Raw genomic sequence first — 72089 nt, forward strand, 5'->3', positions numbered from 1 at the left:
GATATGTAATTTCAAACAGACTGCCTCTATTATGGTTTTTGCTTTGGCTTCATTCCACAGTAATTTTTTTTGTGTGTGTTTGATACAGCTTGTTACTTCCAGATTCCCTGGAATATATACCTAGACACATTTACAGGTATGTAAGTAGTGTATATTTTTGTACTATATTATTTATATTTTATGACACAAAAATAGGACAAGTTATACTGTTATTTCATCAATAGATTACTGCTAGCAGCTAAGAACATAGAAATGGCCTGGGAGAGAAGTTAAACATTTCTGTACAATGCCAACAGTGCTATACCACTTGCAACTGAATGTCTGTGAGCAGAGCATTACTTACATGCTCCCCCAAGATATTAGGCACTGCATCACAGTCAGTTTAATTAGTACATTCTCTACTTTTAAAGCGACAAACTGATTGAAGAATTACTAGGTATTATGCATTTTTTTGTTCATAAGTTGCAAAATTTAAATGCATTAACAGGGCTGTTGCTTTTGCACAAACACATACTCCAAACATGAGCAATGACACACAAGGACAGAAATTTTTCAACCACATTAGTACTTTACCAGCTCGCACATAAATTGGCACAACAGTTAGTCAAGGTAATAAGTTTATAAACATACTTCTACAAGGCTTGATCAAGGAGAGGATTCTCTGCATAAAATACGTTAGTGCACTTCACCAATTTTTATTGCAATGGCAGTGTTGCAGACAAAAATTAGGTTTAATCAGGAAACATTATCTTCACAAAATGATCCAGTTTGCATTCCATGAATCTTTATTACAATGGCAGTGTTTAATTTTTATATTACACATTATTCTCCATATCAAATTCTACCAATATTTACAATATGGGAAGAAGTCACATACATCTTGTACAAACATGATTTTGTGTATACTTGATTCCCTTATGGCTCACAGCATCATGATTCAAATCTGTTAGGAACTTAAAGACAAATTAAGAGCTATTCCAATTAAGACACCCAACCTGGTACGAGTCTGCTGTGGGCAATGTAATAATGCAACTTCTTCATAAAACAGAAAAAAATATTCCAAAATGGAACACACAACTTAGTGTAGAATAAACACTTGCTCTGCAAATAATACTTAACTTGTGCTAGTCGATTTCATACATTCAACTGGAATACTAAAAAGGGCAATCTAAATGTGCACACTAATGCTTTCTGAATCAACTGTCCTCTCATTTAATTCCCATCATTCACAAAAACATTTCAAGGAATCTCAGAAACTAGAGAGATTGCCAGGAAACAAAACAGGTAACAGCTTATCCAAGAACACACAATGTATGTTGGAGATATGACACATACACTGAACACCTGGTTTCAGATCTCTGCAGTTAGCAATTATAGTTAAAAAGTTATTCTTCCCAAGTACATTACACCAATTTATCTTGGGTGTTTGGTAAAAGGTTCCACCTTTTGAAGCTATAGTAAGAAGAACAAAGAAGATAGAAGGCTGTGGAAAAGAAATGTGATTAATAAATGAGGCCACCACATGACAAACAAGAAAAGTAGGATGGGGGGAGAGGGAGAAAGAAGAAGCTGTGAGCCGGTTTTTTTTCCTTTTAGTATCCCACTGTCAGTCTGCACAAGCCATAGTTTTCTTAACAGTACCCTCTCCCTCACCCCCCAATTATATCCTCATAAGTTATTTTTGTTTAGTTTTTCACCCCCACAAACGATAATCGTAATTTCAATCTTTTGTCAATTACACAATTTTCACCCTGTTCTATTAGCACAGTTACATTGTCAACTATTTTTAAAACTGGAGGTAGTTTTCATAATGAAGTCTAAACGAGTTTTCCCATAAAGGTCAGAGAAATAGTATTACTTGAGAGAATTATGGTTATCTTCAGAAACAGTTATAAACAAAGTCTTGTACAGTGGACCATATTTGACCTACATTTTGCACACTAAGTAACTGAAGCTGGTCAAACTGCGGTGTTTTTTCAACGTATATTGCATATTTGTGGTGAAGAAATCTATCATGTAACAATAACTTCATCTGCCTCCACTTTTTAGTGCCTTTTTCTTGTTCTGTCAAGTAAAAGCTGTATTACTTCTGATGCTCTCACCAAAATGAGTCAATATGAGCAGTTTGAATTCCGTGCTGCTTTATAGTTGAAAGATGATAATTTTGTTGATTTTGCATTCATTTTTCAAATACTTTCAACCAACTAAGCACAATATGGTCACTATAGGGATGGTGAAACCAAAAACCCTGCTGTTTAATTCTGTGGGAGCAATCAGCGCATAGTGGCTGCTTAATATTAATGTAGAGTGATCACCAATTTTACATTATTTGCTTCCCTACACATTAAATTGAAACTTCTAATCTATAGGACCACTAATACAAAATTTATATGTTATTGTTCTGGTATATTTGTGTTTCATATGACTGTAATCATCAACACAATTAAATCTATAATGATATATAAGCAAAGCAAACCTACCCTCTGTCCCTATCTTTTTAGCAACTAAAGTCCATGCAAGGGGTTTCAGTCATTATTTCCCCCTAACAAAGTTATGTTCTTACTTGCACACTAATAAAATTTTGCCAGTATGATATAGCTTCTGACTACTCGGAAACAATGAGAATCTGTTTCTTGTAAGGTTATTCAGTGGTTGCACAAATTGTAATAATAAAGAAATCTTATACTTTCTTCTTGGCATTCATTTGGGACAGAACATGAATTCCTACAAGACTGTACAATAATGTCACTGAAATATAACAATAAATTGCTGAAACAGGCTATGTGAATATTTGTAGTAAGTAGCCAATCTTGACATAATAATTACTATACAGTTGAAGCAACAATAAAACTATTTGAAGTCAAGCAGCTTGTAGTCATACGTGAGTCAGCACAAACTGTGAGGATGGGAGAGGTTAATGATATATTCTCAAAGTTCTTTTTTCCACAATTCACAGTAAAACGTTACTGCTTGAGTTACACTATAAAAAAACTGTATCAGATTGTCACTGGCACAGGCAACATTTTCGTTGCTAAAGGAACAGTGGTTCCATAGTTACGTTTTCAGTTACATAAATAAAATAAAGTTAAATGTGGATCTGTCTTACAAAGGGGTAAGCAAATGAATCAACAAAGAGCTAGAAACTGCTCAGCTATGCACTAAAGTGGAAGCGAGACTTCAACCCATTGTGTCAACTGTAAATAATTATATTGGGTATAGAAGACAAAAAATATGAAACACAGGAGACATAAAAGGAAAAACTATGGTCCTTATGTTGGCTCTGTCTCTTTATTTGGGTCCCCCAAGGCTTATATTTTACTCTTATCACTCTCCCCCCACCAAAGTACAAAAAAGTAAAATTAGTGAATCACTATACTTTTAAATATAGTAGAATTGTAGATGCGTTTCTTCTTTAATGTAAGCTTTGACTTTCAGGAATAGTCCCTCACACCTGTTCATCCAACATACAGAAAATTTTATAGGAGCAATAACATTAATAACAGCAGCATTTTCTTTAGGGTGTGTAAAACTGATCAGATGACCCACCAACAATTTTCCCAGCTTGCGGAAAGTAGCCTGACTTTACCTGAAATGGAACCGTATGTCTATCATCTAATCATTCATTACAATTAGTGATTCCAGAATTCAGGTACAGATGCACACAGAATAGAGACACAAGCCCATCTCTGTAGTCACTGCACAACAAATGTGAAGTCACAAAGGAGCAACTCCAAACTATTTAACAAAATGCATAAAACAATACTGAAAATTGGAAAACTTTGGCTCAACTATTTCTTACAAAATTAAATATCTCATCTACAGGTAAATTAACTGTACCCCGATGAGAATATACCAAAACATGCAAAGAAGCAGGGAGAGGGAGGGAGGGGACACCAGAAAGGGGGGAGGGAAGGAGAGAGGGGGAGGGAGAGAGGGGGGGAGAGAGAGAGGGGGGGGGGGGAGAGAGAGAGAGAGAGAGAGAGAGAGAGAGAGAGAGAGAGAGAGAGAGAGAGAGAGAGAGAGAGAGATCGTTAAATGTTTGACATCGTACCTTCAAAAAGCAGACACCACACTTCATTCTAATAAGGGAATTCATAGCTTCACAATTAGCTGTAGTTCACATAACTTCCACTATATGTTTATTTAAAGTTGGAAATATATTTGTAAGTGGACAAATGTACAGAAATAAATTGCATTAAAGCTAATCATTATTGCTTCAGTTTTCCACATTTTGCTCAAATATATGAGAAGTGCTACTCTCTTGAAAACCGCTCACAAGTTTTTTCTGTACCCTCACTTCTCTTCATAAAATAGTGAAGATTTTCTTTAAAATTCACATGAGCAGAGTAAGCTTTCATAAGTAAGTACCAAAAACTAACATTCCACATCTCTGTGGGTGTTTTTCCCTTCCTGTAGACCAAGAACTATTACATTTTGATTCTTTACATATTCCAGGCTTTGAAGTGTCCATCAAAATGAACAAATAAAACCAGATCACCAAGATTCATACATGCAATTTTTTTTCCTCTCTCATAGAAAGTATGATTTTTGCCCCAGCACAAAATGAAAAACAAAGCAGCAGATAAATATTATCCATACTACAATATCAGCTCCCTTGAAATTAAGGGAGTGCAATTAAATAATGTTTCAATAAGATGAAGTACTTGAATACTTAAAAACTAAACTATTTATTAAATACAACAACATTTAAAATAAGTGAGGTAAATATCACAACAGAAGTTAACAACCAACAAGAAAAGACACATGTTTCTTAATATGTAGCAAAGTAGCCTCCACCAAATACCAGTTACTTCAGCTTTAGCATTTGCAATCTTATTGCTATGTAAAACACTTGATTGTGAGTGGTGGCACAAAATATTATATGACGGCCATACTGGACAAGAAAGATTAATCCATTCACAAATGGTCCACAGACACCATAAGCACATGTGACATAAAACAACTTCATTTGCACATCACTGTTTGCTACAGAAAAAGGGCATACCATGCCTACAAAATGAAGAAACATGTATACTATTCAAAGACTTAACTATTTACATCTAAACTGACTGGCAGTTTTTGAAAATTATGTACTGACATACTTATATACAGAAGCACATGCACACGCACACACACAATATAAACACACTAACATTTTAACAGCCAAATGAAAATATTCCCACATTTTGAGGAATTCTTCATTCAAATGTGAATTTGATATATGTATATAAAGACCATTCTCTGCACATTTCAATCCCACTTGTATATACATATCAAGTAAATAAAAATCAATTTTACTACAAATATGCATGATGCATGTACTGATATGAGGACGTTGGCACATGAAGAGCTGATTGCGTCTTTTATTTCACTACGGAATGGAATGATTAATTTATAAACAGACAATTTCTTTCAAGAAAAAAGGCGACCCTATAATCATATTCAAGACCGTGCCAAGTCCTCTTCCATACAATGACAGCAACAACTCATGGTTACACATAGTTACATTAGTAACAGAATGTGGAGAAGCAAATGCAATTATATATCACCTAAAAGACTGAAAATAATAGAACTACAATTATTGGCAGTGAGGCTCTGGAAGTATAACAAAAGCAAACAGTAGAGAAAATTGGAGGCCACATTCAATATTGTTGAAGTACTACTTCCCCTTAGCACCAGCATGTTGCAGAAAAATATATTATCCATTCACATTTTACATCACTCACCATAGATGAGGGAGAAATACACAGGGAGACAAATTCACAGATCTTATGGCTATTTTTCAACACCTACAAATTAAGAAAATGGGGCTATTTATTTTATAGGTGGAATATGGTAATTCTATGCATTTGAGAATGCTGCCATAAACAAGTATTAATTCTGAATATATGTCCAGTGAATAACAAATGATTTATGCAATAAAGGGAACAAACTAGATACATCTGATCATGAGATTCAGCTGAACCTAAATGTTCCATGTGCAGCTGAATATGCCTTGACAATGTAATACAGATAAAAAGAAACACAAATGGAAAAACCAAATAAATACACAATCTTATTACTTCTGACTTGAGACGATGATTGAAAAACTGAATATTAAGTTTTTATTTTTATAAAAACAAGAAACCTATCAGAATATTTTTAGAGACAATACTGTATGCCAGTGCATCAGTTTTGTGCTTTCCATGATTATAACAAAATAACAACCATCTCAACATAACTTCACAACTGATGATGTAAGCACATATTTCTCAGGCATATTTAGTTGCTCAGAAGCACACAATTCCTCAGCTGTCTTATTTAAAAAGTTTTGACTAGAAATATTCACCGAGATAATTGTAAATGGATCTGCTGCAAAAAGATTACCCAAATCAGTAACAAAGGGGGTAAAAAAAAAAAGTCTGAGCCACTGTGTATATGAAAACATATCTATATAAACTTTAAAGTACCTAAGTCCACTATGTCAGGCACATTTCTAGAGCATAGTAATATTTAGTCACCATTCCAGTGTTAATATGTCAACATGAGCAAGAATAATATTAACCTAACTTTAGATACACAGGCTACAGTAACAATATGAGAAAGATAATAATTACACCTTTACAAGAGAAAACTTTAAAATTGTAGAATAACAGTACAGAAAAAGCAAGAATGAGTAATGAACTTGCACACAAAATGCCACATGATGGAATTCATATAATTAAAAAGTTATTATGTCACTAATTTAACAGGATATATGTAAGTGTGTTTCACAAAAGCAATGTTTCACAGTTGCTACAAGAATTTTCCAGTAATGTCCATGGACTGAAATTCACATGAGGCAACATAATGCACTATTTCATCAACTGAAAAAGTTTTCACATCTGACTTGCAACTTACTAATATTTCTTTAGACATGTCTCAAAACCACATAGAAACAAATTATATATCAATTAACAAAAACAGAAACTGTATTCATCACACAACAGAAATGAAAAAAAAAAGGAGATTTGACAATAAGGTAACACCAGACATACTCATAATAATTACACATAATTCTACATAACCACCGACATGAACGGCAGTGCAATTGTTATATATGATACTTTTATAACTCTATGAGAATTGCGTGAACATACAAACAGCAGGCACCTAATGGATTGCTGGGAAAAAAAGGGGGGGGGGGGGAGGGGAGATAAGATACGTAAGCAACAACAATGAAATGACACTGGTCAGGTTGACATACTCAAAAGGCAGAAGTGTTTTTGCCCATTTGGAAGCAATGCAATATTCGGATCTATGACTTTAGTAAAATTACCAATATTGTTCATTACTAGAACAAATACTGCTTATCGTTTTCTAAACACGCAATGATAATGAAACACTGTATAAGTCAAAGTGGGAGAGGAGTGCTTTTAACAAAGCATTACTTCAATCAAACATTTTCCCCTTTTCATTTTAACTCTGAACTGAAATTTTCAATATTTTAGTTGCCAGGAATTTTACAACTCACTGCATTTTAAAATATTAATCTCAACTTATAAACCAATATCAAACTTTGCACACTGTGTTTAGATATTTATGATGATACCAAGGTGGAAGATGATATAAAGGGCATTTGCAAACACACTGCCTTTTCATTTTCTTTACAATGCTAGCTAAGTTATACCATATCTTACTTTATGTATCTTATTCAATCAAATTTCACACATGTACATGCCGCAAAACTTTTATGTAAATGACAGAACAGATTCAGAAGTGCATTATGTATTACCATCTGAGAAGAACAGAAGATCTACAACCACAAAACTTTGTGTGGCTGTACATAAAATGGTACGTAAATACGTAAAACACAAACCTCAATACAAATTTTAGAGAGTCAAATTGTCTAAGGCATCAATTATTACATAATTACTGTGTCAACTAATGGCAACAGATATTCTTTTATGAATTTCAATGCAAAAATATATCCATTTACAAGTAGAAACTTTCGATCACTCCATGAAATTACAACAGAAACCTCTTCTTTTTGCACTTTGTTAGGCAAATGCAAAACTAGTTTTTTGCATGTTAAGTTTGAAATTCCAATTAGGGTAATAAGCCCAACAAAATAGAAGTATTAGACTTCTGCAATATTGTTCTGAAACTGTCAGACTAATGAAATATTACTAAATACTCTTCAATTATGGGCTCCAATGATAACTCTACTGAGGGCTACCAGAGCCATACATTAATTGCATGAAAGACGTTAAACTCAAGTTATTTCAAACTAAGCTGATTTTGAAATGGGTGCTGTTGTGGCAGTAGCTGGTATATCAATAGTATGAGTCTCGTTACCTAATATCAGTCTTAAGCGTTTCATGGGCGGGCGAACGAAAGTTTCCACCTTGCTCGAAGAAGAATAGAAGCTGTTGCATTCACTTTTTCGAAAAATGTTATTTTCTTCGTTTATATCGTCAAAAGTTTGTCGATTCATAAGTTCTTTTAACCGTCTATGCTTCTTTTCTCTATCCTTAGATTTGTGCCTCTTCTTTCTATGAGAACCATTTTTATGACTCCCTCTTATAAGATTCTCATTTTCTACACCTTCAACCCTTAGGAATTTCATACTCTGGAGCAAAACTGTCATCACTGAAATTTGAACCAGATTCTATAATTTCATCCAACATCGGACTACGCTTCATGCGCAGATGTTAGTTTTAAGCGTCCTGGCTCACTTGGTTTAGGGGGGGTGGCATCGGCGCACTTAATGATAGCGAATGTTTGGACATATTATTTTCACGAGCACATTCGGTGTCTGCTGTGTGGTTGCACTTTTACTGATGTCTCTCTCACCTCACAAGAACTTTTATTCCAACATTCAATAGCACTGTTACACAATGTTGGTGATCTAACTGAATTACTACCAAGAGAATTTCCTAACAACCTAGAACGACAAAAAACGTTGGGGGTTCAGCTAAATCACTATCTTCTTTGTCACTAAATTCATAGATATCCTTCGTCCTTTCTGTGTACTGAGTCACAGAACTAAAATTATTTCCACACTGTTATTCACATGAAGCTCACTACAATGTAGGTTTTGATTAGACAGTGGTGCAACAGCAGGTTCTCCTGGAAGTTCACACTGGGAATCTGCGTTTATCGTTGAACACGACTGGCCACTTTGATGGCCGCTATCATCTTCAAGAAAGCTCTCATTTGCTCCAGTATCAAATGATGCAGTGTGTCCATTTTCCATACCAACATCTGAATCAGCACAACTATCAGTCTCATTCTTATTCGGAGTATTTTCATCATAATCATCATCCACATCATCATCATTATCATCATTATCATTATCATTATTACTGAAAGACTGTTCTGCCTCCACTACAACATCAGAATACTCTTTGTTTTCATTCTCTACAGTTTTATTATCAACAACTGCTTTCAATGGCTCACATGTAGTTTCTTCATTAGTTTCCTGAAGGACTTCAAACACTGCTCTTTTATCCTCACATTCAGCTTGCGTAGTATTGCCGGCTGGTGCATGCGACACGGGTGTCACTTCACTGAGTCTCTCAATAGTTTCATCTTGCCGTGATTCGGGCATCTGACATTCTACAACACAATTAGATTCCACCTGATGATCTATGCTACAACTAACACCTCTTTCTGTGACAAGGCAAGCATCTACTGAAAGTTCATTCAACCTTTTGTGATTCCTTAAGGTGATCCCGCAAGTCTCGCCCTCAGGTGCATCAGCCCCTACCTGCATGTCACAGCAATCTTTCTGCCCATCACTGTCAGAAACTACCCCACTGTCATTGCTAAGGCTGCTAAGACTGCTGATACAGCTACTGTTGCTATTGCTAGAGCAATTACTATTACTATTTTGAGTATCCTCTGTCAAAGACGATGAACTGCGACTAATTAAGTTTGAAAGAGTAACATTATCATCATCATCGTCAACCTGTGAAGAATTTAATTGCATTGTCTTTAATTCCGACCTGGTCTGTGCTTTGCGCAAAAGCCGTTGGGATCGACTGGAACCACCTGAGCGAACAGACTTTAATGAATGACAACCTGAACGCGTAACTTCCCTTCTAGTTATCCTTTCACTACGTTCTTTCGCAATTCGTTCGGTGCTGGCCTTTCCAAGTGGTAAAGATGCAGCAGAAGATTCTTGCGTGGTGGACACTGCCGTCATCTTCTCAACTCCTCTACGTGTTCCACTGCTAACTGCATGTTCAATATCTGAAAATTTAGATCCTTGGGCTGCAATCAGCAGTTCTGCATCATATTTTGTTAATCCCTTTTGCCGTAGTTCCTTAATGCTTAAAGGAGCTACAATAGATGTTTTAGCTTCACTGCTGGCAGATGACCTGTTATTGACTGCACTGTCAATCAATTCTCTTTCCCCCACAAACTCTGGCTTTTGCACAGGGTTCTGTCGATGTTTTGTTCGATTTAAACGGTTATCAGTCTCTCTCAATCGGTAACCAGAGCTAAGTTCATCACTATTAGGTTTTCCTTTAGCAAATGCTCCAGTTCCTCTCCTGTAAATAAACGTAAGCAAAATAAACACCACAAACAACGACAGTTCAATAATAGGTGTCTTATAACACAGTGATACTAAAAGAACACTGATAGAACAATGTTTTTGTAGAATAATAATTTCTAAAAATTACAAGAGTATCAATAACCAATAAGATAAAATATTAATTTCTGGAAAAGTTAAAGAAAGGAAAAAAAACTATTTACACAGTATACTTTTTCCTTTAACGTCAGGTACAGCTAATATATAATACCCTTCTGTAACTAGTTTGAGCCCTATGGTGTTGAGATACTATGCCATCTCTCCCACACCAATAGTAACCTGTACCATGCCTTAGATTCTGTAATTCACATTAAAGCCGACATTAACTGAATTTCATTCATTAGTAACTCAGGCACAATACTAACATTCTTCAAAGAATTTTCGGTTACTTTTTTGAAGAGTGTTGTTTTTTGATTAAAATAGCTTTGAGATTGACATTTCAGAAGTCAAGTGGTAGGAAACAGCCGCATGCGAATCACAGCTATTTTGTGAGCACCACGAGTTATCTGTGCAGGAAGTAAAAGTTTAAGTAGTGGACTCTCCTAGCATTTTTTGTAGGTTTATTTACAATAGAATCACATAATATGCATCAAAATACTCGTTGTAGGTTTTACTTTTATCATGAAAAGTGCATTAAATATGGCAAAGTGTGTTTGAATATGGCCCTAACGACAAATGTAAACATTCTATGTTACAAGTCAATATTTTACCACAAACTTTATTTGGCATTCAAATTTGTTGCACTATGGTACAGGTCAGTCCGTCACCATAACCAAGATCTTGCGCGCGGGTGTGTGTGTGTGTGTGTGTGTGTGTGTGTGTGTGTGTGTGTGTGTGTGGGGGGGGGGGGGGGGGGGGGGGGGGGGGGAATTGCTACTGCATTCTAGTCCTACAAATTGTTAATAACAAAGTTATTTCATTCAAGCTATGGTGGCATCTCACTTACCAAGTACTGGTTAATCATAGTATTTCCACAGATACATGCCAAGCAACAAATGAAGCACAGTACGGACATATCATATTGTAGCGATTCTTGAACAGTGTTATTCAATATCACTATCAGCAGAAATAATAATTATCCTAAATTTACAAGTTGCTGACAGATTCAAGACCACTGCATCTGCTATGCCTCAGGCCACCTGCCATGTAGGGTTTTTTCTGGCATTTGTAGTTGCTATCTAGTTACACTGAAGATATTACAGGCACCTACTGCAGCTGAGGGACAACTCATCACTTCTGCTCACAGTTTTAATACACAGACTGCTTTCCCTAAATACAGCAAACTTCAGAAATTATAATCTTTTGGTGGTTCAAAAACTGAAGTGCCAGTTCCAACTTAAGTACCGTATTTACTCTAATCTAAGACGCACTTTTTTCCGGTTTTTGTAATCCAAAAAACCACCTGCGGCTTAGAATCGAGTGCAAAGTAAGCGGAAGTTCTGAAAAATGTTGGTAGTTGCCACCCCAACTAACTTCTGCCATCGAATATATGTAGCACTACACAGGCATGCTTTGCAGGCAAAAGATAAATACTGGCGCCAAACCCTCTGCGACAGTAAATAAATTAAAAAAAAAAAAAAAATGTGGAAGACGAGCTTTTTCTCCCCTTGAGTATCGACCACTGCATTTTCATACATTATCCAACGAAGTAAATACAAATTCCGTATTGTCCATCTTCGAATGTAACAGCCTTTCAATGTACTATGAAAATCCGACTGGCAAGACTGTTTGGGATGTTTGTCAATATGGCCAACTCCACATTCTGAATGTTTTCCTACCTGTGAGAAGAGATGGTTCCTTATAGGAACTTCTATGAATTGTGAATCGCATGCAGTATTCTCTTCACCATAAGAATAATACGAATGTGAACATTTTGCCACGTATTCTTTCGTGTTTGCTGCTCACTCATTTACATCCTGTCTGTCTAATAAACTAGAGTGAGACAACAGCAAACACGGAAGAATATACATATCACGTCATGTTTATATTTGTATTATTCTTATGCCTAATAGTGATACAGTCAGTAATGAAGCATGGCAATTGACTAGATTTTTAAATCTAAGACGACTAATTTCAGTGCAGAATGTAATGTACTAAAGAGATGTCTGCAAAGATTTTCAAACGGAGAAAAATTTTCGCTAAACTCTCATTCAGTACATCATCTATCATACACTGTCTATTATTTGGTTCTTGTTGATCATAATCAAGGAAAGCAGCAGTGTAAGTAACAACAAATAGCAGTCTCTTGCCATTGTTTCGCTAATGAGACAATTCCTCTCATCCCCCCCCCCCTTTTTTTTTTTTTTAATTGTAAGCGGCGGTAGCGTGCACAAAAGCAAGCCATGCCGCAAGCAGCAGCGACAGGTTGTAAACACTCATTATCAGAATGTGACAAACAATGCATGATACAGTACAGTAATGCATTTTCAGCTTAGAGTGACGTAAAGACCTATAACAAAGAGATCGGCACTTATAAGATCAAAGAAAAATAAGCAATCAATTCAAACCAGACGAAGTACGCAAAAAAGGAAGGGTACCCATATAAATACAGACGGAGCACCTGACGCATAGCAATGGCTACCTGGTAAAGCTTAACTGCTAAGCTTACGACTCGAACCGAACTACTGAAGCCGTATCGGCATTCATTCGACCTAAATTGTGTCTCATGTTACAATGAACCAACTTTGTTTCGATTTGGAGGTGCGGCCTAAAACTTCTCTCCCCCTTTTAATTTCAAGTCTCAAATTTCAGGTGCGGCTTAGGTTCGGGAAAATTTTTTTCCCTTCATTTCGAGTCTCATTTTTCAGGTGCGGCTTAGATTCGAGTAAATACGGTATGAGGGTGGTTTGAAAAGTTCTCAGAATCACCACAAGAGTCAGCACTAGAATGAGATGTTCATGTGATATTCATTGGACTGTTGGCTGTAAACATGTGCCATGTCAGAGCTCTTGGAAGAGAGCTGTGGCAGTGGCGTGGCTCTGTTGTTGTTCCTGCATAGTAATTTGTGAAGGTGGGGGGGAATCAAGATTCGAGCAGTGATTAAGTACTTCATTCAGACAGGTATGGAAGAAAAGGACATTCACGCCGATTTCCAGAATACACTGGGGGACTCTGCTCCTTCATATTCAACTGTTGCCAAATAGACAAAAGAATTTAAATTTGGTTGGGAGTGCTTAGATGATGATCCAAGCAGTGGTCGGCCAAGATGTGTCACTACTCCAGAAATCATTGCATAAGTGCACAAAATGGTCATGGAAGATCATCTGTTGGAAGTACGTGAAATTGCTCACACTTGTCAGATGCCATCTGAAATGGTGTATCACATTTTAACTGAAGAATTAGAAATGAAAAAATTATCTGCAAGATGGGTGCCACAACTCTTGACACTGGATCAAAAATGCATGAGAATGGACATATCGGAACAATGTTTGGCCCGTTTTAGGAGAAACGAACAAGATTTTTTTGCGCCAGTTTGTGACCACAGATGAAATTTGGGTGCAACTATACCCCAGAGACAAAACAACATTCAAAGCAGTGGAAAAACACCGATTCTCCACCACCAAACAAAGCAGAGACAATTACTTTGGCAGGGAAAGTCATGGCATCAGTGTTCTGAGATGCAAAGGGGGTTCTGTTTGTAGATTACCCCCTCACTGGACAAATAATTACTGGAGAAAACTATGCTAACCTCCTTGGCAAATTGCAACAAAAGATATGTGAAAAAGGGCCAGGTTTAGCAAGGAAGAAAGTCATCTTCCATCAAGACAATGCATGCCTGCACACATGTGCTGTCGCCATGGTAAAATCACACGAACTACGGTATGAATTGCCACTCCTGCCTTATTCACATGATATGGCTACATCAGACTTCCATCTCTTCCCAAAACTGAAAATTTTTCTTGGTGGACAAAGATTCACTCAAACAAAGACTTGACAGCCACAGTTTACCACTATTTTGCAGGCTTGGAGGAAACTCATTTTCGAGATGGGCGCAAGGCGCTGGAACATCGTTGGACCAAGTGTAAGGAGACTACATCGAAATGTAAAAAAATTTCAATGATGTAAATACTTTTTTCTATTCCATTCGGACAACTTTTCAACCCCTCCTGCCCCCCCCCCCCCCTCCCACATAAAATACTCAAAGCTACTTTATATGCCAGTAACATTTATGACTGGTCATTAGGAGCCAACAAATTCACACAAAAGCTCTAAGAAAATTGTACCACATCAAACAGAAATCATACCATCAACTAATACAGGTAAGCAATAGCTGATTGCATATACCTTAACAAACATGGGCTGAAAAACAAAATAGCAGTGGTGGAGAGGATAATACATCATTAATGTTGAGTCTACAACCAGCAGTACCATACACAGAATAATTTACATTTACATTGTATGCCTTCTAACAACTGTTGCATTCAAGAGAATTGGAAATATCATCATATATACAACAACAACTAATAAGAGTTACATGGAGATGAAATCTGTTTCTTTAGAATAGACACCCCTAGCAAATGCAACAATTTTTTCTTTGCATACTACACTCCCGGAAATTGAAATAAGAACACTATGAATTCATTGTCCCAGGAAGGGGAAACTTTGTTGACACATTCCTGGGGTCAGATACATCACATGATCACACTGACAGAACCACAGGCACATAGACACAGGCAACAGAGCATGCACAATGTCGGCACTAGTACAGTGTATATCCACCTTTCGCAGCAATGCAGGCTGCTATTCTCCCATGGAGACGATCGTAGAGATGCTGGATGTAGTCCTGTGGAACGGCTTGCCATGCCATTTCCACCTGGCGCCTCAGTTGGACCAGCGTTCGTGCTGGACGTGCAGACCGCGTGAGACGACGCTTCATCCAGTCCCAAACATGCTCAATGGGGGACAGATCCGGAGATCTTGCTGGCCAGGATAGTTGACTTACACCTTCTAGAGCACGTTGGGTGGCACGGGATACATGCGGACATGCATTGTCCTGTTGGAACAGCAAGTTCCCTTGCCGGTCTAGGAATGGTAGAACGATGGGTTCGATGACGGTTTGGATGTACCGTGCACTATTCAGTGTCCCCTCGACGATCACCAGTGGTGTACGGCCAGTGTAGGAGATCGCTCCCCACACCATGATGCCGGGTGTTGGCCCTGTGTGCCTCGGTCGTATGCAGTCCTGATTGTGGCGCTCACCTGCACGGCGCCAAACACGCATACGACCATCATTGGCACCAAGGCAGAAGCGACTCTCATCGCTGAAGACGACACATCTCCTTTCATCCCTCCATTCACGCCTGTCGCGACACCACTGGAGGCGGGCTGCACGATGTTGGGGCGTGAGCGGAAGACGGCCTAACGGTGTGCGGGACCGTAGCCCAGCTTCATGGAGACGGTTGCGAATGGTCCTCGCCGATACCCCAGGAGCAACAGTGTCCCTAATTTGCTGGGAAGTGGCGGTCCGGTCCCCTACGGCACTGCGTAGGATCCTACGGTCTTGGCGTGCATCCGTGCGTCGCTGCGGTCCGGTCCCAGGTCGACGGGCACGTGCACCTTCCGCCGACCACTGGCGACATCGATGTACTGTGGAGACCTCACGCCCCACGTGTTGAGCAATTCGGCGGTACGTCCACCCGGCCTCCCGCATGCCCACTATACGCCCTTGCTCAAAGTCCGTCAACTGCACATACGGTTCACGTCCACGCTGTCGCGGCATGCTACCAGTGTTAAAGACTGCGATGGAGCTCCGTATGCCACGGCAAACTGGCTGACACTGACGGCGGCAGTGCACAAATGCTGCGCAGCTAGCGCCATTCGACGGCCAACACCGCGGTTCCTGGTGTGTCCGCTGTGCCGTGCGTGTGATCATTGCTTGTACAGCCCTCTCGCAGTGTCCGGAGCAAGTATGGTGGGTCTGACACACTGGTGTCAATGTGTTCTTTTTTCCATTTCCAGGATGTATATCATAAGCCACCATACAGTGAGTACAAGAGAGTACTTCTGGTGCCATTCATTTCTCCTTATTCCTGTCCACTTGCAATTAGTGGTTAGGCAGAACAACTGTCACTATGCCTCCTTTCCACTCTATTATCTCCATTTTTCTCTTTGTGGTTACTGTACCAAGTGTATTTAGAGGAATTATATGCTGCGTCTCTTCTTTTAAATATAATGTCAGCATTTTAACATTAACCCTCTCCAGAACACATGTTAACCTCTCTTGTAGCACCCACCACTCTAGTTTGAAGATCACTTTTGTAACATTCTCACACGCGGGAGGGGGGGGGGGCCCTTAGTTATGGGAGGGGGGGGGGGGGCCCTTAGTTAAACACACCAATTCTTCTTTGGATCTTCTCTATTCCCTCAATTAATACTAAATGGTCAGCATCACAGACTTCTGAACAATACTCAAGAATTGGACAAATGAGAGTTTTTGTAAGCTACCTGTTCTCTGTGAACTACACATTCATAGAATTCCCCACTGAGTCAGACTGACATACACTTTTTTCTACTAGTAGTTTCATATGGTCACTCTACTTTAGGTCACAAAGGGCGGATACACCCAGACATTTTGCAACTGTTACTGTTTAAATTGCGATTTATTGCCTACAGAGTAAATGAACAGTAATGGCTCTTTCCACCTATTCAGGTGCAGTATGTTACATTTATTTACATTAGGGGTTAAGTTCTAGTTACTGCAGTGATCAACAATATATCGCAGGTTTTTTGCGTTTTTTGCATTTAACTGGTCTTCAGTCTTGCAATTTTCCTACACACAACATCAAATCAATAACGATTTCCTGACGTTTATTTTAAATCTGAGGTTTCCATCTCATTAAGAATAACATGCTGATTTCTGTCTTTTAGGAGCTGTAAATTCAATCACAAACTTGCTGTGATAATCTGTAAGGTTGAACGTTGTTCGTTAAGTAAATGTGTACTAAGTACTTTTAATAATTTTAATACACAGTACTGAAAGTCTTCCAGAGGTAAAGATGCAGCATTAACCTTGGTGTTATGATCTTTTTACGAAGTTAATCTGCCAGAGCAGATTTTAGTTCGAAAATAGTTTAGCACAGAATTTTTTATTTTTTATTTTTTTTTATTTTATTTTACTACAGGTAGAAGCAGCAAACAGCTTCCAATTATGTGCATCATTCTGGCAAATCACCTTGAAAACACAAATGACTTTCACCTTCTTCCAACCACTATGAACCTATCATTGTTCCAATGACCTACAATAAACTGCAGCCATAAAGAGAGCATGTCCTGTCACATAATCTAATAACAAATCAAACAAACACCTCATCAGGTGCACTAGCATTACTTCTGTAAATGATTTTGGTAGATTTCCTGTTCTGTGGTCATGTACCTCAGTACTTGCCATTTTCGCATTAGGAAGGTAGTTGGGAGAATTGTATTCCAACCTTCCTTGATGGTGGGAGAGGGATACTGACAGATGAGAAATATCTTTAATTCAGTGCTTAGTGTTAACTCCTCCTTGTAGCTGCCATTAAAAATGATGTTGTAAGGTTTCCTTTGTCTTTACAAGCTTTGTGAGGGTCCACTTCAGGAAAACACCGAGTAATCCTGATAACATGCTGATTTCACACAATCAGTTTATGGAAATTCAGTCTCATAAATGACACTTGAGTCATTATAACAAAAATAAATTTAGAGAAGTCCACACTATAGTTGTGGAATGGTTAGCCAATGCCTTTCTAAAGAATAATGTTAAGATTCCACAGATTTTGCACCAATTATTAAGAATATCTATTACCCATAATGTACTTAATTTGATATCCTATAAAATATTTCCAGAAAAAATTAGTTATTTAAAAAGAATAAAAAAGTATTGACACTAATACAACTCACCTCTCACATGTCTCGCATTCACAATAGCAATTCCCATCTCCAAAGAAATCCTCTCCATAGAAACATGTAATTTCTTCTCCAACTTCAATATCTCTAAGAACCTTCACACAAGCAGTATCCCTTCCAGTTGCCACAAACTGAGAAGAACAAAAGAAGAAAAAAGATGATTTACTCTCAAAACTTCTATGTGGGGTACTTTCTATTGGTCTTGGATGTAAGTTTTTTTATAAGATTAATAATTTCTTCACAAACATCAATATTTCTTGACAGATACACATTCTTCATAGTAAAGTATGTAAACCAGCACACACTCATTATAACTTAAGATATTCTCACTAAATAACTGTGTGGAAATAATACAATCTTACTGAAAAACTAAAATCACTATAAACAGTTAAACATGTGAGGTCACTGTACAATGGGATACAAAGTCCATAATCAGCGAATGATATAAGGAAACAATAATTATGCTGCTGGTCCATAATCAGTCAATGATATAAGGAAACAGAATAATTATGCTGCTGCTAATTCTCTCTCTCTCTCTCTCTCTCTCTCTCTCTCTCTCTCTCTCTCTCTAAGTGTCTGCACGTACACCTGGGTTTGTTTTGCTTTGCTTTAGGGCGTAAAAAACAACTAGGGTCATATGAGCCCATAACAAAACTATAGAACATGAAGACAGAGAGGAGTTAAAAAATGACTATACATCTGTCCCAATTGACATAACAGAAGACAGCTATAATTAGGCACGTGGGAAAAGGGCTAAAAAAGACACCATACAGAAACAGAGGTCCAAAACTAAAAATTAAACCGCCTTCGCCATGTTGCTTTGGCAGATGAAAAGTGAAACACGGTCCAAAGCTCGCGTGTCATTTGTTAAAACAGCCAATAACTCAGACGGCAAACCCAAGCAGGAACGTAAACGGTTAAAAAATGGGCATTCCATCAGGAAGTGGCAGACAGTTAAAACTTGGGCACATTGTATACAAAGTGGTGAGGTACCGCCACTTATTAAATGAAGGTGGCTAAAAAGGCAGTGCCCAATACGCAGCCAAAGTTAAAATGACCTCCTCCCGGCGGGAGGGCCAAAAGGAAGTCATCTAAGTTGCTGGGAGACGCTTAATATGCCGGAGCTTATTCCCGTGATCCAAGGACCACTGGCGATGCCAAAGGGACACCTCCTCCTGACAGAGAGATCATTGGAGAGAATAAACAGGGTGTCTACTTGGACAAGGAAAAAAAATTCCCGGATTTCCCAGTTAAAAATACACTTTCTCCCGGGCGAAAATACAATTTTTCCGTGTTAAGTGAACGTATAATATTCCTTGGCACTGTAAAACTCATCAATCCTTTGAATGTTTATAGTTGTATATACCGACGTAGAATTTCCCGCCACTTTAGAAAACGAAACTCAGGGGGGGAGGGGGGAGGGGAAGACGTTTTGAAACACCTTCGATGTGCAGCAATATGTAGGCTGCATATTTTCGTATTACTAAGGTATAAATTCGAATTCCACCAAATACCGCATGTTACTTTTCAAAGCATTGAAATCGAGATTGCGATGCACTTTTGTAAGCCACTCATAACTCATGTCACATGATCTCGCCAGCTGATGACAGTATAGGACACGTGATGTAATCAGCCAGTAGCAAGATTACTCTTAAGTAGCACGAAAACACAAATGAGAAAAGTTAATGGTTTAAATTAATATACATAGCATTCACATATAACATTGGTCTCCACGATTGATAAGCTGGAAGAGAAGCTAAGCTTCCACACATAATGTTGATCTTTTCTGCGCGATACACTTTAAAATACATCACACAAACGTGCCAGTAAAATTTTTAATAACGACGTAAATGTCTGATCTTCTGAGCTCGGAATTCTTCTAAATGGCCGTCCTCAAAGAATTGGTTTTTAAATGAGAGTCAAACGCTTTGTTATTTAAGAAATTCATCGTACATTCTCGCACATAGTTCATCTCACGTAAAAGGAAATTTGCTTTTAATGTATGTAACACTTTTCAAACCACCGTTCGCAATATTTTCCCGCTACCTGTTAGAAATAGGTTCATTTCAGCAGTTGCAAGAGAGCGCCAGATAATAGTCGTCACCGCGCGATGACGCAGGAAGGCCATTATGTTCGTACGTGTAAAACATTAAAAGACCTTACATCATGTCATAAAAGAAACAAGACATCAAAGGATACTTCAAGAGCATCAGAATTTCGTGAACCATACTAAAATGCATAATTCACCTTAAAGTGCACATTCATATGTAAATTTTCTTAGAGTACTAGTATTGTATTATCTCATGTTCGGTTCTTTATTATGGCATAATGTCATACGTGCACTTGAAATCAGCGAACAGTTGAAACCAGCCAACAGTGTGAAATTAAACAGTTCGTTTCAAATAAAGTGACTACCTCAGCAAAAAAGATTAATAAAAGCCAAATCTCTTTAGCAAGCCGACAAAGATAACTTCATTGTTCTGCAAGGCGATTAATGCTTGACTGTCAAAGGAGGAAGTAAAATTGGAAACTAATGACATATTTTGGCCATCAGTAATTATGCGAACGTATTTTAATTCATTTGATATCTCCCGTCACGAAAATCCATTTTATTATTTTGAGAGCAATAAACGAAGAGGAAACAACAAAATCGCTGAACGTAAACACAGGCCACGTGGAGACGACCCACCTCCCCACAACAACTCAGACTGCTCTGTGCATCAGGCCCGGATTTATTATATTTCCGAATCGGAGCAATATTAGGTAGTGGCGCCAAGCCACACTTCTGTAACAAGAAGCGGGAGAAGGTACTACTCATACGCGACTCAACTACGCATGCACAAGAGCCCGCCCGCAACTGCTCAAAGGAATCTAATTTAAACAGTTGTCAGTCACGCTCACCGGAGGCAATTTGTTGTTATGAAGCATTGCATAGTCTTCCAAAAGCCTTAGACACATTTTGCTGTTGGCAGACACTTGTATGAGCACTGTGTTTTGTTGCTGTATACGGCGCATTTCCTTTGCAACTTATTTCTTTTCTTTTTTTTTCGTTCATGTTTCGTTGCTGCAGTGTTATTCTGCAGTAGCGGGGTACAGTAATATCCTTTGTTAGAGCATTGGTTCGTACCACTCAAAATCACAAAAATTTAACTGAAAACTAAAACAATGAAAAATTCCCAGAATTGTAAACAATTCCCGTGTTTTTCCCAGTTTTGTCCCGGATGAAAAAATTCCCGGGTTTTTCCCGGATCTCCTGGGTCGTATACACCCTGATAAAGGAACTCGCAGGCTGAGGTACGATGCTTGCAGCCGTGGCAGCAGTCTCACTTCCTGGCAGACCGACATGACCAGGAACCCACACAACCATCATACTGGCTCCACCAAGAGTGAGCAAGTAACAGTTTTCCTGGACCCACAGCACTAAGGGATTGGTGGTGTACAGCGCACATAGACTTCGAAGGCCACTGAGTGAGTCTGAGCAGACGATACAATTGAAAAGTATGTCACTGGATGTACTCCGTGGCCTGATACAGGGCGAAGAGCTCAGCTGTAAATACGGAGCAATGTGCTAGAAGCAGATATCGAAAGACACGGGTGCCAATCACGAAGGCACACCCAACCCCACGGTCAGTCTGAGAGCTATCAGTGTATACAAAGGTACTATCGCAAAGTTCCATGCGAAGGCCGTGAAAGTGTAGCTCACTTACTAATGGCAGTAAGTTGTCTATACTTGCCATACATGCCCTCGATAGCCGCAGCACTCTCCCACTGCCAGCTATTTCAAAACTTCAGTTTCTTTTTGAACACAACTCAAAAATAATACAATGAAATTTCTCTTTCAGTTCTTTCGTCATTGGCTAGTATCAAGGAAAACGAATCCTTAAGGTCTTACCTTCAACCAGGTGCTACACAGAGAGAGACTTCTGAGAAAGTAAAAAAAGGTGTGGCAGAAAAAAGACTAACTACATTTAAATGTACATTAAACAGGGTAAAGAGAAATGACCACCCTAATTGGTGGAGGAGGTAAGGTCCAGGGGACCTAGGTCCAGCGTGTGACACAAGGCTCTCCAACCCCAACCATGCTCATCCTCCCCAAAAGCAGTTTCAAACATTAGAGGACAAAAACCAGTTTCCTAGAGGAAAGTGGTTCTTGGAGGACAGTATGACCGTCCAGAAGACCGTGCTCAGTGTAGATAGCAACAAATCATATATGACCAAACATGGAAGTGGGCTCGTTCCTGAAGGAATGCCATGGGGATGTAGTCTCCTCAACAGTGCAGGGTTTGCTACAGGGGTCAGTAGTCCACAACACATTGTTCCATCTTTGGGTGAATAAAGGCATAACCTGCACCCACAAATCCTTGGGAGGGAATGTCAAAGCGAATGTTGGGTGAGTAATCGCTCCTCTCCTCAAACATTTGGCCAATTAATTCCTCAATATGTCCTCATGACTTGGAACCCTGAGAAAGGCAATTGTGCAAGGATGATGACTAAGGTGAGAGAGAAGAACTTGCACAGCACATATTACAAGGCAACAAGAGTAATCAACCAACAGCCTGGACATTGCTCACAGAGTCATTACAAATTAAAATGCAGTTTAAAGAGATTTCTTTATTAAAATAGATGTTCCCAGCAACAGAAGTGCTTGCTGACCAGCAACAGAAGTTGTTGCTGACCAGCTGGAGATGTAAGAGCCTATCTCATACTACATGTAATTGATATGAGTTTTCAGTGTAAATGATAATAGCACTAATATTCATGAAGAACTGATGGGAACGGTTGAGAAACTGTCAGGTGGATAAACTTCATGTCCTTGAAATAGATTGGGATCCTAATTCGAAGTCTGAGTACTTATCAAGGAAGAGGCTACGGGAATACACAGGGAGAATGCTCTGAGGAGGATAGATGGAGGACCCAGTCTAAGGTCTACCAAATACAAAATCTTCGACACTCGATTTGGAAGAAACCTATGGTCCAATGGAGATCACTAGGCTCTTAATGTTTATAAGGAAGAAAATAATACTCAGCACTGAGCCCTGAAGATGTCTTTCTCTTGGAGTTGAGCAACATACCTATTCTTATCTTAATTAATCAGGAGAAAAAAAAAATTATGGGGAAGTGGGCCTCAAACATTCCAGTCCTGGAAGATAAGTAAAATGTGATATTAAGAAATGTTTCAATGGTCAGCTATAGACTGTCCTGACAAACGACAGTGCTAGGGGGCAATATGCCCCATGGTCCGAGAACAAAGCTAACCCATCTGGCTACCATCCTTTCAATAGGTCAGTATCTGTTTAAGGGCTGGAATGACATTACCCCTTCATTGTGATGAGAAAACATCTTCTAGCCAAATATGGATGAAGATCCAGAGCAGATGGAGTCTGAGATATGCACTCAGATACTGGACCATTTGAGTATGAATCAAATCAAGGCCTGGGCCCTTATAATGAGACAAGTTAAGAGCCTGCAGCAGCTAATGTTCTTTATACAGTTCAGGGTTATGAGGGGGGGGGGGGGGGGGGAGAGGAAAAGGACAAAGGAATGTCTTCAAGTTGTTTTTTGTGTGTTCAGAAGGTAGCTGTGTTAAAAAAGGAGACCGAAGCTGTCACAAACGGGACTGTGAGATGTACTGTCAGAACTGCCAAACTGGTAGAAATACCACCATTAAGAAAACCATCTGAAACAGTTGTTGATCTTTAGTACACTAAAGAGCTTGGCCCACGCCTAGGAAGACAGGTACAATTTTCCTAGGGAAGAGACTTAAGAGATTCCAGAATTCCTTCATAACGTGAAAATAGGTAGCAAGCTTTTTCACGGATCTGCAAAGGAGTGCTGAGGGCAATATGTGAGGGGTATCACTTGAGACACTGTAGAGACCTGAATAGCTGCTGCAACGCTTTTGGTCCACAACATAATACCAACCATAGGTGTTGGGGGGGGGCCTGTACAAAGGCAGACAGAAATTTCAGTGGTGTGGGCAATTATGATGGAGATATCCCCAGTAACATCAGCAATATAGTCCAAGGGAGACATCAACCACCAGCTGGCCTTTTGGAGAGCCCAATGTGGTAACTGATTCTAAAGGAAGTAACAGTGTCACCAGAAAGAGATACATACCACAAAGATTGGCATTTATCAACAGCTGAAAAAGTGGCATGGGTACTGGGTAGCACTGAAGCATGTCGACACAGAGATCAAGACTGGAAAGAGAGACTTAAATCCCCAAGAGTGGGAAGGAGAGAACAGAATAACGTGGCTAAGTAATCAAGTGCCCTGCACAGAGGTAAACAAGAATTTCAAATAGTAATCACTAGAGTGGTTTTTACACACACTGCTATTACTTCCAATTTAGTATAGGACGCAATCACTGATGACCTACAGACACTCTCACAGGGTCAGCATGGTAACCTCGAAAAGTTTGAGAATGATCGTATGTAATATGTGTTTCTTGTGTTTCTTGGGGAGCAGCACAGATCAGGCAGCAGGACATCATCAGGAGTTGAAGTTCTGGCAGATGACAATCTCTATAGTGGTTCCACTGAATTAACTTAAGGACACACTGGTTACGCGTTAAGAGACAAATATTACACGTCAAGTTACAGGATTCTGTATGTCAGTGGCAAGGGGAGGGAGAGAGGAGGGTGAGGGAGAGAGGAGAGGGGAGTAGGGTGGGGGAAGACGTTGAGTAGGGCGAAGAGAGGGGAGGGGAGGGGAGGGGAGGGCAGGGAAGAGAGGAGCAGGAACGAAGGGGACGGGGGAAGGCAGGGAGAGGGGATTGGTGAGGACCGCAGCTGGGCAGGCCAGGGCAGGGGAGGGGAGAAGCCTGTCGAGATTGGCAATCAGGGAGGGGAAGAAGAAAGCAGGGAAGGGGCGCGGGAGCGGAGTCGGCGGGAGCGGAGTCGGCGGGAGCGGAGTCGGCGGGAGCGGAGTCGGCGGGAGCGGAGTCGGCGGGAGCGGAGTCGGCGGGAGCGGAGTCGGCGGGAGCGGAGTCGGCGGGAGCGGAGTCGGCGGGAGCGGAGTCGGCGGGAGCGGAGTCGGCGGGAGCGGAGTCGGCGGGAGCGGAGTCGGCGGGAGCGGAGTCGGCGGGAGCGGAGTCGGCGGGAGCGGAGTCGGCGGGAGCGGAGTCGGCGGGAGCGGAGTCGGCGGGAGCGGAGTCGGCGGGAGCGGAGTCGGCGGGAGCGGAGTCGGCGGGAGCGGAGTCGGCGGGAGCGGAGTCGGCGGGAGCGGAGTCGGCGGGAGCGGAGTCGGCGGGAGCGGAGTCGGCGGGAGCGGAGTCGGCGGGAGCGGAGTCGGCGGGAGCGGAGTCGGCGGGAGCGGAGTCGGCGGGAGCGGAGTCGGCGGGAGCGGAGTCGGCGGGAGCGGAGTCGGCGGGAGCGGAGTCGGCGGGAGCGGAGTGAAGTCGGCGGGACCGGGAGCGGAGCGGAGTGGAACTGTTTAATTCATACATACACACAATAATATAGCACATACAAAAGCAAACGTTTATTCAAGACTACACCACTGAAGGAATCTCAGTGAAATTTGGCATTGAGGTGGCCTGAATCTTGAGGAAGGACTTTTTCTACTTTCGACAGTTAAAACAAGGAAAAGTTGGCACTTAAATTTATGAATTGGATGGAACACTTTCATTACACCAGTGAACATAGACCCTGTTCAAATTTTTGTTTCTGCCGGTTGCAAAAAATACAGCTACTTCAATAGCATGATGCTTAGAAGCCTGCACCTGTCCAAGTTGTCCGCGTGCACCAATCAGCAGCTATGCTGTAGGCCTATCATGTTGTTGTGTGCTGGGGTAGTTGGGAGGGGGTTCTCATTCATACTTTGTGTTCCGCTTATCTAAACAGGCAGACATGAGACTAGCTTAAGTTTCTGCATCTATTGCAGTTCACTTTCTGACTTACCTTCACTCAGCATTTCAGTACTATTAATATGTGAGCGACGCTGCGGTTAACAGCTATAGTTCAATTCTTTTATCTTGGCGGCTCGCGCATTCCCGCCCAGACGTGGGAGATTGCAGCATTGCTAAGTTGCAAACGACGCACGCGCCAAGAGAAGTAGTGCCATAGTATAGTATAGTTCGCAAACTTAGATTTAGTGGGGAGCGCGCAGTTTATGAAGTAAAGCCCCCACGGCCGCATTAACCCTTTCACTGCTACAGAGACGTGCTCCCCGCATTCCGCACTGTGCACGATTTTGTCATCACTGCACTGCTCGCCTGTGCTGACACACAGTGTTCTGACAGCTTTGACACTTATCATTCTATTTCACAAAAACCATTGGGCCCAAAAATTTGATTTTTACACATCTTCTTGACTGATACCTTCCCCCCATAAATGACTTAATTTTGTTTCGATGTTCAATGCAGTTACTGTGCAGCATTAAATGTAGTAAACCATTGCACGAAAATTTGAAAAGTTTGCAGAGGTGAAAGTCCATAGCGTAGACTTTCCGTATGATCGAGTTTAGCTGCCACAATGTTGAGAATGAAATGTGGAGAACGTACCTAAATTTCATGTAAATTTGCTTACAACAATATCTCATTTAATTTAAATACCAGATAGGTGTCGTATGTAATATTGAGAAATATTCCGTCTTTCGCGACTGTAATAGAAGTTTTATTTACACCAGAGTTATTTCGATTTTTTTCTAAAAAGTTCTGATTAAAACAAAGTTGGCAAAGTACACAAAACTGAATTGTGGACATAATAAAACATAGAAAAAACAAATATATTGTCAGTGAAGCACAGTCAAAAACAATTTGTGTTTGTCACAACGGACAGCAAATACTTGCCAAAACATAGATCAGTCGACGAAAACTTTGAATATGCTCCTGTTGCCAAAGCAGTGAAGCAAAGAATTGCGTCCGACAATCAAGTAGCTCAGCAACGTAAGAGCCGAAATTCTGCTGTAAATAATACTTTTAATACTGTCGCAAAAGAATATATCTCAATATGAATAGTAAAACAGCAACTGCGGAAGAGAAGATATACAAACAAAACAGATAACATGAATATTGTATGTGTGCCTTTTAATTGTTTTTAATTGTTGTAAAAAGAAATATTGGAGGACAAAATTAGAAAAACCGAAAACTTATTATGATTATAATGAAGAGACAAAGCACTAGAAATTTCAAAAAATTACATTCAAACAAATAAAATTCATGAAGTAAGACACTTTGATATTGATTTTAAATACAGAAAATATAAAGCACCGAACGAGGTTTGAACTCAGATCCTCTCACTTAGCAACTGAACACTTTAAACATTATGCTAACGCATCTTGTCATTTAAGAGAGCTCCTGGAGAACTTTAACATGTCACGCAAAATACAGACAAACACTGTTGGTATGGCAATGAATTACGTTTTGTCGAAGTACAATAGGAAATAAACAGTTACCGCTGTTCTTTATTGTGAAAAAGTTCGTGAGAATGATACAAACACCTTTCCTAGCTATCGCCTGAATTAGGAGGCTTATTGCTTATTTGGTTTAATTAATTAATAGAATATGAAGCAATTGGTATAAGGAATGCTTTTTCCAAACTTTCTATAAAAGAAAGTCTGCTCTCAAGACATTGCTTTTGTTCAATTACTTTATTTATGACTGAACGTTTCTAAACTGAAGACACTCGTCCGTGCTCTGCACTGCAGTTGAGCTCTGGCAACGCCGTTCTCTGTTCATTGGCTGACTGCGTTTTGTGACGTCAGATGTGCAGAACTAACCTAAACTCGGCCGCCATCGTACATGACGCACACTTTAGTAATCCAGATTACATATAAAAGTTTGTTCAACAGTTTTGTCATAAAATAGTTAAAACAGATAGTTAATGGTAGTTCAATTACTGCAATTTCCTTACTCACTAAATGGTATGTCTGAATGGGACTGTGGAATGAATTTTAACAACACATACATAAAGACTTGTGTGATCGAACAGAAACAATTTATAATTTTGTACCATTATTACTGTCTGTTTAGATGAAGAAAAATTAACTTAAAATCAGGCTGCATAAATCAATTATCAGAACCTCAATCACCATCAAACTTTGTATAAAATAATGACTAAGACAAGTTTTATAATGTTGTGTGTTAAGGTGTTGTAGGACGCAGCATGAGGGACCCTGATCAAAGGCAAGGGCTTCAGTATGTGAACACGAAAGGGTCGGAGAAGGGTGCGGTGGAGCTAACGGATGCAGAGCCAGATTAAAACTGGTCCTGCAGAAGTGAAGGACTCTGCCACAACAAATCTGCCTTTCTCCTCATTTTCACTGACAAACACTACATCTGCACAGAAATGTTCAAAATGCAATGGTAGGTTCTTCATAAATGTTTTCTCCTGAGATAAAGTATGATACAGAGAAATTTTATCTTAAACTATTAATACAGTTGTAAAGGAGTCAGTACAAAAATTGTTATCCTTACCTTACAATTTGCTCTACAATCATGATTTATGAATGCTGCTGGCCCAAGCCACAGTTGTGCACAATTCTTGCGGCAGCTGAACATCACAGAAAAATCATTTTTTCCTGGATGTAGCAGCATTGCTTCTTCTTCCTCTGTCAGTTCTGCTATACAACCAACCAAACATGGTATTTTTTCATTCTTGTACCTGTATGGAGGTATAATATAACAGAAGTAAATTTAATCACGTCAAAAATATGGGGCTGATGATGTATTCCTCAGTCCCAAGACATATACTATAAATATACAACAAATACGGAGTCCCACAAGCACTGTACGGAATGCAATGTGTCTGTTAATTCATCAAAAATACTATTTACGGTTGGAAATCGGCTGTATATTTTACAGTACTTAAAAGGAAAAGATCTCAACGTAATAATTACATCCATTACACTCAACATCCAAAATAAATGTTGCTCCCAAAAACTTCTTAGCAACTTTTAACCCAAATCCAGACTGGTGCTCAAACAGGTTCTTGCCTTTCCAAAATACTCTTACAGAATGAATTGTCAAGGCACGTTCAAAGATTCAATTTGCTAAACTTCATATATAGAGGCAAAATTCACAAATTAAAACTACCATTTAAGCTAAAGCAGCCTCTGTTTGACATTGACTGACATGGTGAAGCTATAATATAAGGAAGCTATAATATAAGGTGCATTCAAAAAGAAACGAGCCGAAGTCTCGATTCGCAAACTGGTGACAGGACAGTAATATCTTGACATGTGTAATGAGGTATGGTCCCAACCAGCCTGTGTGGAAGTTCACAGCTTGTCGCTAGAGGGCATGATGCACGTCACGTGACTAGACAGAGCTAGCAGCAGCATGCATCAATCGTCCAATGTTGCCAGTCGCACTGTAACAGGCGTCAACAGAAGAGCAAAAGGTGGTGTTCGTTTTCTGACAGCGGGAGGAGGAGGAGGAATCTACATTCATCAGCAAATGTCACAAGTGTACGGCGAACACTGCATTTCCCTTGCAAGGGTCAAGACGTCGCACAAGCACTTCAGGGAAGGACGTGTGTCATTAGGCAATGATGCACGGTCTGGAGCACCACACTGAATTACCGATGTCATCGTCCAGCTGGTGGATGTAGTCATTACCCAGGACCGTCAAGTGACAGTGAGATCCATAGCTGCCATGGTCGGATTGAGTGTCAGAAGTGATCACATCATCATGAAGGAACAGCTGCACATGTGCAAATTGTGTGCCCAATGGGTGCCCCACAGTCTTCAACCACACCAAGAAGCGTATCGAACGGTCCATTGTCTTGCTCATCTGCAGCGCTATGCTCAGGAAGGAAATGCCTTCCTGGCAAGAGAGGTGGCTATAGATGGGTCATGATGTCATCACATTGAACCAGAATCAAAATGTCGTCATCTCCAGTGGAAGCATCCAGGACAACCACCACCACCACCACCACCACCACCACCACCACCACCACCAAAAAAAGCCAAGGCCATCCATACAAGTGCAGGAAAGGTTATGCTGACATTCTCCTTTGATCAAGATGACCCCCTTCTGATTCACTTCCTGCACAGCACAGGACAACAGTGCATGCCCAGCGTTACTTGCAAACCTTGACCACCCTTCACCAGGCAATCAAATCAAAACGACCATGCAATCTCACCCATGGGGTCATTCTGCTCAATGACAATGCAAAGCCTCATGCAGCCAACAGTCGCAGCACTCCTGCAGACTTTCAAATGGGACGTTCTTGGCCACCCTCCATACAGTCCAGACCTCTCTGTGATTACGCCATTTTTGGTACACTTAAAAAGGCTCTGAGGGGCAAAGGATTCACTGTACATGAGGAACTGGTTAACATCACAGCCCCGGGAATTTTATGAGACAGCCATTCACCGAACTGTGTCACAGTGGGACAAGTGTCTCAACAGCCAGGGTCAATACTTCTAATATACATGTACTGGTTTCTGTAATTATGCCTCTGGCTTATCTCTTTTTGAATGCTCCTTATATTATGATGAGTCCCTGAATAACTCAGCTGCTAGGAACACAGGCTATGAAAAGTCATGGTCCATATTTGAGTCATGATACATCCTGAAATTTAATTCTGGCAGTAAGTTTTACTATATGTTTGTTAATATCAATGGCACTGCACAAAACAAGAACTACACAAATATCATTCACATCTACCAAACATTTACAATAACTTATTTATTTTGAATGGGTGGAGGCAGTATGTTGAGGAGTGGGGAGGGGACAGTTTATAGGTACAGACTGCATGGATGGAGGCAGTGTTGAGGGGGTGGCTCCATGTGTAAGGGGTGTGAGTGGGTCAAGCAGCAAGGACTCAATTTGAATTCATGGGTGAGAAGGAGGGGGTTTGTTGAGAGAGAGTGACTGAGGCGGTTTGCTTGATTGTGGAAGTGAGACATGGTGCTGGTTGAGGGAGAGGGTGCTTGAGCACATGTTGCTGGCTGAGACAGGGGGAGGCACATGTTGCTGGTTGAAGCAACATGGAGGGTCCTGATTTTGCAGGGGGGGGGGGGGGGGGGCAGTACCCAGGTTGAGGTGGTGAAACAGTGCTGGGGCATGTGTGGATTAAAGGGACTGGCTGAGGGGCATGTGCAGGTTGAGGGCATGGAGATGAAGCACTGGTTGAAGTGCTTGGGGTTGGGGGAGTTAAGGGGTGTGTAGGTTGAGGGGTGTATGTGGGTTGAGGGAGCTTGGCAGGGCAAGTTGGGGGCTTGGTGGGGGGCTGAGCAGGCATGTTAGCGGGCGTGTTGATGAGGCGGGTTGAGGGGGTTGAAGGGAAGTTTGAGGTTAGCATGCTCAGGGAGGGTTGTGTGATGCAGGTTGAGGGGAGGCATCTTGACATGGCAGGTTGAGGGGAGGTATATTGGTTAGTTTGTGGGATTGAAGGGACCAGACCGCGACAGTCATCGGTCCCTTTTTCCAAAAAATTCGAACATCCACACACAAGAAAAACGAACAATGGAGATGACAAGAGACGACACAGGACAAGAAAGACTCAGACAGAGACCACACAAAAGGAATTAAAATCACACAGAGAGTGACAGTGGTTGGCCGATCATAAGAGACAAAAAAAGGAGAAGGCAACCACCCAGAAACACACTAAAAAACCCAGTCTAAAATCATAGGCCAAAGACCAGACTCTACACAAAAGAAAACTACAAACACTTAGATTAAGTGATAAAAGCCCCCTGCCCGAATAAAACGCAAAACTAAGCCTGCCATAGCGTTGTCATCTGTTAGAAGGGCAGGGAGCTTATCAGGCAGCGCAAACGTCTGCCAGAGCACAGTTAAAAGGGGACAGTCCAACAAAATGTGGACCACCATCAAAGCCGACCTGCAGCGACATACAGGCGGGTCCTCATGGCGCAGTAAATGGTTGTGTGTCAGGCGGGTGAGGCCAATGCTGAGCTGACTAAGGACAACTGAGTCCCTGCGAGGGGCTCACATGGATGACCGCCATACATTCGTCGTCTCCTTGATAGGACGGAGTTTGTTTGGTGTGGTCAGGTCGCACCATTCAGTGTCCCAAAGTGCGAAAACTTTGCAGCGTAAGACTGCTCGCAAATCAATCTCCGGGAGGCCAATGTGCAGAGATGGTTTACTGGTGGCCTGTTTGGCCAGGCGGCCAACATGTTCATTGCCTGGTATCCCAACATGGCCTGGGGTCCACACAAAGACCACAGAGCGGTCTCAACGGGCAAGAGTAGGGAGGGACTCCTGGATAGCCATTGAAAAATGAGAGCGAGGGAAACACTGGTCGATAGCTCGTAAACTGCTCAGGGAGTCGCTACGGATAACGAAGGACTCACCTGAGCAGGAGCGGATATACTCTAGGACACGAGAGATGGCGACCAGCTCAGCAGTGAAAACGCTGCAGCCAGGCAGCAATGAGTGTTGTTCGTAGTAGTCTCCTAGAGTGAGAGCATAACCGACACGACCAGCAACCATCGAATCGTCAGTGTAAACAATGCCATAGCCCTGATATGTGGCAAGGATGGAAAGTAAGCGGCAGCGGAAGGCCTCAGGAGGAACTGAGTCCTTCGGGCCCTGTGCCAATTCAAACCGAAGGCAAGGGCAAGGCACACACCATGGGGGTGTACGCAAAGGGGCCCGGAAAGGAGGTGGAAGAGGCAAAACCCCAAGCCCGGAGAGAAGCTCTCTGATGCGGACCGCGATCATACAACCCGACTAAGGGCCGACATTCTGGGAGATGGACGACCAACTGAGGGAACAGGAGACGATAATTAAGATGCCTGGGCAAGCCACAAACATGTGTACCATAAGCGGCCAGTAAACGTTGGCGTCGTAACCACAGTGGAGGGACACCTGCCTCCACAAGTATGCTGTTTACAGGGCTGGTCCAGAAATCACCAGTGGCAAGTCGGATCCCGCTGTGAAGAATGGAGTCCAGCACCCGCAACACAGAAGGCGATGCTGAACCATAAGCCAGGCTCCCAAAATTCAGACAGGACCAAATTAACGGCTGGTAGAGCTGCAAGAGGGTAGATCGGTCGGCTCCCCAGCTGGTGTGGCTCAAGCATCGCAGAGCATTAAGATGCCGCCAACACATCTGTTTAAACTGCCGAACATGAGGGAGCCAAGTCGACCAGGCATCAAAAACCACACCCAAAAACCGATGCGTCTCCACCCCAGCAAGAGGTTCGCCGTCAAGATAAAACTGTGGCTCAGGGTAAACAGTGCGTCGCTGGCAGAAATGCATAACACAGTCTTGGCAGCCGAAAACTGGAAGCCATGCGCTACAGCCCAAAACTGCGCCTTGCGAATAGCGCCCTGCAGCTAACGTTCAGCAGCTGCAATGCCAATGCAGCTATAGTAGAGGCAGAAGTCGTTAGCATAAAAGGACGCTGAGACAGACGTACCCACCGCCGCAGTGAGCCCATTAATTGCAATTAAAAACAGGCAGAAACTTAAGACAAATCCCTGCAGTACCCCGTTCTCCTGAACTCGGGGGAGAGGGGGGGGGGGGGGAGACTATGGGAGGCCGCAACTTTGACGCGGAAGGTACGATGCTCGTATCGAATGCCTTCCGCGTGTCAAAAAAGAGAACGACGAGGTGCTGACAGCGGACAAAGGCTGTACAGATGGCTGACTCCAGGCTCACCAGACTGTCGGCGGCAGGGCGGCCCTTACGGAACACACCCTGAGACGGAGCCAGAAGGCCCCGGGACTCGAGTACCCAACTCAACCACCGGCTCACCATCCATTCAACCAACTTGCAAAGAACGTTGGTGAGGCTAATGGGGTGGTAGCTGTCCACCTCCAATGGGTTCTTGCCAGGTTTCAAAACAGGGATAACGATGCTTTCCCACCATTGCGACAGAAACTCACCCTCGACCCAGATACGGTTGTAAAGGTCAAGGAGGCGTCGCTGGCAGTCCACTGAGAGGTGTTTCAGCATCTGACAGTGGATGTGATCTGGCCCGGAAGCTGTATCAGGGCAAGCGGCTAGGGCACTTTGGAATTCCCACTCACTGAATGGAACATTGTAAGATTCAGGATGGCACTTGCGAAATGAAAGGCTCCGACGCTCCAACCACTCTTTAATGGAGCAGAAAGTCAGTGGGTAATTCGCAGAAGCGGAACTCTGAGCAAAATGCTCTGCTCAGTAGTTGGAAATTGTGTCTGGGTCACTACAAACTTCTCCATTCAGTGAAAGCTCAGGGACACTGACGGGCGTCGGGTAGCCATAGAGTCGCCGAATCTTGGCCCATACCTGCGATGGAGAGGTACGGAGGCCAATGGTGGAGACATACCGTTCCCAGCACTCCTGCTTGTGTTGGCAAATGAGGCAGCAGGCCCGCGCATGGAGCCGTCTAAAGGCGATGAGATGTGGTAATGAGGGATGTCACTTGTGACGCTGGAGTGCCCACCTATGACCTCTAATCGCCTCAGCAATCACAAGCGACCACCAAGGCACAGTCCTCCACCGAGGGGACCCAGAAGAACAGGGAATAGCAGATTCTGCGGCAGTAATGATGCCGGTGGTGACGGAGTGAACCACCACATCAATGGCGTCATTGGAAAGAGGCTCAATAGCAACAACGGAGGAGAACAAGTCCCAGTCAGCCTTATTCATAGTCCATCTGCAGGTGCGCCCAGAAGAGTGACGCTGTGGCAATGACAGAAAGATCGGAAAGTGGTCACTACCGCAAAAGTTGTGCACCCTCGATTGGACAGATGGTAAGAGGTTAGGGCTGCAAATCAAAAGGTCGATTGCTTAGTATGTGCCATGAGCCACACTAAAATGTGTGAAGGCACCATCATTTAAAAGGGAAAGTTCGAGCTGTGCCAATACATGCTCAACGGTGGCGCCTCGGCCTGTTGCCACTGATCTAAACCACAGCGGGTTATGGGCGTTGAAGTCACCCAGTAGGAGAAAAGGGGAGCGGCAATTCGGCTATCAGCGCAGCCAGGACATGCTGCGGGACATCACCATCCGGTGGAAGATACAGACTGCAGACAGTAACAGCTCTGGCATCCACACCTGAACAGCGACAGCCTCTAAAGGTGTTTGTAGAGGGACAGACTCGCTGTGAGGGGAGTGGAGGACGTAGATGCAGACGCCACCAGATACCCTTTCATAACCTTCCCGGTTCCTGTAACAACCCCAATAGCCACGGAGGGTGGGGGTTCGCATTGCCAAAAGCCAAGTTTCTTGAGGAGCAATGCAGAGGAAAGGGTGAAGTCTGAGAAGTTGTCGGAGATCAGCAAGTTGGTGGAAAAAACCACTGCAGTTCCACTGGAGGATGACATTGTCCATGGCTGAGAAAGGTGTGAAGGGACTGGAGAGGCATATTACGCCACTGGGTCACCAGCTGCCATTGATTTAGCACCTGTACAAGTGCTATCCAAGGTGTCTGAGGGACCGGCGAGATCGAGGTCCTCAGCAGACGCCACGATCTCCACCATCTCGGACGCAGAGCTCGAAGGTTGCGATGGGGTGTGTGCCACCGCAAGTTCCTTGGCCTTAGAGGTCTTCCTCCGGGACGGAGGAGGATCGCGAAGCCCTACGACCAGCTGTTTGTGGGCACTTATGCCACTGTCGGACGTCATCCTTCCCGCTTGTGGAAACCTGGGAAGGGAGGGACCCAAGGGGACCCCTTGCGAGCGAGAGTAGTCTAAGAAGTTGGTCACTTCTCTGGCTTAGAAGTGGGGGCGTCCGTCCCCAATGGGTGGGGGGGGGGGGGGGGGTGTTGCATCCGAGGTAGGTGGTGCAGAAGGAACAGGGTGGGCAGTGCCCCCCAGGGGCAAGGGGGCGTGTGGAGTTGTACGGCTCGGCGATCTGGCTGGAATTCGCTGAACTGATGGGGCTAGCGCGGGTGTTGTAGCAGCAGCGTATGAAGATGACATTCTCACAGGATGTAATGGTTCAAATATCCTCTTAGCCTCAGTATAGGTCAGTTGGTCCAGGGTATTATATTCCATGATTTTTCGCTCTTTCTGTAATATCTTGCAGTCTGGCGAGCAAGGTGAATGATGCTCTCCACAGTTGACACAGATGGGAGACGGGGCACATGGAGTATTGGGATGTGATGGGCGTCCGCAATCTCGACACGTGAGGCTGGAAGTACAGTGGGAAGACATAAGGCCAAACCTCCAGCACTTTAAGCACCGCATGGGGGGAGGGACATCACACTGGTAGACCATCACCTTGATCTTCTCCAGTATTGTATCACCCTCGAAGGCCAAGATGAAGGCACTGGTAGCAACATGATTATCCTTCGGAGCCCGATGGACGCGCCAGACGAAATGGACACCTCGACGCTCTAAGTTGGCGCGCAGCTCGTCATCAGACTGCAAAAGTAGGTCACTATGGAAAATAATACCCTGGACCATATTTAAACTCTTATGTGGTATGATGGTAACGTTAACATCCCCCAACTTGTCACAAGCAAGTAACCTTCGCGACTGGGCAGAGGATGCCGTTTTTATCAAAACTGACCCAGAACGCATTTTGGACAAGCCTTCCACCTCCCCAAATTTGTCCTCTAAATGCTCTACAAAAAACTGAGGCTTTGTGGACATGAAAGACTCCCCAACAGCTCTCGTACAAACTAGGAACTGGGGCGAATAACTGTCACTGCTATCCTGAGACTTACGCTCCTCCCACGGTGTGGCCAGGGAGGGGAACGTTTTCCAATCATGTTTCTGAGCATTAAATTGAGTCCGAGAACGCTTAAGAGACTGCCAGAGTCCCGATGCCCCAGGGAGACAGGCATCTACTCCTTGGTATACGTGGGGAGTTGGCGCAGGCATCAGCAGAGCGATCCCTGTGTTGTCAGGTGGCTACAACCAACAGGGTACATGGTGGCCCCACCACAATGGACTGGCTACCATGCTGGATATTAGGTGACAAGTAGTCCATGTTTGTTGTCAGTGCAGAAAGTGGCACTGCACAGTGCATGGCGGAAAATACACGCAGGAACGTGTCCATGCCCAAGAGTTGGAGAGCGGGCAGGACTGCAATGCAATGACGAATAAGCTGGCAAAAGGTCTCAACGCACAATGGACACAATGCACCAAGTAAGGCGCCCTTCCCCAATCGGCTCTCTTCGGAAGAATTTTGAGATAAGGAGGTCAAACCCAACAGGGAACCATCACATAAAGACCGAAACATTTGAGACTCCTTTTAGTCGCCTCTTACGACAGGCAGGAATACCGCGGGCCTATTCTTACCCCCAAACCCACAGGGGGAGGTTGAGGGGAGGGTTGAAGGAGGGTTTGAAGGGGACATGTTGAGAGGCAGATGAGGAGGTGGTTTAAGAGAGTGGTCAGAGTTCCTGTGCTGCTGACTGCTGGCCCATCAATGGTCCATCTCGTTCAGCCAGCCTGTATCCATAATCCAGGGTGGCACCTTCAACCCAGCCAGACTACAGCTTGTGAGCTGCCATTTGGTGTAGGATGCAACATACACTGTGTGCTACGTTTATGTTTGCACTGCAAGCTCTTGTCACCAACATCTTGAATGGGCCTGAAGTTTCATGCAGTCAGCATAATGATTCCTGTAGCCTATTCAAGTTTTTAATACAAATGAAAACTGCAGAAGAAATTAGCAATAGTATAATAAGAGTTTGAATAGAACTAATAACTATAGACATATCATAAACCTGTTTAACATAAAATACCTCAAATACTTAAACTTGTACAAGAAGCTAATTTGATGCAAGCTCTGCATCACATCTGTCCTGCAGGAAAAGGACTTATTTATTCATCCAGTACTTTCATGAAAAAACTGTGTACAATCCAAACAGCGCCCATATCCTGAAACCTTTCTTCTGGAAGAACAAGTCATGCATAAATGAATTTGCATTCAGCCGCAGCCATAGTAGCAGGAATAGCTAAAAATATTTACTGACAGCCTACAAGGATTTGGAAACCAGTGCCACTGCAATTTCCAATGGGAAAGCAACACATTTTGGAACTTAATTATGTGAATGGTCTGTCATTGCGTAGTCATTACATCCTCAAAACACACAATAGCATTCTCAGATATGATATCCTGTACAGTCTAGTCTTCAAATCATCTTTTCTTAGGCAATGGGTTATTATTCTCCGATTTTCCTTTCAGTATATCTCAAATTACATGCAGATAACTACGTTTACACGAAAACATGGTCAAATGAAAGTTGGAGGAATTAAGATGCAAAATTCATTTTAGCAGTTAACAGTGTGGGCAACAAATTAGATGCAACTTCAGGATTATTGAGAAAGTGTGTGCCAGACCAAGACTCTTTAACCAGGAACCTTCTGTCTTTCACAGGCTAATGCTCTGGCGACTAAGCTAACCATGTTCAACTCATGACATGCAATCACCATTTTACTTCCACCAGTACCTCTTTCTCAACCCAAAATTCACAGAAGTTCTCCTGCATACCTTGCATGACTAGTATTCCTCAAAGAAAGGGTACAGTGGGTGGCAGGGTATGTGTCCAATACAGGAAGGGCAAACAGTGTAAGGAGCAAAAGACGTGTGGTCAGTGGAGAGTGGGACAGTGGAATGTGTGCAAAAGAAAAATGATGATTTTCTTAAAATGGTCATGTGGATATTTTATTATTATTCTAAGTGACCGTAGTGTAAAGCTCCTACATCAATGAGGGTCATCGGCATGTGTCATTGTCATCAGAACAAGATAAGTTATTTTACCTTCACAGCTGTATTATAACGTGAAAAAATGCTATCAAAAGAATATTGCCACTGTATAGTCCACTCCTTTTTGTGTCTGCACATAACTGCTATTGAATACAGCAGTTATGCAATGATACATTATGAAAGAATTAATGACTCTATATAAGTTTGTTAATAATTACTCTGAGTGTTGCTGCCAAATTTTCCATTACATAGCAATGATATTGAACTTACAAGACAGGGTGATAAAAGTGCGATCAGAAACTAAAAGGAATTTTTGTTTTTCTTAAAAATCTTTAATAGTTCATCCCCCCTCAGGCATCATACACCTGTGCCAGCACTTTCTTGAACTGACCTCTCGTTATGGTTTTAGCCCCTTCAGCGATTGTATTTTTATCTCATCAATGGTGGTAAAACAACATCCTTTCAGGGTTTTCTTCAACCTCAACAACAGAAAGAAATCACAGGTGGCCATGTTCACTTAATACTGTGCCTGAGGCAACATATGAGTTTTGTTTTTATATAAAAAAAAGAGGGGGGGGGGGTGTCAAGAACAAGCACTGAGGGGTCAGGGAGAGCATTATCGTTATGCAATTTCCAAGAGTGGTTTTGTCACACTTCTCATCGTTTTCTTCAGATTGTTTTGCACAAATGGCTCCTAACTTCTAGATAGTGTTCCTTATTGAAGTACAACCATAGGGCAGGAACTCATGATCCACTAACCCATTGTAATCAAAGAAAACTGTGAGAATAACCATCAAATGTGATTAAACTATTCAATTTTTTTTTTCGGTCTTGGCTCCTCAGGCAGCTTTCATTGGGACAACTGGGCCTTGGTTTCAACGTTCATCTTATTTCATCACATGTTATAACTTTCTTTAGAAGTTCTGGCTTGTTGTTGACTTCATTCAGCAATTCCTGAGCAATGACTATGCAACATTTTTTACCTAAATTCAACAACTTTGGATCAAACTTCGCTGCAACACATATCACACCAAAAACAGCTGAAAAAATTGCTTGGAATGAGCCAAAGGATATGCTGACATCATCAGCAACCTCTCTGATGATGATCTGGTGATTTTCCAGACACATTTTCATTACTTCTTTGGACATTTTTGTCAGTAATTGATGAGCTATTGGGTTTCCATGGCAGTCACCTCAAAGGTTCCCCCCCCCCCCCCCTTTTGAAATGTTTATACTACTTGTAAACTCTTGTCTTACTGATAGTAGATCTACCAAAAGCTCCTGTGGACTATTTTAATGCAGTGCTACACTTTACTTCATTTTTCAAGCAAAATTTAATTCAAATTCTTTGAGGCATTGTTTTTTAAAGTAAAAATTAGCTGAGCACTCAAAAACACTTATGACCTTTTCAACAGTCAACAATACACTAAATATTCAAAACAGCTGAAAACGCAAATATACAACAGGAACAGGTGTGCCAAGAAGATTTTTTTTAAAAATAACTGAAAATCGAATTTATAAAGCTCATAAAATTAAAAAAAACTTATTTTTTTATCACACCTAATTAAGACTAGAACAAGAAAAATCAACAGCATCAATAGTCAAGGTAAAAGAACTTGTTGGCATATTATTAAAACCAAACAGATCTATAACATGCAAATTATGGAAGGAGAGACATAACATCAGGGAGGAGCTCTCAGTATTTGATACATAGATACATGCACACACGTGGTGCCACTTGTTCGTCACTGAAAAATTCAGTCTCTCAACTTACTAAACTGGCTGAGTATTACTTGCTTGACCTACAACAGTCACACCACGTATTATAAACTATGTTTCCTGTGGCAAACAGTGTCTAACCTGATGTTAGCTAGTCCTCAAAAACTTTCTTAAATGCAGTTTTTTTTTCTATTTACCTAACTGTGGGTTATAGGTATTTCACTACGACCTCCCATTACATTATGTGCCCATAACTTGGAATATTTAAAATAAATAAGTAAAATTAGAGATGGTTGCTAATAACGCAATGATAGCTACTGACCCTATTTACAAAACATTAGGAACCTTTACTTTCAACAGTAAATTTAATTTTTATTTACTGTGCTTCAGCCAAGACAAAACTGCTTTCAGTCAAGACTGTCAAGTATTTGATTAACTACAAGCATGATTATGTTTTCTTTAATGTTGAAGGAAATTTGTTTTCCCAACTGTAATAAAGGTTTAGGAGTGCAAACAATTCTATCTGAAAGTCATAGCGGAATACTTTACATAGATGGACATAGGAGATATCCTGTAGCTATAACATAATTCAATGTCAGAGGTTCCTATCAACTCTCTTATGTTTACTCTGTCAATTTTGTACACATTGTTTATTTTGGGTATGGAATAACAAGATCTCTGCAAGATATAAACGTAAACAAAAACTTACCATTTTTTTGTGGCCGATATCTTTGCACCTTTCTGTCCTTCAAGAGAATATCGATAACAAGGCTCAATAATGAAACCAGAATCTTTGTCGAAGACTCGTAAATAGCGATATATCTGCAATTTAAAATGTCTGTTAGCTAATTCATTAAACTGGTTTACAAAAAATAAATAACTCTGTTACAATAATATTACATGTTCCTCTAAGCGCAGTTGCTGCTGCTTCGACTTGAAATGCGTCATCCGTGGCATCCATTCACCAGATATTAAACGATTATATGCCTTTTCATAATTTTGTGTCACTATGAACTCTTCTATGATTCCTTTCAATTCTTCTTTGTTTGCTTTTAAAGGTCTGTACCTGAAAACCAACGCAATACATGCATGTATTATTTATGTGGTCATGTTTTCTGCATCTACAGTACCTTCCGTCATAGCTTAGTTTGTAAAAAGAATTGTTAATTACATCTGAGAACTGAAGTAAAAAGCAAGAAAGACAAAACTGTACAAATTGCAGCTAGCCTTTCAGTATAAGCTTTTGTCATCTTTCTATGCCTTATCTTTTCACATTCCGAAGGCAATGAATAATTTTAGTAGTACCAACAACAACAACAACAACAACAACAACAACACAGGCCACAACATGGGTTTTAACTGAACTAAAGGAACAGTAAAAATTTAAGGCTGCACAGTTGCTAATGATTTAAACCTTTGCCTTTCTACTAACAGCCTTCTTTGTTTCCCAGTTCTTTTACACATCAAGATGATAAGTAAAGTTTTATGATTAAAATACTAATTATTCAAATACTCCCATAAAAAGAATGTAAACAAGAGTTGAATTTCAGCAGTAGCTAAATAATGATCACAAGTTTCTAGGTCAAACATTTAATTTGCGATATTTCTAAAGATAACTATGCAACAGTCCTCTTGCACAGATCAATAACACATTACACTGTGAAACTGCCATATGATCACAGTATTCCCACCAACTGACATATCTATACCCAAATCTCATTGTCTTTTTCAGTGAAAAGAACAATTTCACAGTGCCAAAGTTGTCAGTGGTTAACAAGTAATACAGACTACACCATAAACAGCGGTTGAGCATGATGAAACCAGTGTTAGGATTACACTGGTACAACCTGAGGAAATGTGTCGAATTCACAGTGAATATGGCCTACACTTGTAGAATAGCAAGCAATAATTTGCAAATGCAGATTACATTAAGCAAGGTGTGAAGTAAATTACAGCTGTTATACCTAGTGTTTACATTCAAAACTTGTTGGAACATAACTATTTTAAAGAGATCCTTACTGAAAACTATTGCTTCCCACATTACATAATGGTGGTGAGGAGATATCATGTTAGTTACTATACCTGATGTTCATCTTGTGAGTAACAAAACCCAAATGAGGATCAAGAACTAATGACGTCGCCAAATCGTCATTCTCCGACAGCTCTTTCGGTGACATTCCTGTTGGCTGCATCTTGTGAAACAGATGTCGAGGCACCTGATCCACAACCATCCTGATTCACTGAAGCAAACAACAGTCCCAGTGATTCCACAGCACCACAGTGAAGGCATCTAATTAACTTCATTACAACATTATTTGCTGCATCTGAGGAGCATTGTGCTTGCTACGTTTGCACAGAAATTAAAATAGCTACAAATAAAACGAGGGAAATGAATATGACGAAAACAAAAATGAAACTGAAAAAATATTTTCCCAAGACACCTATTTAAAGTTACAAAGTCGAGAAAAGATAGAGTGGTAACCATGACACAAAGTTAAACTTTTTTACGTACTAGCTGTAAAAGCAGAGGTTGGTGTAAGAACACTTCACTTAGCCTAACTGAATACAATTCGATTACTTGCACTTACACACCGCCAGAACATGGGGTCATTCTTGATGACAGAAATGTGACAGATTAAAAACATATGACAAGAGCGTTCGGCAACTGAGTCAGACGTAGGGTACAAAAAGTTCTGAGTCGCGTGCATAGAACTCGTGTCATTTGTAACCAAATACCGAATGTGAAATATTGAAACGAAAAATATTCTTGACACGTAATGCACAATTAATTCTATAAGTGTTACTTTATGCGTTGTAGTTAACTTTCTATAAACAAAACCGTCCTTGCCGATTGGGGCAATCACAAACACTATTATTATTATACAACTGAAGTTTCAAAAATTTGGATTATGGATGCGTAAAACACATGAGCATATCTCTTTTTCGCAGACTCTAGGATTTGTCAAACTAGTTCTCCAACATTTCAAAATGAGTAGCCTTAACAGGACTGCACACGGCGCAGCAGTATTTCTAGTTGCCCATGCACCACGAGTAATGATACTATGTACAGCTGATACTTCCTATATCGTATCTGCATAACATTTATAAAAACAAACTCAATGACACGCATGAAGCTATTTGTTACAAACGACACTCCCCCATGGACACAAAAGATACGCGATGGAATGATGCTACGTATTCCACACATATGCGCCACAAATACAAAAGTGTAATATCGTCACATACTGTGTTGTCACTTCCAAAACACAGAATTTTTAGATTTACTGAAGACAGAGGAAAGAAACATTGCGAAGTTCATACGAAAACCGTTAAAAAGTTCAATGGCTAGCTGCATGGTTCGGCATCAATTTGGGTCCAAGCACATGACAAACATGTACTTCAAACACATTTCCTTACCTAATTACAAAAAGAAATATTGCAGAACTATGTTTGTCAGTCAGCTCCCCACTAAACTACTACATAAGGTGTGTCTGTTGCACATTATGCGAAAATCTGTACACTTCTTCCCGATAGACGCTTCGAACCAATCATGGCAGACAAGGATTCACTCAATACACGCCTACAGCTGACGTACACCACTGTATACTACCGAATCTCCATTTAATTTTCTAGGATAATACAAAGTTCGTATCTAATTTAAAAACGTCAACTACAACAACATATTAGCTGCCATTCCAATCGTTGCTCCAACTCCGGAACTACTTATGACTTCGCGGAGGAATTCGTATAACGGTGGTTCTACTACAATAAGGTCTATTTTGTCGTTTACGTGTCCATCGCCTTCTTGAATATTAGTGAAGCTTGCTTACATTGTTGGTTTGCAATATGCTGGTGATGATTAGAGAATGGACGATAGGAGATATAATATTTGATCATTTCCCAGGAGTAAAATAAGTATTGGAAAAGAAAATTGCAAAGGATCGTTAAATAATAAAAAAAAAAAACAGTGCAAAAGGATTCAGGGCAGGAGAGAGAGAATGTAAATGACGGGATTTAAAAAAATTATACTGGGACTCGGTACCATTGGGAAAAGTGTAGTTTTCGAGTCGTTGGGATCTAAGTGAAGACAACGAATACATTTTATAACTCCCTGCTTTTCATACATATTTCCGTGCAGACTACATTTGATGTTTTAACAGATCTCTATAAACGCCTTCATGTAGGTGGGCCTAGTATCTCATTCGTATGTGTACTTGGTCTCATATTTTATTCGTATTACATTTTTTGTATCCGATCAACCTGCTATTACAGTACTTAGGCTTATGTAAGTTGTGTTTCACACTGTAAAGTTGTGCTTCAACTGTAATTGATACTCAGCCGTGAGATTTATATAACCAAAAACACCCTGGCCAGTTCTCTACGAGATTGCCCCAGTTAATTTAGTCGGCATCTTCTGTTTTGCATGATTCCTGCCATAATGTCTTACGACTTTACACTCCATTGTTCCCAGTTAAGCGATCACCAAACAAACGTAGTGGTTACCCATTTTTCTACTAAACTTTTTGTGTATGACATATGCACTAAATCATATCAAGAAAAGAAATCCAGCTTGATAGGAAACTGAAGGCTCGTGATTACTGCTACTTTTATTAGTGCATAGAAACCTAGTCACGGAACCTGAATTATTATTTATCAGAAGCATATTAAACAATTGGGGCAATATAGAAAGGAGGCTCAGATTTGCATAACTTTAATGGAGGGGATGGGATAGTGATTCTGGGGAGCGAAAGGGAATAAGAAAAAGTTGATGGTGAAAAAAATGGGACACCTTTGTTAAATGCTTCTTGATATGCTCAGCATTTCAATTGAGCCTCGAGGAAGTAGTTTCTGAGAGTGAATGATTGACTGTGGTAAAACAGAGGAAGAAGAGAAACAGAACATTTTAGACGTGGTGTTATAGATGTTTTGAGGCAAAAGCAGCTTAAGTGACAGAAATGGAACTTAAGATAACTGTACAAAACTCCTGGACCCGAGAAAAATACTACAAAAACTATCTGCAGGGTAAAATGTGCTTTTGACAAGAACCTCTTCGTTCACATTTAGGGAGACTTCAAGACAGACTCATCTGAGACTTCTGCAACACTTTCAAATAAACTCTCTGCAAGTGCAGTCTCTCATGTCTGTACTTAAGAGGCCCTAAGTTGTGTACGGTAAGAACAACTGTCATATCCTGGTAAATTATTTCAAATTCTTGCTTAATTTTGAGGGCCCAAAATCCAGTTTCAAGTTCAGAAACAGCACACCGTTCCATCCTGGTTCACTATTTCCCACAAGAGATCTTGGACAACTCATTCTTTCACAAAAGAAAAATAAGGCACCAGGGGAAGATTTGAAAATTGCTGTGAAAGAATGCAGAAGAAAAGAGGGCTGATGAACTGAGATAATCCACATCTGGGAAACAAGAACACCCATGTCAGCAGTTCTCCACATTGATCCACCCACTTCACAAGAAGGGTGACAGACTGAATGTAAACAATTATCATGTCATCTTTCTTCTCTTAATAACGTACAATAGCCTCAGACTAGGACAGATAAGTAAATGGACTCGCAATTGGGTGATTGCCAAGGAGGGGTCAGGAAAGGATGTTTGTGTACTGAACAAATCATAAATCTTAAACAAGTTCTCCCTTACCTGAAGCGCATAAGTAACGAAGTCATAGTGACATCTCTTGATTTGAAAAAGGCTTATGGTTTATGTGACTGAACGAATATTCTCAAAGAAATGTCTGTTATCCAACAGACTCTTACAGACATCAGATCCAAAGTCAAATTTATGGATGAAATTACAGATGCTTTTATAATCAGGATGAGAGTCAGGCAAGAAGATTGTCTCATCCACTTTGCACTCAAGAAAGCTATCAGCAAATGGTGGAAGGGAATTAGAAACAAAGGTGTAAGAAATGGGGTCGGGCTTAGCTATAGAAATATGAACTTTTCAGATAATTGTCTAGCTGTAGCAGATGAACTTCCAATTTTTTTCTGGTTCACTAGACATATCTGCAGTACAAATAAATAAATTGAAGGCGTGAGCAGCAAAGGCAGGATGCCAGACCTTCTTTGAGAATACCAAATTTCTAACATTATCAGATCTGCTCCCAGAGCACTAGAGGCAAAAGGGTAGGAAATCAAACAGATGTGTTGTTGTTGTGGTCTTCAGTCCTGAGACTGGTTTGATGCAGTTCTCCATGCTACTCTATCCTGTTCGAACTTCTTCATCTCCCAGTACTTACTGCAACCTACAACCTCCTGAATCTGCTTAGTGTATTCATCTCTTGGTCTCCCTCTACGATTTTTACCCTCCATGCTGCCCTCCAATACTAAATTGGTGATCCCTGAATGAATCACAACATGCCCTACCAACCGGTCCCGTCTTCTTGTCAAGTTGTGCCACAAACTCCTCCCCAATTCTATTCAATACCTCCTTATTAGTTATGTGATCTACCCATATAATCTTCAGCATTCTTCTGTAGCACCACATTTCGAAAGCTTCTATGCTCTTCTTGTCCAAACTATTTATCGTCCATGTTTCACTTCATACATGGCTACACTAAATACAAATACTTTCAGAAACGACTTCCTGACACTTACATCTATACTCGATGTTAACAAATTCCTCTTCTTCAGAAACGCTTTCCTTGCCATTGCCAGTCTACATTTTAAATCCTCTTTACTTCGACCATCATCAGTTATTTTGCTCCCCAAATAGCAAAACTCCTTTACTAATTTAAGTGTCTCATTTCCTAATCTAATTCCCTCAGCATCACCTGATTTAATTCGACCAAAATCCCATTATCCTCATTTTGCTTTTGTTGATGTTCATCTTATATCCTCCTTTCAAGACACTGTCCATTCCATTCAACTGCTCTTCCAAGTCCTTTGCTGTCTCTGACAGAATTACAACGTCATCGGCAAACCTTAAAGTTATTATTTCTTCTCCATGGATTTTAATACCTACTCTGAATTTTTCTTTTGTTTCCTTTACTGCTTGCTCCATATACAGATTGGATAACATCGGGGAGAGGCTACAACCCTGTCTCACTCCCTTCCCAACTTCCATTTTGTGCCCCTCAATCCTTATAACTGCCATCTGGTTTCTGTACAAATTGTAAATAGCCTTTTGCTCCCTGTATTTTACCTCTGCCACCTTAAGAATTTGAAAGAGAGTTTTTCAGTCAGCATTGACAAAAGCTTTCTGTAAGTCTAAAAATGCTAGAAACGTAGGTTTGCCTTTCCTTAATCTTTCTTCTAAGATAAGTCGTAAGGTCAGTATTGCCTCACGTGTTCCAATATTTCTACGGAATCCAAACTTATCTTCCCCGAGGTTGGCTTCTACCAGTTTTTCCATTCATCTGTAAAGAATTTGCGTTAGTATTTTGCAGCTGTGACTTATTAAACTGATAGTTCGGTAATTTTCACATCTGTCAACACCTGCTTTCTTTGGGATTGGAATTATTATATTCTTCTTGAAGTCTGAGGGTATTTCGCCTGTCTCATACATTTTGCTCACCAGATGGTAGAGTTTTGTCAGGACTGGCTCTCCCAAGGTTGTCAGTAGTTCTAATGGAATGTTGTCTACTCCCGGGGCCTTGTTTCGACTCAAGTCTTTCAGTGTTCTGTCAAACTCTTCACGCAGTATCGGATCTCCCATTTCATCTTCATCTACATCCTCTTCCATTTCCATAATATTGTCCTCAAGTACATCGCCCTTGTATAGACCCTCTATATACTCTTTCCACCTTTCTGCTTTCCCTTCTTTGCTTAGAACTGGGTTTCCATCTGAGCTCTTGATATTCATACAAGTGGTTCTCTGTTCTCGAAAGGTCTCTTTAATTTTCCTGTATGCAGTATCTATCTTACCCCTAGTGAGATAAGCCTCTACATCCTTACATTTGTCCTCTGCCATCCCTGCTTAGCCATTTTGCACTTCCTGTCAATCTCATTTTTGAGACGTTTGTATTCCTTTTTGCCTGCTCCATTTACTGCATTTTTTTATTTTCTCCTTTCATTAATTAAATTCAATATTTCTTCTATTACCCAAGGATTTCTACTAGCTCTCATCTTTTTACCTACTTGATCCTCTGCTGCCTTCACTACTTCATCCCTCAGAGCTACCCATTCTTCTTCTACTGTATTTCTTTCCCCCATTCCTGTCAATTGTTCCCTTATGCTCTCCCTGAAACTCTGTACAACCTCTGGTTCTTTCAGTTTATCCAGATCCCATCTCCTTAAATTCCCACCTTTTTGCAGTTTCTTCAGTTTTAATCTAGAGTTCGTAACCAATAGATAGAGAACTTTAAATACCTAGGAGAGTGGATGGAGTCAAACACCTCTGAGAAAGAAGCCTTTGCATCACAAATCAGGAAAATGGAAACAACATATCAACTAAATAAAACTGTCAACAAGAAGAAACCAATGTCCATTAATAACAAGGTATGACATTACTGCACTGTAAAGTGACTCGAAGCTTAGTATGCCATAAAATGTCCTGTAATGAATAGGAAAGGTCTGATCAAGAAATTAGAAATAAAGGTAAAACAGATCTTGAAGTCAAGACTAGTTCCAGTCAAGTAAAAGGGTGATTTCAGAGCACAACACAACCATGAACTTTATGCACATGTAGGAAAGATCACAGATACTATTCGAAGGATGAGGAGTTTTCTCTGTTGCCCATATTGCTCATCTTACTGCTGCCAGGTTGAGCAGTCAAATCTTCTGCTACTTTCTCAGCAACAAAACAAAGGAGTTATGGTTCACCGAGGTAGCAAAAGACCAAACATGCATTCTGTTCACAAGTAAACTCCAATAACACTTTGATTTCCATGAAAATCCAAAGCTATAGCTGGCCAAATGTCGACTAAAGCAAGGAAGGAACAGCACAGGCAACGAACATGAGAATACTGAAGTAAATTTAAGAAAAAGTATAGTGTGGTCCTTAGATGACTGATACAAGAAGAACATAACCATACAGATGGACAAAAAATTTCTTGTTTTACAGAGTCATAAATTTCAATAAGGATGTGTACTGTCATACAAATGGTTAGAAAATAGACTAGTACAAGTTTCCAGCTTGTGGCTAGCTGTGACTTTTAACTGCTGCAAAACAGAGTGTAAGCAGTTTCTGATACTGATGTCCTGTAAACACAAAATTTTATTATTAAAGGATATTCAGTGAAGTCAAACGTTTGAAATTCTTAAGGCTGAAGATAGATGAAAACTGTAAGAATAATCTCCACTGTCAATGACACTAAAACATAGTATCTGTATCTCTAAAGAAACTGCAGCAGCTACTCAGTGAATGCTAGAATGGAGAAAAATGATTTGCCCTTGGATAATCTTTCGTGAACATTGTATAGCAGGGTTCCCCTTTCACTGTTATTCCAGGAGAACTAAAAATGTGAGGGATGTACTCCAAAGTTACAAATAAAAGTTGAAATGTCTCCTTGTGACAAATGCCCATTATTTCGCACAGGAATTACTCATGGTGTGTTGCATCCTATCACTGTATAGTGTTCATGTACTTGTACATAGGGTGAATCAACTAAAACATGCACTGCAAATATAGCAGAAATGGAAGTGCTATTGATACGTGGTTTTCACAGAATAGATTGGTAGTCAGGGGCTTGTATTGTTGTAAAATTTGAAATTTTCCCAGTGAATCAACTGTTCAAAGAGATTTCAGGCTTTCAGCCGCTCATCGTAAACTACATTCCATGATATTTCAGCTAGATAACTGCCAGCCGTCTTCAGGCGAGCTGAACAAGGACTGACAAAGACGTTCTCCATTCCAACTTATATAGTGCGCTGATGGTATTGCCGCACAGGCGTTGAAGTCGCAAAGACAGAAGGACCACACTGCCCAGCGACAGTGCCCTCACAGGTGGGAGACTCCACTGCTGTCAGTATTGTTGCTGGCCACAGCTATCAAAGTCTTCTGACATCTTCATCTCAAGCAAATTTTGGAGATGACAGGATTCCTCGCATTATTCAGTTGGTAACCAGTGTCACGGTTCATTAGATTTTTCTGAGATGCATATTTCAACAGATTCTTTGATAACGGAGTCCCAAAACGTTGTTGCTGTGGCCAAAATCGAAGTTTTGTCATACTCCATTGAATGTCTGTTGGAAATACAATGTTCTGCAACTGCAGACTTACTTTGTTGCAGTAGGTGAGTGCAACATTGATGTTCTGTACAACGCTCTTCTACCGTACGTGTTGTCTGTCCTATATTGGCCATACCACATTGCCACATTATTTTGTAAATTCCTGCCTTCCGCAGTAGCAAATCATCCTTCACCGCTCCCATCAAATCCAAAATCTTAGAAGGTGGACGAAAAACCACTTTCACATGAAAATTATTAAGAATCCTCGCTATTTTGAAGGAGATAGTTCCAATGAAGGGAAGAAAAGCTAGGGGCTTGGCTGGCGCGTTTTCCTCTTTATTCACTTCCCGGTTCCTCGCTTTAGCTGAGAAGGCCCTGTTAATTTGCCGGGTTGAGTATCCATTGTCTCTGAACACCGTCCTTAAATGTGCAAGTTCCTTAGGCAAATTCTCTGCATCTGACACCATATGTGCCCTGTGCACAAGGGTTTTAAGTACACTCATGGTTTGGGATGGGTGATGGCAATGTGAAGAATTCCAGTACAAATTAGTGTGAGTGGGCTTATGATAAACAGAATGTCCCACCGAGCCATTACTCTTCCGTTTAACCAAAACATCCAGGAATGGAAGGCAACCATCTTTCTCTAGTTCCATAGTAAATTGAATATTCTCATGGATGGAGTTAAGATGATGAAAAGACCCCATTAAATTTTCTTCTCCATGGGGCCACACTATGAAAATATCACCGACGTATCTCCAGCAGACCGGGGGCTTTCCACTTAAGTAGTTCAGATTATCTAGTGAGTTTTGATGTAGTTTTCCTTTTCATAAAAATACCTCTTGTGGATTCCTTGATGCTAATTGGCCAACAGTTTGAATCGGACATCACTACTTTGTTTTGACATGCTCTTTCCTCAACTTATTTTATGTTTAACCATGAATATTTTGAACAGTCTGATGGTGTCACCATGGGCAGCCCTCTGTCTCCTCTGGTGGCTAACTCTTTTATGGAAGATTTTGAGGAAAGAGCACTTGAATCAGTGGTTTGTAAACCAATTGTTTTTTGGAGGTATTTATTTTCAACCAATAGCTCAATACATAGTATCAATACTAGGAATAAGAACAATTTCCATAAAGACCTAAAATCATGTACCTTGGTCCAAAAAGTAATCCAGCATTCAGGAACACACATTTTCAATAAATTGCCAGCAGTCATTAAAAACTTGGTTTCAGATAAATCACAGTTTAAACAGAGCCTGAAAGACTTTTTGATAGCCAACTCCTGTTCTATAGATGAATGTCTTAACAAGGACTGTTAGACCAGATTCAGTAAAAATATCTGTTAGATTTCAGTTTTGACAGCAATTTGTCACAACAGTCAGGATTAAATATTATGTGTATGAAAAATTTATTGAAAGTGCATAACTATGTTTCATTCTGACAGTGTATTAATTTGGTAAACATTATCAGTCCCAGTTTACTGTAATGTATTCCTCTATTTTGACAATCTCCTGACAAATAATCAGGGTAGTGAGTATTATACTCAAATGTTTTATGTTTTTTATGTTATCCTTTCTGGCTTGTTCCACAACCATGAGAATCACCTCATTACTGTGTATTACTAGAGGGGAGTTTGTGGCACAACTTGACTAGAAGAAGGGATCGGTTGGTAGGACATGTTCTGAGGCATTAAGGGATCGCCAATTTAGTATTGGAGGGCAGCGTGGAGGGTAAAAATCGTAGAGGGAGACCAAGAGATGAATACACTAAGCAGATTCAGAAGGATGTAGGCCGCATTAGGTACTGGGAGATGAAGCAGCTTGCACAGGATAGAGTAGCATGGAGAGCTGCATCAAACCAGTCTCAGGAGTGAAGACCACAACAACAACAACTGTGTATATGGAACGAAAACAGAATCTAATCCAATCTAGCAGCAGCTGGCAGCAATTCATTGTATGTCGACAGGTCATCCTGCAATTAATGGGGCTGGCCTTCCATTGGTATCACTGATATAGATGGAATGATCAGACTCTGCGCACTGAATGGAAAGAAGGGGAGAGCTTAATAGTAGTAGATGACATGATTCCCCCATACAGAAGATCAAATGTGCCCCAGTTTGTTAAGCCTATCAGCATTCTCTGCTGGACTAATGTTTACTTTAAGGTGTTCTTGAGTGGTCCTTAGGTGCATTTACTTATCACCTCCGGTTAAAAGACTATCATTAGGCCACCTTTGCAATGATGTCACAATGCTGAATCAGCTATTTCAGACACTGTCCCTTGCACAGTCTGTAGCAATTCACTCCTTGCTGTTTTATGTTCCAGTGCCCCCGAATCTTTATACTCATTATGCAACCATTGCATACCAGGTGAGCATGCTACATTTGGATGCCATTCCTGACAGCTCAATAATTTTATTCTTGATTCTAATAATATTTTTCTGTGCAACAGTTGTAACTGACACTCCTCTACATGTCTATTAAAAATAATCCATTAAATTTCAGTTAAATGATAAATACTGTGTTTACCCAATTATAAGACAACCCTGAATATGAGACAACCCACCCCAACTTTTTTTTTTTTTTAAGAAAAAAAAAAAAAGCTCCTTGATAAACATTTATTTTTAACTGATACAGATGCTGCATACAATGTTTTCTCCTCTCTTTTCACGACAAATTTGGAAATCTGCTTTCCAAAAAGATTAGTTAAAATCAACTCATCTAGCCATAGACACACAAATTCTTTGATCACATCTGTCATTAAAAACTCTTCCAAGACTATGAAAAGAGTAAACTCTGAAATGAAAACTAATACTGACCCTAATTTAAAAAAAAAAAAAAAAAATGTTAGTAATTACAGAAAGGTATATAGAAGGGTAATTAATCTAGCAAAAGTATTGATTAACAATAGACTAATAAGGAAGTCAGACAATAAATCAAGGACCACATGGGAAATTGTTAAAAGAGAAATAGGAAAAAAGCTCTAAAGACCAGGATATTGTACTTAAATCTAGTGATAACATTGAAATAAAGAAGGAAGTCTTGCCCAATTACATTAACAACTACTTTCTAAGTGTACCTGATAAGCTAAGCAAGAGCTTTACCAAAGAAGAAAAAACAACAGCACCAAAAGTAGTCAGCAGCATGATAATAAGTCCCTCTAATAAATATGAAATATTGAAAGTGATTAACAGTATGAAACCCAAAATGTCTGCAGGACTGGATGAAGTGCTAGTGACAATAATAAAAATATTCACCTCACAAATCTTGGAACCACTGGTACATATTGCCAATTTATCATACAATGAAAGTGTGTTCCCCCAAAGGCTGAAAATTTCTAAGGTTAAACCATTATTCAGAAATGGGGATACACATAAGATAGAAAACTATAGACCTATATCCCTCCTTCCATCTTTATCAAAATTTTTTGAAAAACTGGTGAAAATTAGACTCATAATCTACCTTGACACCTTCAATCTTCTAAATTGTAATCAACATGGTTTTTGTACAGGTCACAGCATAGTAACAGCTATACAGGCCTATACAGAAGAAATTATTAGACATTTAGACAATAACAAATATGTGGGAGGAATGAACCTAGATCTTCCCAAGGCCTTTGATGCAGTAGATCAATTCTTCTTGACAAACTGGAGGCAATAGGCATCAGAGGAATTGGGAGGAAATGGTTTGAATCCTATCTCCAAGATAGAAATCAGGTTGTGGAACTCGTTTCATTTCAGAATAAGCAATAAATAAAGTGGGTATCTGATGCTAAGAAAGTGGCAGTAGGTGTCCCTCATGATAGTGTTCTTGGACTCCTATTATTCCTAATCTATATAAATGAAATTTAAAGGCACAACAGATCATCAAAAATTATGTTATCTGGAGATATACAAACATAATTACAAGTGGTGACAGCAAATCCTTATTCACTACAGCTGAAAAAGTTCTGAAGAGTGTGCAACAATGGTTTTACACTAATAACTTAACACTCAATTTAAATAAAACAAATTACATACAATACGGTATAGTAAATGAGAAGGATGATCACCATTTATTATTGAGCGACCATGAAATACAGAAAGTCTACTCTACAAAATTTTTGGGCTTGTAGATTGATCAGCACTTGAGCTGGAAAGACCATGTCACATACATATCCAAAAAATTCAATTCAGCATGTTTTGTACTGAGAATAATTTCAAGAGTTTGCAGTGCAGAGTGTACAAGATTAATGCATATGGCTTATTTCGATTCTATATATCCTATGGAATAACATTCTGGGGTGCAACTAAATGTCACTTGAGAGAGGTTTTTAAATTACAGAAGAGGCCCATCAGAATTATTACACACAGCTCTCCACAAACACACTGCAAGCCCTTGTTCATGCAGCTAAACATACTTACAGTACCATCTCTGTACATTTTAAAAAGCATACTGCATACAAGAACACACTTGAGTAGTTTACATGTAAATTCAGATCTTCATGACTACAATACACTTACCTGTAAGAATCTGCATGTAGAAAGAACAAGAGAAACAAAAACTCAAAAACATGTGAGCCACTATGAAATAAAGCTTTATAATGCTCTGCCACTCTGCATCAGGGAAACAGAATATGAAGGAAAATTTAAGTCAGAATTAAAAAAGTATCTGATAAATAAATGTTTTTATAGCATAGAGGAATATTTTGAATCCTTAAATCACTAACTGATAGTTGTATTGTCAATATCATGTTGTTCTCATTATCAGTTCTATGTCTCGTTAATACTCTTTTAACTCTAAATTATGTGTAATATTTGTTTTCCAAAATGTACTAATAATAAATGTACTAATATAAGAAAAATGAGTTGAGTGAGCAGCAGAAAACCATGCCAACCCTTTCTTTAGAGATCTAAAGATCCTACCCCTTCCCTGCATTTATATACTGGAAGTAGTCATGCATGTCAAAAAAAGCATACTGAGAAAAGAAAACCTTTTTCCTCAAAACAAAAGTGTCCATGATTACAGTACCAGGTCAGACAGTGACATACATGTTAATCATTGTAACACCACATTATGCCAAAAAGGTGTATATCATGCAGGAACAAAACTTTACAACAGATTACCAAGATATATAAAATCTCTTCCTGAACTACAAAGCTTTAAAAAGTGTGTGACAGCCTACCTTCTGAAAAACTGCTACTATTCAGTCTCACAGTAGGAAAAAAAATGTAATTTGTATCTTTAATTGTAGAAATAAGTTATAAATATACAGTATTTCAGAAATTTGTAATTATTAACTGTATAGATCTAATTTGTCATAAAAATTTAAATAATGTGTGTTTGACATTTGAAAAGCCAATAGCTAAAAAGGTTTTCTGTCCAATATCCTGTGTACAATACATGTACTGAAAAAGAGATTTATATGGACAAATAAATATATAAACTCATCACATATGGTACATGTTACAAGAGCATTTAAAAGAACAACCCATTAATTCAATGTTTTAATTTTCAACATATTATATAATGTTAATTTTATGTGTTTGATTGAAATTTGTAATATTCTGCTGTGCATACTCTGGACAGTATTATGACAATTCCTATATTGTGTAAATGATGCAAAGGATGATAATAAATGATAGTCTGACTAATCAAAATTACAAACTGTTTTATTGACACAAAGTATCTGCAAAAAAGTTAACATTATACCTATTCTAAACTTACGCCGTTAGTTGATTGTATACATACTGATAATACTAGGAGAAATAAAACAAACAAAAAGAAATGGTTTGCACTAACTTTTGGACCATTTTCTTCTTTTACCTTTTTTGCTTACTAACCTTGTTGTCCGTGGTATCACTATTTTTAATCATCATAATTAATATTCTAATAGCACAGTTACAAAAGGAATATCTTCATTGTCACAAGTATTTGGCTGTTTCTTCTGAACATGTTCCTATTTCTGAGGTTGTCATTATGGAGGGATCTGAGAACACATCTGTTTTCTTCTAAATACATACCACATTTCACTTTTATAGTTTTGCTTCTAAATATATCACCTGCCCATTGCTCTCTCATTGGTTGTGTAGAACCAGCTGACACATGCCCTTTTATCCCCATTGTGTGTCACAGTGAGTGTCAACAACATTGTGGCAAGAAACACATACGTACATCTCTGGCCTCTATCTAGACTTTTACTGCCTCCTGAAGAAATGAGTACTAGTATTGCGTATCAGTCCAATTTTAAAGTCAGACAGATAGAGTGCAGTTTAAACATGATAGATATTCACAAAAAACCAAAGTACATGTTAAGAATTCCTGTGGTCGGCAACATGACGAAATTTGCTGCTTGCTCACTGCTCTCCTCCCCACAATCACCCTAGCTATCAGCCAAGCTGGTATCATTGTTCCCCTTACAACCCTTCAATAGTGCTGAACTTGCACAACTGCAATAGTGTGCAAGTCATATGTAACAACACCAACATAAATAAAAGATCGCAATTATGATTCAGTCCCATTCTCTAACTTTCTGTCATCCCATAATCTAGTGACATCTTTTGGTACTATCTCCATGATGAGTCTTGCCACTGTAATTTATTCTTGTATTAACAATTACAGTCTGTTTATTGTGAAATATTTCCTTTAGACATTTCATTCTGGATTAATTTTCCTTCTTGTTTCAACTGAATGTAACCATCATGTTCTAAAGCTGATCAAAAGCTGGTATGTTTTTACCCAGTATTCTAATACATGAACAGTGACTGAATTTTTCATTTGCAATCCACTTTGTAAATCATTACAAGCTAATAAACAATGAAAGAAAGAGAAGAGTCATAAAGTGGAATGGGATGGTGGGTGAAGGGCTAAGTTTGGTAGGAGGGATAAATATCAAGGTGGATCTCATTGTCTGAGAGAGGGAGTTGGTTGCAGTTGTGTTGGGATATGATATGGAGAGTGTATAGGAGTAGGGAAGGAGGGATGTGTTTGTGAAGGCACAGCAACATACCGGGATTGGTGATCAGAGATGAGACAACAGCATTATTTGAATCTAGTCTGTGGATAGTATAGAAGATGTGGAGTTTTTGTCGTGGATGAGGAGGAGTGGTAATTTGATGAGATGATAGAGGGTCTATGTGGAGAAAGATAAATAGATGTGAGAAGTGAGACATGGCATTTGAGTATATGGAGGGACTTATAGAATCTTGGTGAGGAGGAGATCCATGCAACATTTGCTTAGCAGAGGATGACTTGGATCTGGGTTTTTGTAGGTGTAGAGAATAATGGACGGGTGTAATCCCAAAGTTCGGCCTGGTAGTAATTTTAGTCTATTGTGTACTTTCTGTTGGATGCTCAGCAGGCGAGGTTTCCACATTAGTTGCCACTCAAGGGTTACTCCAAGATACTTTAGTGTGTTAATGAATTGGATTGGATAGTTGTAAATAATAAGTTAGAGGTCATGGGGCAAACTGTGTGGATGGTTCATCCTATAACTATTGCCTGGGTTTTGGAGGGGCAGATCTTCAGGAGTGATTGATTACAATGGTAGATAAACTGATTGAAGTAGATATGCAGGGATCATTGGGATTTCTGGAGAGTACGATAGAGGGCAAGGAAAGCGGTGTCATCAGCATATTGAAGGAGTTGGACTGGTGGGAGTGCTTCGGGCATATCCACAGTGTAGAGGAGATAAAAGAGGGAAGAGGACAGAACCTTGGGGCACTCCTGCAGTGAAGGTACAGGAATTGGCACTGTTAATAATGACAAAGGATGAGTGATTAGATAGGGAGGATGCAACAAGGTGGACATAGTTAATTGGAAGTTCATACGTGTGCATTTTGAAAAGGAGACCAAAATGCCATACACAATTGTAGGCTTTTTCTAGGTCAAGGGAGGCAAAAATAATGGATTTATGGAAGTTGAGTTGGTGGGGTAGGAGATGCATGAGGTGCAGGAGCTGGTCATCAGAAGACAAATTGGATCAGAAGCCACACTGGTTAATGGGAAAATGGTGGTGTTGGTTCAAGTATTGATGAATGTGTTGGGAGAGGATGGGTTCAAAGACCATGCTAAACAATGATGTGAGGCAGATGGTGCAGTAGGAGGAGGTAACAGTAGGATGTTTGTGTGGTTTGAGGAAATGTAGGATTTCTGATTATTACCAAAGATGAAGATAGTTACCTGGGGAGAGGATAGTTTTTAAGAGGTGGCAAGGGTGATGGTAAAGGAGAGGGTGCATTCTTTGAGTTGTAGATGAGTAATGCAGTTGTGTCCAGAGGAAGTTTTGCATTTTCTTTTGGACTACTTGTTTTATATTATGTGCTGTAATTGGTGTGTTTAATTCTGTTTATGGTATGTTGTCAAAGTATTGGAAGCTGGGAGCCATGGGGGGGGGGGGGGGGGGGGGGGAGTGGAATTTATATGTTCGTGGATGGTAGAGAAAAGTGTGCAATCAAAATGTGGGTCATCAACAATGGAGAAGATGTTAGACAGATAGGATGCAAAATGGTTAACTTTGCTCAGGTTATCACATAAGGGATGGTTGTCATGAAGAAACGGATAGTGAAGTATGGCGCTACTGACAGTGAGTTCATGGAATGCTTTACAGTACTTTTTTTTCTTTTTAACAAATCTCTACTATGTCTTTGTATCTGGCAGTGGCATGTGAGTGTATTCCGGTCATGAACCTGCAAGAAGGAGCGGTACATGCAACAGGATTCATGAAGAAATAGCAGGGCTTGTGAGGAGAGGATATATGGTCTTGATAGGAATGTGGGTGAACATAGAGTCTGGCAGGGTCTGCTGTAGGAAGTATGTGGCATGAGGGATATCGCCAGGTTACTGGAAGCATAGGCGGTCACTTCCAGTCTAGGTTTCTGTGGGTTCCCAGTAGACATTCAGATTGGTGCAGAAGAAGTCTTCAATAACTCTTGCATGAAGATTGGGGTGGGGTGCATGGAGATGAGGTTATATTTGGAGATAGTGAGGAGTGCAGGTACGTATTTACTTCCTGTCAGATAGAGGATCTCTGCAGCGATATATCCAAGAAGGTTGGGAGATGCTAGGACAACATCAGATGTGTTGTTTTCAGGATGGGTATGGTGTGGGATGGGAACAATGTCACCTTGCAGGGTACTGGTAAACTGATAACCACTGGAGTTCTGCGGCAGATCTACTATGGATGTTGAGGTCAGTGGCAATAATATAGGTGGAAAAGGTATGATCTATGTGGATGAGCAAGTAGGGTGATTAGGACAGATCTAAATCATTGCACAGGTAATGGTTGGCTGTGGAAAAAGATGGTAAGCATAAGGTGTTCAATGGGAGAGGCTTTGGGACCAAAGGTAATGTGAGGAATCTTGGAGAGGAGGGCAGCATGGAAGTTGGGGTTCAGGGTCTTTAGTAAGACAGAATATTTTCTTGGGATGATTTCTTGGGTGTGGATGCCTGGTGGTTATTTTTGGATTTTGGGGGTGAGGGCTTTGGGTTTAAGGAACTTTGGGTCTGGGTTGGAGAGGATGAAAGTAGGGATGATAGGGGAAGAAGTTGGAGGAGGAATTGTACCATATGCTGAGTCTCATCATGTTCAGTTGGCGGTTTTTTAGGTGTGGGAATGGGAGAGATATCAATGTTTTGATGTTTTGTATGTGTGGTCTAGGGGTAGGGTCTTTGATTCATAATCAAAACATCTTGGGTCCTGGGTATGAGTCCCACCGCTGCTTAAATTTTGATTAATAATCAGCACTGGCAGCCAAAGATTTCCAGTATAAGAAGTCACCCTCATTCTGCCAACGGCCTTGTCAAAGAGGGCAGAGTAGCGGACAGAGGTTCAGGGCATTCTCTTGACCTAGGGGTGGGAAACTGCCCCTGAAAGTGGAAGAATCAGCAACGATCAACAGCATAAGGATTCAGAAGGGAGTGGAAACCACTGCATTAAAGACATGTAATGTGTATCCACAGGACATGTGGCCTGTAATTGAAGAAGTGTCACGATGATCTCTCCATTGGCAAAAGATTCCGGAATAGCCCCCCAATCGGATCTGTGGGAGGGGACTGCCAAGGGGGAGGTTACCATGAGAAATAGAGTGAATAATCAATGGAAGGATAATGTTCTACGAGCTGGGGTGTGGAATGTCAGAAGATTGAATGTGGTAGTGAAACTAGAAAATCTGAAAAGGAAAATCCAAACACTCAATCTAGATATAGTAGGGGTCAGTGAAGTTAAGTGGAAAAAAGGCAAGGATTTCTGGTCAGATGAGTATAGAATAATATCAACAGCAGCAGAAAATGGTGTAACAGGAGTAGAATTTGTTATGAATAGGAAGGTAGAGCAGAGAGTGTATTTCTGTGAACAGTTCAGTGACAGGGTCGTTCTTATCAGAATCAACAGCAAACAAACACCAACAACGATAGTCCAGGTATACATGCCAATGTCCCAAGCTGACAATGAAGAGACAGAGAAAGTGTGTGAGGATATTGAAATGATAATACAGTATGTAAAGGGGAATGAAAATCTAATAGTCATGGGGGACTGGAATGCAGTTGTAGAGGAAGGAGTAGAAGAAAAGATTACAGGTGAATATGGGCTTGGGACAAGGAATGAGAGAGGAGAAATACTAATTCAATTCTGTTACAAGTTTCAGCTGATAATAATGAATACCATGTTCAAGAATCACAAAAGGAGGAGGTAAATTTGGAAAAGGCAGGGTGATACAGGAAAATTTCAGTTAGATTACATCATGGTCAGACAGAGATTCTGAAATCAGATACTGGATTGTAAGGTGCACGCAGGAGCATATATAGACTCAGATCACAATATAGTAGTGATGAAGAGCAGGCTGAAATTTAAGACATTAGTCAGGAATGTTGTAGTTTATGCAGATTAACATAGCTAAATGACAGGTAACAACTATTTAAAGCACAAAATAAACTTATGCTTTATTCACGCAACACATATTAATACATTTGGTTACCAAAAATATATTTCGTTGCCCCATCAACAAACACGGAACATGTATATTCCCCAGAGTCTAATGCACTCTGAACATCATATCTTGTGCACACTGAAAAATGTTTGCTCACATAGCCCCAACAAGGAAGAATCAATATGCAAAGAAGTGGGATACGGAAGTACTAAGAAATGATGAGATATGCTTGAAGTTCTCTAAGGCTATAAATACAGCAATAAGGAATAGCTCAGTAGGCAGTACAGTTGAAGAGGAATGGACATCCCTAAAAAAGGGCCATCACAGAAGTTGGGAAGGAAAACATAGGTACAAAGAAGGTAACTGCGAAGAAACCATGGGTAACAGAAGAAATACATCAGTTGATTGATGAAAGGAGGAAGTACAAAAATGTTCCAGGAAACTCAGGAATACAGAAATACAAGTTACTGAGGAATGAAATAAACAGGAAGTGCAGGGAATCTAAGACGAAATGGCTGCAGGAAAAATGTGAAGGCATTGAAAAAGAAATTATTGTCGGAAGGACAGACTCATCATACAGGATAGTCAAAACCTTTGATGACATTAAAAGCATTGGTGCTAACATTAAGTGTGCGGTGGGAATTCGACTGTTAAATGCAGAGGAGAGAGTGAATAGGTTGAAAGAACACACTGAAAGCCTCTATAAGGGGGAAGATTTGTCTGATGTGATAGAAGAAGGAACAGGAGACAATTTAGAAGAGACAGGGGATCCAGTATTAGAATCAGAATTTAAAAGAACTTTGGAGGACGTAAGATCAAACAAGTCAGAAGGGATAGACAACATTCCATCAGAATTTCTGAAATCATTGGGGGAAATGGTAACAAAACAACTATACACATTGGTGTGTAGAATGTATGAGTCTGGCAACATAGCATCTGACTTTCAGAAAAGCATCATCCACACAATTCCAAAGATGGCAAGAGCTGAAAAGTGGGAGAATTATTGCACAATCAGCTTAACAGCTCATGCATCCAAGTTGCTTACAAGAAAAATATACAGAAGAATGGAAAAGAAAATTGAAGATGTGCTAGATGACGATCAGTTTGGCTTTAGGAAAAGTAAAGGCACAAGAGAGGCAATTCTGACATTGCAGCTAGTAATGGAGCAAGACTAAAGAAAAATCAAGACACGTTCATAGGATTTGTTGACCTGGAAAAAGCATTTAACAATGTAAAATGGTGCAAGATGTTCAAAATTCTGAAAAATTGGGGGTAAGCTATAGGGAGAGATGGGTCATATACAATATGTCCAACAGTCAAGAGGGAATAATAAGAGTGGACGACCAAGAATGAAGTGCTCGTATTAAAAAGGGTGTAACACAAGGATGTAACCTTTCGCCCCCACTGTTCAATCTGTACATTGAGGAAGCAATGATGGAAATAAAAGAAAGGTTCAGGGGTGGAATTAAAATTCAAGGTAAAAGGATATCAATGATACAATTTGCTGATGACATTGCTATCTTGAGTGAAAGTGAAGACAAATTACACGATCTGCTGAATGGAATGAACAGTCTAATGAGTACACAGTACGGACTGAGAGTAAATAGAAAAAAGACGGAGGTAATGAAAAGTAGTAGAAATGAGAACAGCGAGAAACTTAACATTAAAAGTGATGGTCATGAAGTAAATGAAGTTAAGGAATACTGCTACCTAGGCAATAAAATAACCAATGATGGATGGAGCAAGGAGTACATAAAAAGCAGACTAGCTATGGCAAAAAAGACATTTCTGGCCAAGAGAATTCTACTAGTATCAAATATCAGCCTTAATTTGAGGAAAAAATTTCTGAGAATGTACGTCTGGAGTATAGCATTGTACGGTAGTGAAACATGGACTGTGGGAAAACCAGAACAGAAGAGAATCGAAACATTTGAGATGTGGTGCTACAGACGAATGTTGAAAATTAGGTGGACTGATAGGGTAAGGAATGAGGAGGTTCTACGCAGAATCAGAGACAAAAGGAATACGTGAAAAACACTGATAAGGAGAAGGGACGGGATGATAGGACATCTGTTTTAAGACTTCCATGGTACTAGAGGAAGCATAAAGGGCAAAAACTGTAGAGGAAGACAGAGATTGGAATGCATCCAGCAAATAATAGAAGGTGTAGGTTGCAAGTGCTACTCTGAGATGAAGTAGTTAGCACAGGAGAGGAATTCATGGCAGGATGCATGAAACCAGTCAGAAGACTGATAAAAAAAAAATGTTTGTTAACAGCTGTTGGAGGGAAGGATGGTTATGGGATGAGAGGTGGTAGGAGATGACATTGTTGATGGTTACCTGGGCTCTGTGCGTGTCGTTCAGTACAGGGAGTTGGTGAGTTGTAGTTGAAAGAGAAAAGGTAGGGGTAGCTGGGGATGGAGAGAGATGCAGGTGTAACTACTGTGGTTGGACAGGATACTGTAGGTAAGGGGTGATGGATGTAGGAAGGTGAGTTAGAAGACATGCTCCATGTGGTGACAGTGGGAGCAAGAGATGGAGATGTGTAGATAATTGACGTAATAGGATGTTCGATGATGGTGGAGAGTAATTAGAGGCACCGATTCTAGTGAGTGGCCGTCAAAGTAGTGCCGGGACAGTGGTGATGAGCTATGGTGAAGTTGTGAATTATGAGAATGTCTCTGATGTGACAGGGATGGAAGAAACTAAGTCAGTCATGATGTGGAGGTGCTAATAAACAGATGGAGGTGGCGGTGGTGACAAACGGGTGATGAAACGGTGTCGATGCTGATGGAAGTGAATACTGGCGGTGAAGACACAGGCCGATGATGACAGGTGGTGAGGGCAACAACTGGATGTGAAGATGATGACTAGCAGTGAATGTGATGATGGGTAGGGATTGCTGGCACCAAAAGCAATGACAAGTATCAAGGACTGGCAACAAAGACAGGCAGAGAAAGTGATGACACTGATGTAGACAGCTGTAAACTTCTTCCTATTGAAATTTAAACCCCAAAGGCAGCCCAGGCAGTTCTTATTCCTGAGAAGGAGAGGGGCTCCGACCCTTGAATGTGTACCCTTAACTCAAAAAGCGGCATTAATAGCCTTAAATGTATGTGAATCTTTATTGAAAACCTGTCCAAATACAACAAAAGTTTGTAATATGATAGCATTAATCCTATTTTCTCCTTTATTTCATAAAACTATCAAACTTTAATCAGAACAGAAGAATGTTGTAGCAGCTAGTTCATAGTTTCTCATCTATCTCTTGCACTAGTGCCCGCGTGTCAGTGTCACGTGATTGTTCGAGCAACATCAATACTGTATCAATCATATATTGGCTTATCAAGAAACCTTCAGCCTTTTAGAACGCAAGTATCATTTGCTAAGCTCTGCGCTTCCCAATTCTTCAAAATAAATCTGCCCATGACCTCAGTAGCCAAAGCTTCATCTCTAAATGCAAAACGACCCTTATAAATGTAAGACCATCTCCATATACTCTGCCAAACAAAGTAAAAATGTCCTCCTCAGCAGCAATAGTTAAATCTGCAAATATAAGATGACCCAGTATGATTTTTAATGATGACTTTACGAAAAAAGCTCTTCTTAAAACCTGCTAAATAAAGCAATAGAAATTTAAAGATTGTTGATTTAACTAAATACCTAAGTATTAGAATTACAAACAACTTAAATTAGACCCATTACACAAATGTTATGGAAAAGATGAACCAAAGATTGTGTTTTAATTGACTTAAGAATTAGAAAGGGCAACAACTCTATTAAAGAAATTACCCTCACCGCATCTGTCCAGCCTTTTCTGGAGTATTGCTGCACAGTATGGGATTGTTATCAGATAGGTTTAACAAAGGATATCAGAAAAGTTCAAAGAAGGCCTGTTCATTTCATATTATCATTTAATAAGGGAGAGACTGTGATAGATATGATAAGCAAGCTAGGATGAGTATTACTTGGAAGATAACAGGAAGCAGTGTCACATGATAACACATTTCACAGCTATGGCAATGTTGCCTGCTGAACATGTGTACTGTGGTGAATTTCACTGAAAATTTTTTGATGGGAGAGAAAAGTGATTCGAAAAAACTAAATGAAAATACAAGTTACCCACAATGAAACACTGTAAGTTCTACATTAAGCCATATAATATTTGACCATATATTTTGAATGAAAAGTTGGAAATGGTACTCAAAACAAAAACAACATTTCAGTAATGCAGTGTGGAAATGGAATGGGTAAAAATAGTAAGACTCTGACTAGTGCGTGTGGATCCCAGTGATTCAATGACCTGAGAAAGGGTGAATTTTATAATAATTAAGAATGAAAGAATATTTTAAAATTTATGGTAAATAATTTTCAGTGAATATAATTTAAATGTTAAACATAAATGACTGTTTGGAAGCAGATGTGGTTGGCTACAGATGGACTTTTTGACTAGGGTGGTTGGTCATGTGACTTGCTGAGGTGAGAGCATGCACTAGTGTTTTCGCAGTCTTTTGCCAATAGATACCAGTCTGGTAAGGTTGTTTAGGTTGCAAAGTGCCCCTCATGTATGTGGGCCAAGTAAGGCATTTTGGGATTCTGATTTAATGTTTGGACTGAGATATATTCAGTGTTTCTGAAATACCAGTAGCTGGTTTTCTCTTGTGTACAATGTAATGTTTTATGGATTCACATGTGTACATATACTTTGCCTGCAAACTGGCCTGCATGCTCTGGTAGACATGTGTTCTTGGAATAATATCAAACTGATTCATGCTTGTTGATATCATAAAGTCTCATATTTCATTTTATGTTTTGTAATGATGAATCTTCTGTTAAGCAGTGCTTGAATGTGTACTATTTTCAATAAATCAGGTGTTTCAAAAGTGTTAATGTAAATGAACAGGTAAAAAATGTTGTCACCAAGCAGCAACAGAAGAACACACATATAAAAGGTATTTAAGTTTGTAAGCTTTCAGAGCCAGTGGCACCTCCTTCTGACAGAAGGGTTGAAGGCCAGGGAAGAGGGGTGAAGGAAAAGGACTGGTGAGATTTAGAAAAAGGGGTAGAGTTCATAAGTTACAGTCTTTCTTTCTCAAAGAAAGAGCCTCCAGCTCCAAAAACTTGGAAGCTTTAATATCTTTTATGTTTGTGTTCTCTTGCAGCCACTTAGTGAGTAGATTTTGTATCTCTCCATGTACATTATATTTTCAAAAATTGATTAGTTTTGTAGATTTAAAAGTGTTAATGTGTTTCGTTTTAATTACTCACTGACTGAGATTCATTGAAAACATGCACATCAGGGCATAAATTCAACTGCGGAGAGCTGCTCCTCTCAGTAGCCAAGCCATCTGCTAATTTTAGATTGTTCACTCGCACCTCTTATGGGAAAGCAGTATTGGTTCTTCTGATTGCTGTGTGGTAGGGACAACAGAGGTTTATTAATGCATGCTAATCCCCCTCTATGTTGTACATTAAGGCAGACATTTTTGCTGTGGTGAGATGTTTTCTTGAATTTTCAATCACCAGTTTCCTCCTCCACAAGCTATAATATGTTGGAAGCACAGAAAAAAAAAACACAAATTGTAATAGGTTTGTTTGAGCCTTGGGAGAATATCACAGAGAGCTGAAAATCCTAACCTTCAGATACTTGAAGATAGATTCCAACTATCATGCAGAAACCTACTTCCAAAGTTTCAAATACCAATACTGAGTGAAAAACCAAGGAAAATACTACAGCCTCTTACATATCACAAAATCAATATTAGACTAATTACAGTACACATACAGTGGCAGTCATTCTTCTTGCACTCCATATGAAAATAGAAAGAAACTTAATATGTGTCAAAATTATCATGCACTTCACATTAATTTACAGAGTATAGATGTATACATAGAATGATACTGTACTGTAGACAGAGTGACTTATTAGAGCACCAGAATTGTTACTGGATTGTAATAATGTACTGATCATCTTTTTTTCTTGGCAGAGAAGTGATAGTGAGCTAAATCAGTGAAATGATCCAGGATGTATACCCAGATGGCTCAGTTAGAAGAGCATTGGCTGTTTATTAATTAATTAATTAATTTATTTATTTATTCATCCCAGTCATTCAAATATCTGTCACACCATTCAGCTTTGTTACTGGATTTTAATAATGTACTCATCATCTTTTTTTCTTGGCAGAGATTTGACAGTGAGCTAAATCAGTGAAATGATCCAGGAGGTATACCCAGATGGCTCAGTTAGAAGAGCATTGACTGTTTATTAATTAATTAATTTATTCATCCCAGTGGTCTAAATATCTGTCACGCCATTCAGATTTAGATTTTCCATGTTTCTCTAAATCATCCAAGCCATATTCTGTGATGGTTTCCAGATACTGGGTCACAGAACAAACACAAAACAACACAATAACACAACACAGTAAAAATACAGTATTATTTCAGTTGATACACCCACAGATTAGCTTCTTGTACTTCTTGTATAGATGCAGTGCCATGTTGCAAGTCTCTTGTACCTGAAATGTTCTAAAAATTCTGCTACTGAATAGAAGCAATGATCTCACTTCAACCTCTTGGTTGGCACGCAGTTTTTAACATCAGTCCTCAGTCACGCAAATGATAGCCACCAGCTTATAACATGTCGATTAAATTAGTAATCTCAACCTAGCATGGGATCAGCACAGGATAAATCAAGTAAAAAACATCATAGTTGGCATCAAATAATAATTTACAGACTGTTTCATAAATTTGTCAGGCAACTACCTAGAGAATTTTAGTTAGGAGATGACACACAGATAAAGAAAACAGCTTAGCACTTATGAATAAAAAGAAATATGATCTATATAATGGTGGTCATTTCCTGTACAATTATCATGACAGTGAGTAGTCAATACCTTTACCCCAAAAAATATCTACTGCATAATCAGCCTATCCCAGTTAGAATTAATACTGGAACTAAAAATGAAAACATATAAAAAAACTGAGAAAAATAACTGACCAGCCCATAAATGATGTATGTGTAGAGAAATAATTAAAAATTTTTAAGTTCTTTCTGGAATTTAAAGTGTATTATGAACCTGCTGATGCAACTATGAACTGCACATAGCAGCCTTGAATTAAAATTCATGTCAACAGACATATAAAGACACTTTATAGTTTTCCTCTCTATCTGAACATGACCAGACAGAAGTATGAACTTTATTTATCAATTCTCAAATTTTCAGCAATAAGCTATTGTTGCAACAATTTGAACTTTCCCATAATTCCATAATGAGGTAGCTGATGCTTTGCAGATCTAGGATTCTTTTCTCCTCAATGTTGTGTCTTATAATCACTTCAATTGCTGTTGTTTACAGGATGGACAAGATGCAGGATCATCATACATGTCATCATTCTTGTATACCTCATATTCCCTAGATCCCATCATGAAGGAAAACCTTCATGAAAGTGGAGTGGGCCAGTGAATATTTTAACATAGAGAAATAACTGTAGAAACAACATGTGTGGGCTATATTAACAAGCAATTGGCATTACTCTGCTTGTGCTTATATGATAATAGTAAGAACACAGAGGAGAGACTGTAATTAAATTGTAATGGGAACTGATGGATCTGAGTGTCCTATCCAGAATCTTACTGATGTGCAGCTGTAAATACCCGTAATGTAACAATCTGCTTGCTAAAAAGTGTGGAATTCGAAATTCTGCTACCCTTTTGGCTAAATGTGTTACAGAGCACACAAAAACAGGCTGACTGCTAGATAATAAGATTGACATGAGGTCCATGGCAGTATGTGATTATCATGTGGACCAGTTGTGTTGGTCTCATACTCTGAGCTTTAAAGACATTCACACTTGCATTGAGACTGCTTAGGTCGTGCTGTGCTGAGGTTTGGTGCTATACATATGGCTCATTGTAGTCTTTGGCCCTAGCAGGCTATTGTGCCAAGAGTAGGAATGTTAGAGACCCCACTGAGATGTGTGAGGTCATGGGACATCAGTAATTCGATTGGGGTAAAAGAACGCTAAGATTTGTGAACAGAGGTAAAGGGCACATCACACTATTTTCTCTGCCTTCTAGACTGAGATATGAAATTTAGTTTAACAGGCAATTACAAGGGCTATAGAAACACAACTGCTCCTGTTTTCTTTTATTTAGGGATAGTAAATCCCAGACCACTAGGATACAAAGATTTTTATTGTAGAGTGGAGTGAATTGAATAAAACTTCCAAAAAAGTTCCATAGTCTCATGTCAGAAGAGAAATGAGATTATCCTTCAATGATTTGTTTGTATTGGCTGGCAGTGAACCAATGTAGGAAAATTTATGAATTTCTAAGTTGGTGACACTGTCAGTTGATATTTTCTTCACTCTATGAAAAACATATTGCTTACTTTGAACTATGTCTGTAAGTAACAATCTAAATTGTGTTATTTTAATTACACTACATGGTAATAAAATATGAAATTCCATTTCAATAACGAAAAGTTAAGGTTTAAGGTACACTTTAATCTGTAGTGTGTTTCAGCTAATTGAAAATGTAAAGTTGTGGTTTTGTAATTTGTGGGGTGAATAGAAACAGTAATCATCAGTATTTCTTCAGAAGAAAACAAAGAATTCAATGGACATGAACTGTTCTCAGCTCAGAAGATTATTCTATGATTGAAGTATATGAAAAAATTAAGCAGTCATTTAGACTGCATGAATGTAAAATTTGTTATTTAGAAGACAAAGGTTATGTTGATAAATCAAGTTCAACAATTTAATGTTAAAATGAAGTACATAAAAGCATAACTTCTTTTTGGAAAACAATAAAAAAACACAATTCATGCAATATTACTAGTTTTTGTATTGAATAAAACTTTTTTAGATAAATTTTGTTTCATATTCCCTGGATTTAAAACAGGCTCTGACATGTCCTTAATTACCCAAATGACCAACAAACAGAAAAAATAATAATAAGGTAAATATTGCTGTTTCTGTTAACCCCTCTGTTCAGGCCAAATAGAGACATAACATTTATTTTTTTATGTTATAAAATCATGAGCTAGGTCCCAAATCTAATTACATAGTTAGTAACCTATAATCCCATATAATATTGATTCTCATATTACTTTTTAAAATTATCAGTTTTTGTCTTTTAAAGCTGAAAACTTTTTCTCTTCACTCCGTTTTACAGTACTGGAGTTGGAATAGGAGTTAAATAACATAAAATGGGGTATAGGTCAGTGAAAAAATGAAGACCACATGGAACTGAAATGTGGACATACGTTTTATTACATATGTTTTATTACAATTGGGGGGGGGGGGGGGAGATTTCAATCGTAAGCTGGATTTTAAACATGAAAATTAAAAACAATATAACAGTTCTTGATTTCAAATAAACCATCACAGAATATGGCTTGGATGATTTTGAGAATTACAGAAAATCTAAATCTGAATGGTGTGACAGATATTTGAACCACTGTCCTGAATGTGAGTTCAATAATTTGACTGCTGAAACACCTCACTTAATCAGATGTTGAAGGAATCTCAAAACTAAATGATAAGAATTTTTATAAAAAGAAAGTCATGTTGAAGAAAATCATTCAACATGCTTACATTCTCACAGAGATATAAAAGACCTATACAGGGAGTTTAAAAAACTCATAAATGACTGCAATTCTCACTACAAAATATGGTATTTTAATATAAAAATAGGACATGAGAAGAATTCTTCAATGGAAAACTTTGGATATGATGACAGAAATTGTTTATTAGTGGAGTCTGCCAATAAGAAAGCAATATTTATCCTTAACACATTCACCCAGGTGAAACCAAATACAAAACAGACTTGAAACATAGCAAGGCAGAAAATTCCATTTCCTTCAATATAGCCCCTAATATAAATACTATTTTTGTCCATTATTTTTCTTATTTAACTTGCAAAAGTATTTACACAAGGTAATAAAAGTTTTTTATGAGATGTATCTTCCTAAATCTTTTTGTTTAATGTGTAATTTGCATTCAGTTGATGACCATGGTATAAATATTTCGTATGGAAACTTTTTACCTCAGGCCATATTTAACATTTAAGGTTCAGTGAGAACTGCATGTAATCAAAATTTTGACTCTGCTAATACACATTTTTTGTTTAGTAAAACATAGGTTGTTCAAATTATATGACACAAACTTTAAAAAAATCCAGTATTAATATTTTGTACCGCTGAGTTTTCTGTGGCAAGAACAAAATTGAGCATCTTTAACAAATAATAAGGACAATGGGCTGGACATGTCTAGTGTTCCCAACAGCAGACAACGAAGTGGATGCAGAGGAGCTGGCACGGTTATTGCAGAGCAAAA

The 72089-nt window shown here is 39.8% G+C and overlaps 1 protein-coding gene across 1 annotated transcript; it reads right to left on the reverse strand.

Annotated features, from left to right (window-relative positions):
• Nucleotides 1-4525: 4525 nt before the first annotated feature.
• On the reverse strand, nt 4526-44442 carry LOC124788575 (histone-lysine N-methyltransferase Suv4-20). Its single transcript, XM_047255846.1, is given in 11 exon segments — nt 4526-8578; nt 8580-8669; nt 8671-8724; nt 8913-8998; nt 9001-10517; nt 18434-18570; nt 28857-29043; nt 41435-41547; nt 41626-41791; nt 42808-42965; nt 44143-44442. Coding segments are annotated over 10 exon segments (2829 nt in total). The 5' UTR covers nt 42957-42965; nt 44143-44442; the 3' UTR covers nt 4526-8248.
• Nucleotides 44443-72089: the final 27647 nt, after the last annotated feature.

Source organism: Schistocerca piceifrons, chromosome 3 (genome assembly GCF_021461385.2).
Source record: "Schistocerca piceifrons isolate TAMUIC-IGC-003096 chromosome 3, iqSchPice1.1, whole genome shotgun sequence".
Lineage (NCBI taxonomy): Eukaryota > Metazoa > Arthropoda > Insecta > Orthoptera > Acrididae > Schistocerca > Schistocerca piceifrons.